The 72,089-nt window shown below is 39.3% G+C and overlaps 1 protein-coding gene across 1 annotated transcript; it reads left to right on the top strand.

Annotated features, from left to right (window-relative positions):
* The first annotated feature begins 29,139 nt into the window (after window positions 1-29,139).
* Window positions 29,140-65,853, top strand: EDN3 (endothelin 3). Its single transcript, XM_026664849.2, has 5 exons — window positions 29,140-29,886; window positions 31,187-31,460; window positions 60,165-60,335; window positions 62,346-62,451; window positions 64,572-65,853. The coding sequence occupies exons 1-4, from the start codon at window positions 29,835-29,837 to the stop codon at window positions 62,416-62,418; spliced, it is 570 nt and encodes a 189-aa protein (XP_026520634.1). The 5' UTR covers window positions 29,140-29,834; the 3' UTR covers window positions 62,419-62,451; window positions 64,572-65,853.
* The last annotated feature ends 6,236 nt before the right edge of the window (window positions 65,854-72,089 follow it).

Below are 72,089 nucleotides of genomic sequence, written 5' to 3'. Positions count from 1 at the left end.
CTCATTCAATTCACTGTGCATAAGTAAACCACAGGATTAGCATAATGGATAAATCAACTTGGATCCATACAAAATGGCTGCGCACATGGATGCTGCGGCTAACCGTTACTTCTTTCAGTATATGGTGTGTATGATTCTCTGTGTGTTTTGGATCCTTTCCTTGATTGAATCCTGTGAGGCAAGGAGCATCTATAGTCGGCAAGCCTTGTTACAAATTGGACTGAAATGTGAAAAGGCTATTACAGATGTATAATACAGTATTATACATTCTCATAACATACCGAAGGAGGCAGCTAGGCCCCTGGGGGAGCCATGAATCACTATCCCTGTAGGAAGGAGGAAGAGGTGGAGAAAGAAGAACAGAAGAGGAAGAGAGGATGCTGTGCTGGGGTTTTCTTTAAGCTGAGGAAGTTTCCACACAAGCCTTCAATTCCAAGTTTATTTCTTACCAACGCAAGATCTCTGACTAACAAAATGGATGAATTAAGGCTACAGATTGCAAAGACTAAATTCATCAAGAACTGCTGTGTTTTGCTAATCATAGAAACTTGGCTTCATTCACTCATTCCAGATGCAGCTGTTGAGCTGGAAGGCTACATAGCTCACTGGCAAGATCAAAGGGGGAGGTTTAAGCCTTTATGTGAACAAAAGCTGGTGTATCAATACAAAGACTGTAGACAGCCACTGCTCCATGGATCTGAAGTATATGACTCTTAAATGTAGACCCAGAAATCTTCCTCAGGAATTCAGTGTGGTTTTGATTACTGCAGTCTATGTCCCACCTGATGCCAATACTACCATAGCTTTGGGATTCTTGTATAACATTGTTAGTAATCATCAGAATAAGTATCCTGGTGCTGTGCATATCATAGCAGGGGACTTTAATCAAGCTGATTTAAAAGAAGTGCTTCCTAAATTCTATCAGCATGTTAAGTGTGCTACTAGAGGAGCAAACATATTGGACAAAGTATATACCAACATCAAACATGGCTATAAGGTTATACAATTACCACATTTGGGACAATCAGACCATATGTTACTGCTTTTAGCACCAGCGTACATCCCTCTTAGGAGACAGGCTCTGCCTATAATAAAGACAGTGAAATCTTGGCCAGAAGATGCTTCCCAACAACTTCAGGATTGTTTTGAGAACACAAATTGGGACATCTTTTACCACCCTGACCTAGAAGAGCACACTGCAATTGTTCTATGCTATATCAAACACTGCATAGATACTATCACTGTGGATAAATGTATCTATCCCAATCAGAAACCCTGGATGACCAAGGAAGTCCAGCGCCTCTTGCGTGACAGGACCAAGGCCTTTAGGTCCAGTGATGGGGCAAGATACAGTGTTGCCAGAGCTAATCTGAAGAAAGGTATTCGGAAAGCCAACTGATTATAAGAGGAAGATTGAGGATAATTTTTATAGCAATAACATGAGGCAGGTGTGGTGAGGGATTCAACAAATTACAAACCATCAACCAACTAATGTCATCCCTGTTGAGGGGGATGCTTCATTGGCAGAGGAACTGAATCATTTCTTTGCTCGCTTTGAAGTGGAGACATCAGAGACAGATAAAATGCAACTACCAGCCAATTGTAGCCCCCACCTCATTGTGGAGGAACAGGAGGTGAGGAGCATTCTGAGGGCTAGGGACCCTAGAAAGGCTGCTGGTCCTGATGGTATCTCTGGCCAAGTGCTTAAAGACTGTGCTGATCAGTTGGCTGGAGTCTTTACCAGGATCTTCAATTGGTCTTTATCCCAGTCCACTGTTCCATCTTGTTTGAAGGCTTCCACCATAGTTCCTCTGCCAAAGAAGTTCCCTGTCAATAACCTCAATGATTACAGACCAGTGGCACTCACTCCTATCATCATGAAGTGCTTTGAGAAATTGGTCTGCTGGCACATCATTTCTGGTCTTCTACATACATTTGATAAACACCAGTTTGCATACAGAAGAAACAGACCTACAAAGGACGCTATAGCTATCACTCTTCGCACTACTCTGACTCATCTAGAACAGTGGGGGGCTATGTGAGGATGCTTTTTGTGGATTCTAGTTCTGCGTTTAACACAATTCTTCCACATATATTAGTGTCTAAACTTCTGGACCTTGTGCTTTCTAATTCAATCTGCCTTTGGATTATGGATTTCCTGTCTGGCCGCTCACACAGGGTCAGATTAGGTACCGTACCTCTTCAGCCCTTATTCTTAACACTGGTACACCACAGGGTTGCGTGTTGAGTCCCTTACTCTATACTCTTTATATGCATGTTGATCTCCATAGACAATATATGTTATCATTTACATCAGTCAGAATAGGTAGTTCTGAGAACAGTTCTAGAAACAGTATGAACTTGATCAAAATCTCATTTCATTAGGGTTTGTATGGAAGGCTTGTCACCTTTGTTGCAGCCAAAGACAGCAAGAGGCACACATCGGCATGTATGTCCACAGCAAAGTCATGATAAAATAGAACAAAGATATCACAGCTCAGATATTTTTCCATAAATTAATCAACATTCTAATCAACATATAGCTTCCAATAATTCCTAGATTGTTCTCTTTTTTCTTGTTCTTCAACCTAGCCTATGGGTCAGGGTTCTGCCTACCATGGTTTTCCATGCTTTGATTGTCTCTACCCTATTTTGATTGTCAGGTTAGATATGACTGAAGAATAAAGTTCAGGTTTTCCTTGAACTTTTTCATGTTTTAATTTCTTGGAATGAAATTCCTCTCCATTCACTACACTCTTTGACAACAAACTTCTGTAGCCTTCCAAGCTGCTAATGCTAACATGCTTGTAATTATGTATTTCAAATATTGCCAAATCATGTGCCCTGTTATGACAAGATTCTAGGAGCTAAAAGAATAAATGAAAGAATCAGGATGCATAGAGCAGTGGTATGTCATTTCTGAAGCATTTATTTCTTTAAATCCAACTTCACTATCCAAGATATAATGCTATAAATGTTAAAAAGATCTACAAATGCCAATGTCTATGTCATGTAACCATTGAGGCACAACATTGTTTATATGAAAAAAACTCAGATAATGGACCATTATATGCCTTCAGCTTACAGCTGGTCACGAATCAGATGTGATCTATAGTTTGATGAGGACCCCACAGTCTCACTGAGGGGAGGATACTATGCTCTGTTTTACAGAGTTCCAACAAATGCTGGGTAAGGTACAAATTCTATTCAGGATTTTCCATTGCTGATATGGTAATTCAAAGCCTGGCACCTTTTTTGTGTGGTCATTTATTTCTTCCTATGTCTGGGCATTCAGTGTCCCATTTAGCTTTCCATTGGGAATCGATGTTAAACTTGATGGGAAGATATTATGCAAGTGCTAGCGAAGGTTTCCTGGATTTGAGTATTTCGGCTGATAAATAAGGAAGGTCAACAGGAACCAGAATAGGAGTACATCATTCATAATTTTTCTGTATTCAAACACAAGATAGATAGGACCTGACCCAGAAATAATACATGTGCCATACTGCAGCTAAGAGCTAAAAAAAAACAGCTAAGGCGATCTTGGGCTGTATCAGTAGAAGGATGATGTCGAGATCACAGGAATTATCATTCTTCTCTATGCTGCATAGATCAGACCACATCTGGAATACTATGTCCACTATTGGTTGCCAGAATATACTGTAAGAAGGCTGCTGAGGAACCAGAGAAAATGCAGAAAAGAGCAACAAAGATGGTGAAGCTCTAGGGAGACTTCTAGTTTGGGCTTCTTCGGTGACGGACTGAAATCCGTGATTGTGCATGGTTTCGATCCGTACTCGCCACCGGAGCACCCCAATCCTTTGGATTCGGGGCTGAAGTCATCCCATAGAGGTGTCGAAGAGGGGGGAGACTGATAGCTGAGTAGAGGGGAGCTGCATCTCTCCTCCTCGGCTGGTCTAAACTCCCTTTCCCGAAGACGGTTGCAGCGGTGGTCAGAAATGGCCACCTCAAAGAAGAACCCAACTGGACAAGATTGAGCAGGAGGAAGACAAAAGGGAATACAGGACAGACTGGGCTAAGCAGAGACAACATCTAAGCAAGGGACCCTGGATTTAAAAGTATTAAGAGTGTTATTCCTAAAAGAAGATTTTTAAAGCAGTGAAGAAGAGAGAAAAGGAGGGAAAAAATCCTTTTTTCTAATTTCATATTGACAGTTACAATTGGCTTTGAATGTTAAAAAGACGAAATCTAAGTAAGAAATTTATGATAATTTACTTTGACACTAATAGGCAATCTTAAGCTGAAATTAAGGTGTCAAAAGGAAAATAAAGACTTTCTGGATACTTTAAAGCCCTTAAAAGGAGAAGAGTGGAGGAAAAAGGGTGCAACTTGGAAAGAATAACGGAGTGCCACCTGGAAATAAAAGGAATTAACAGTGAAACTTTGAAAATACTTCCAAAGGATACATTGTAACTGAGACTTTATGAAAAGATAACAGAACCCCCGGAAAGGAAAAGTAGAAGAAAGAAACAAGAAGAAATAGCTTTGGATTGCTTGGTGATTTTTAAAATTTTGGGTGTTGGATTTTTAATTAAAGTCAATTAGGTGGTTGTTTAAAAGTGCTTAAGATGGCATCACTCCTTGAGGAATTAAAAATGAAACTTAAAAAACAGAAAAAAGACACACAAGAGGGAAGAGGAACTTTTGGCTTTGTATTTCAAGTTTTAGAAATGGAGATTTTGAACTATGAAAAACAACAAGAAATCCCTGAAGAGCAAGCAGAAGGGCGGGACAAAGAAGAAGCCATTTTTAATGATCAAATAATGTAATGTGGAGTAAAATGGGAAAAAGGGGGAAAAGGAATTAAAATCTTAAGATTAAAGGGAAGAACTAAAAAAAAGAACAGTTTGAAAAAGAAGCACAACAGTAAGGAGAAGCAGAAAAGACAATTAGAGAAGGGAGAGCTAGAGAAAGAGGGGAACAAAAAAGGGGGTGAGAAAAACAGGGGAAGATAAAGAGGAAAAGAAGTTACAAAGGACAAAACCTGGAAACAAAGAAACAAGGGAAACATACAAGGATCAAAGGCATTAGCTTATTTAGAAGACATAGAGATAATGGTTAAATCAAACTAAAAGTTTGAATGCTGCAAGGATACAAAAGGTAGTGTTGTATAGTAGAATATGGTAATGAGTTAGAAATGAAATAGGTGATTAAATTACAAGATAAAACTGTATTGTTATGTAATGGTATCAGAGGTGGTATTCAGCCGGTTCTCACCGGTTCTGGTGACCCAGTAGCAAAAATTTGGCGTGGGTTGCGGAACCAGTAGCAACTTCTGGCTGGCCACATCCCCGAACCGGTTCCTGGTCGGCTGAGTGGTCACTGCTCGCTCACTTGCTTGCTCCACCCACCATCTCGCTGCTCACTTGCCCCACCTGTCCTCTCACCGCTTGCTTGTCCCACCCGCACAACGCTCAGCCCACCCATCCCAATCCCACCCTATAAAAATGCACTACCACGTGGTTTTATTGCTTACGCATGCTAGTCTGCTCTGCAGCTGCTTGCATAAGCTGATTTGAGACTAATTTACTCTTCCCCAGTGGACCTCCTACAGGACCTGTCTACAGGACCAGGTAAGCACTGAGCCCCCGGTGCCTGGCCCCAGCCCTGGGCTGAATCCCTGGCATACCTTCCCGCTGCCTGGCTTTGGCCCGAGCTTCTGGCAGCCTCCACCAGCCGTGGCCTCAATCCGTGGCCTGGCATAGCTCCCCAAGCTGCCACAGGTCCCTTGTGGGCCAGTTGCTACCCTTGCGGCCGGCTGCCCCCACTGCCGGGCTTCCAAAAGTCCGTGGAGCTCCTTGCCAGCTGCAGCCTCAATCCGCGGCCTGGCATAGCTCCCCAAGCTGCCGCGGGTCCTTTGTGGGCCGGCCACTACCCTTGCAGCCAGCCGCCCCCGCCGCCGGGCTTCCAAAAGCCTGTGGAGCTCCTTGCCACCGCCTGGCCTCTCCCTGGGCCTCTGGAGGCCATGGCTTCCAGCCCGGGGCTTCGAGTACCCGGCCAAGACACCGTGATGCCTTGCGCCATGTTGCCGAAGTCACCTGGAGCTCCTTCCCTCAGTCGAGCCTTGTCCTGAACTTCCCAGCGGCTGCCGCGATCCCCCTCCCCCCCTCACAGGCTTCTAAAAGCCCTCGGAGGTCCTTGCTGGCCAGGCTGATGCCCATAGGCTCCTATCCAGCCTTGCCAGCCTTGTTAAACTAATCCACTTCCCTCCAGCCTCCAGCAAGCAGCACTTACATCCTTCAGACACCTTCTGCCTTGCTTGTGCTGCATCCAGCTCATCATTGATGCCTGCCTGCTTTTTTCAATTGGGTAAGTAAGTGGCTTTTGTTTTTCTTATTCAAATCAGGGCAGGGTCTTCAAACTCAGCAAGTTTTAAGACTTGTGGATTTCAATTCCCAGAATTCCTGAGCTAACATGAGTGGAGGAGGAATTCTGGGAGTTGAAGTTCACAAGTCTTAAAGCTATCAAGTTTGAAGTCCCCTGATTTTTAAAAAACAGTAAGTGTGTTAATTTTTTTCCTAAAAAAACAGTCATATAAAATTTGGGAAATTTTAGCTGCTTTTCTATTTTTAGAAAGCAGCTGCTTTGTGAGGTTGTCATTTTGTGTGTATGGAAGTTCTTTTAAATTGTGTGGAATGTTATGTGCCTATAAATTAAAGCTATATTTTTAGATTTTTCCAGCTGTATCTGTTTTGCGAGTGTGTGTGTGTGGTTTTCAGTTGTGTAGGGGGTGTGTTTTCAGTTGTGTAGTTTTGTGAGTCTGCTGCCAATCCAGATGACTGATATTTGTTATGTTTTGTTAAAACCCAATAAAACTTTTACCAAAAAAAAAAAAAAAAAAGATGGTCAAGCTCTTGGAGGCTAAATCCTGAGAAGAATGGCTAAAGGAACTGCATTTGTACTTGACAAAATGTCACAAGAAAGAGGATATGAATATATTTGTTGTAATGCCTGAGGATAGGATAAGAATTAATTAATTACAGTTTTTCAGAAAGAGATGCAAATTCAAAGTAAAAGGAATTTCCTGAGCATGGAACAATCTGCTTCTTGGAGACATGGGTGTTCCATCACTGGTGGTTTTCAAGAAAAAGTGGGATAGATCTGGTTGATAAGAAGACTCCTGCCCTGGGTAGGAAATTCAACTTGAAAACCGCCAAGAGTCATTTTAACCCTATGTTTCTGTGATTCTAAGTAAATTTCAGGTATAAAAAACCTCAGCATAAATCTCCTTACCATCATAGGAAAAGACTATATTTGAGCTTCGCAATACCATGTTTTTGTTTTTTTGTTAGAGTAAAAGCCAATGTGATTCTTCACTGATTACAATAGAATTGTCCTTTCTCCAGAATGGTTTCAACAGGATTAAAAGAGCATAAGTTAAGCCTTTATATTGTCTTCTGCAATTTTGGGATCTTCTGATTCTTACATGATGTAAGCATCATGTACTTTGTTTGTGGCTTAGTCTGGTTTATGATTGCCTTATTTAAAGATATTGTTAAAGATCTTTAAAATCCTTAAAAATAACTGCTGACTTGACCCAATAGTCCAGGTAATTTTGCTGATGTCTCCTCTATGTACTAATCAGCTGTGACTCTCATTAGCTTTATGAGATCAGACAAGATCAGCTAAATGCTGACACCTTGTGATAGACAGTTTAATTCTCAAGAATTTCAGAGCAAGAAAGATTCTTTAATCTCTGTTTCCATGTTGGAACAGAACTGAGGAATTAAAAACCACAGAAGAAATAATTTGATTCATTCATTTGCTTTCATCTGGTTTGGCTCAAATCATAGCTATCCTCTGATACGAGTGTAAGAGTGGAATTGCATGTAATGATAAATACATTATTTGCACTTCTTTTGTTTTTTAAAGTGTTATTTATGTGTGTCAGAGATTATATATGTATATCTGTGTGTATATGAAACAGGAATCTGAGTTGGAAGTGTCTTTAATGCCAACATTGAGCTAAAAAATTGTCCTGTGTGATCTTCCAAATTAAAGGAGTGGCAACAACGCATTCCCAGATTCCATATTTGCAGGCCTAATTATTTGTTGCTGGGTTGGCTTGTATTTAACTTTCATAATATCTGTTGCAAGCTACAACTGAACTGCGCAGAATCATAACAACCGGTTCTATAGAACCAGTCCGAACCAATAGTATCCCACCCCTGCATAGGACTGTCCTTTTGATAGGATGTACTAGGCCAGGGCCAGGCATCACTGCCGGGTGACACAAGAAAGTGTCATGATATTTATGCTGCAATATCATGATAAAAACTCTGCCCATTTTGTACTTGCAGCATGAAGCCACATATAAATATATAAGGGTGGAGCTTGTGTTAAGACATCATGGCACACATGTCATTTTTTTTTTGCTTTTAAAGTAACAGAAAAAGAAATAAAAGGGACAAAACACAAAGATACATACATTATTTTAAAAAGTGTTTTAAAAATAAGGGAAAATACAACAAAAAAATAAAATACAGAGCACAATATGTCATTGCAACAGTAAATGCAATGCTATATATAATTAATGCAAACATGCATATATATCTGTAATATACTTATGGAACTATCATGCTTTTTTAAACCATGTTTTATATAAATGGGTCCCATATTTCTTATACGTATCCATACCTTTTTATAATACAAAAAGTATAGTATAAATATAGCATTAATCCTATAATTACTGAATGTTGGGAGAAAATAATAGACTATATAAAGCTGACTATATGACAAAAGCTAAAATTTTCAAAGGATAGCATTCTCTTGAATTACATACCTAGTACATGGAATTTAACAATCCAACATATGGATTCTCTGTACTCTAACCATAACTAAAGTCTGATATTACAACTTTGGAAAGATAAATGTATTAGCCCATTTATGTATTGGATTGAAAACCTGATTACATTAACTACTTATGAATGGATTTCCTATAAATATATACTTTGTATGGATAAATATAATGAAATATGGGATCATTTAGATGTTTCCCCATTTTGATGAAGTCTCCGCTTGTGGATGTACCCATATTTATGCTAAACTTTACCTCCCCCATGCATTTTCTTAATCCTTTCTATTAAAGTTCTAAGCCAAGTTCAGTAAGCCTTCCTCAAGCTAGATTCTTATTCTCAGGATTGGGATGCACATACATTTGCTTTCTTCAATGGAAAGGTTAGTATGCTTTCCGACATTTGACTTCACATAATTCATATTTCTCTAAACCCCTCTTTAAAGAACATGTTGCATGTGCATCTTTCACCTTCTCAAGGGCACTTTTAAATAAAGCTGTGTAAATAAGTTAGACTGTCCAAATTGGGACTAACAAATCATTTAGAAAAATTGGCAGGGCTGCTTTAGAAGCTGCCTCTAATTGTCTCCACCTGTGTGTTTATGTAATTTGTTTCACGTCATCTGCAGTCCCAGAATTTTGTCTTAACTGCACGTACAGATGGAAGTGGAAAAGGCTTTAAAGCAGCCCCACCAAAGCCCCCTGGGGATGTGATTGCTTCAAGGAGAAGCACTTTGCTCTGCAGTATCCCTTAAATACTTTGTGTTCTGATCTGTTTCAGAAGAACAGTATTCTGGTTTTGTGAATTTTCCTATGGATATTTTTTTAATTGTTCACGACTTCACATTACATTTGTGACTCATTTGTCATGATACTTTTTTATATCTGTTACCCAAGATCCTATTTTTAATACAAACCAGTTTCATGTTTTTATATATAACGCTGCTGTTACATGAATGCATTGGTTTCCAGATGTACTTCCAAGGGCTTATTGTCACCTTTAAAGCCTTATATGGCATGGGAGTAGATGGTAGGACTACCTCTTCCATCAGATCTGACATAGAGTAGCATTCTTTGTATATCCTGGATGAAATATGACCAGGTGGGTCCCCCAGGAAGTGTGCCTTCTCTGTCATGGCACTTGTCCTGTGGAATATCCTCTTTTCCTGTAATACAATAGTGAAGACCTGGGTCTTCCTCCACACATTGGAGCCAGAATGTTATAGATGAGGGTTTTTATTTATTTATTTTATTTATTTATTTGATTTGCCAATTGTTTACAAGATAATAAGTATAAGTGTATACATAGTTGTGAATACATGAAATGGGTACATATAAGAAAAATAAAAGAAGAATAAGAGAAACAATAGGACAGGGACGGTAGGCACGTTGGTGCGCTTATGCACGCCCCCTACAGACCTCTTAGGAAAGGGGTGAGGTCAATAGTAGACAGTCTAAGGTTAAAGTTTTTGGGGTTTGGGGAAGAAACTACAGAGTCGGGTAGAGTATTCCAGACATTGACCACTCTATTGCTGAAGTCGTATTTCCTGCAATCAAGTTTGGTGCGGTTAACTTTGAGTTTGTATCTATTGTGTGCTCTTGTGTTGTTATGGTTGAAGCTGAAGTATTCATTGACAGGTAGGACATTGCAATGTATGATTTTATATACCATGCTTAAATCAGACCGAAGCGGCGTAATTCAAGGTTTTCTAGTTCTAGAATTTCAAGTCTGGTGGCATAAGGTATTCTACAACGAGTAGAGGAGTGGAGAACTCTTCTTGTGAAATATTTCTGGACTTTCTCAACTGTGCTAATATCAGATACGTAATGTGGGTTCCAGACTGATGAACTGTATTCGAGTATTGGTCTAGCAAATGTTTTGTATGCTCTGGTTAGTAGTGTGATATTACCAGAGAAAAAGCTACGTAGGATTAGGTTAACAACTCTTAATGCCTTTTTGGCTATGTAGTTGCAGTGGGCTCTAGCACTTAGATCATTAGAGGTGAGTATTCCAAGATCCTTTACAGAGCTTGGGTCATCAACAAGATCTTGACTATTCAGCTTGTATTTTATTTTCTGATTTTTTTTTGCCAATATGTAAGACAGAGCATTTATTTGTTGAGATTTGAAGTTGCCATTTGTTTGACCATTCTGATACATAGTCAAGATCTTTTTGTAGGGTAGCAGTATTGTCTGTGGTATTGAACAGCTTTACATCATCAGTGAAAAGAACGCAATTGCTCTTAATATGATCACAGAGGTCATTTATGTAGAGTATGAAGAGAGTTGGTCCTAGAACACTGCCTTGGGGGACACCACTATTGACAGGTACAGAATTTGATAGGGCGCTCCCAATTTTGACCATTTGTTGTCTGTTTGACAGGAATGCTTCTATCCAGTTATTCAGTTGTCCAGAGATACCATAGGATTTTATTTTTAGGAGTAGTTTGTCGTGTACCACTGAATCAAAGGCTTTACAGAAGTCTATGTAGATTGCGTCTATTGCTTTGCCCTGGTCGAGTTGTGTCGTCCATATGTTTTTGCAGTGTAAAAGTTGCAGATTACAGGATAGTTTTTTTCTGAAACCAAATTGTTTATTGGAGAGTAGGTTGTTTGTCTCTAAGTGGAGGATGATGGATTGGTTAATAATTGATTCCATGACTTTACAGGTGACGCAGCATAAGGAGATTGGTCTGTAATTTTCAACTAGGCTTGGGTCTCCCTTTTTGAAGATAGGGATGACTGTGGCTTGTGACCATAGGTTAGGCAAGGAGCTGGTCCTGAAAGATTTTTCAAAGATTATGCTTAGAGGTTTGGCTATGGCAGTGGATAGCTTTTTTTAAGAAGTAGGCACATATTCCATCCGGTCCAATAGATAGAGATGGTTTTAGATTGCGTAGTGCTTTTTCAACATTGTCTTCTGTAAAATCGATATGTATTAGATCATTGTTGTTATCTGTGGTACGGCTAGGAAATACTGGGCATGATCCATTGCTGTTTACAAATACTGAGCCGAAGAATGTGTTAAAGAGGTTGGCTTTAATGGTGTCATCGTTGCAGTCTTTACCATCAGGTCCTATCAAGGGTGGGATAGACCTTGAGTCTTTTAGTTTGTTGTTTACAAAATTGTAAAAAGCACGGGTGGAATTGGTGCTTAGAAGGTTTTCCTCTTGTTTAATGTTCTGACATGAGTCTATATGATTGGTGAAGATTTTTTTGAATCTTTACTTTTTGTTTTTGTTTTGATTTAATGGAAAGTATTGTTTTCAGTGGTGGTATGCTGCTGGTTTGGACCAGTTCAAGTGAACTGGTAGTTCCAGTGATCAGTTGGCCATACCCACCCACCCCCACCCTATCCTGTCCTTTATTTCCTGCTTTGTAGCTCATCTCAACCACACGCAGAGCTGATTCCACCCTCCCTCTCGCTGTTCTACTTATGGTTGCTGATTTGGAAGATAAGCAGCTGAGCTTCTAAATTCTCCATTTTCAGCACTGCATGCAAGTGCCTTAGGTTAAACTGGCAGCATCCCACCACTGATCATTTTGTTTCTGTTTTGTTTGTCACCCAGCATTCCTTGGGATAGATGGATGACCATATAAATTGGATTAAATAAATAAGTAAATCAGGAGGAAGAGAACAGACCTTGTGGTTGAAGGGTGATAAAATTCAGCCACATGCCATGCAATTTATATTAAAGTATTTTTCTGTTAATTCAAGGATAAAAAATGCACTGCAGCAATTGTCTGGGTAAGTTTTCTGATTCTGACATGGGTTTCTATTTCAGAATCTGTTTGGGTGGTGGAAGTTGACGATTTCAGGTAGCAAAGTGTATTATTCTCAGGCAGTTTTGTCATACCTCCATTCTTTATCAGCCAGCATAGCTATGCTGGTTAGAAACAAAGGGAAGCCAAAATGGCAGCCACAACCATGAGATCAAACACTTTTCCCTTTTTACTTTTGTTATGAGGAGTAGTTTGATCATATGGTTGTGGCTGCCTCTTAACGTTTTTGACCCCCCCCCCCCCCATCGTCCACTGACCCCCATGTTCTTTTCCTTTCCCTTTTTAAACCTCTTTGGAGATTTAGGTTATGCTTTGCATGTGTTTCCTGACTTCATACTGTGGGAAATCATTCCACTAGGGACCACTGAAGACCACATGCAATGTTGGAACTTCGTCTATTCACCCTAAGGTTAAGGAGGTTTAGCTTAGCTTTTGCTAACTACCCACCTTTGTACTATGTTTGCAACTATAGGAAAAGAAATCCTTTTGCCTCCCTTGTATTTAACTCGGAACAAAACCAAAATCCCTTTGGCAATAGAACCAAAGAAGGAAATTAATTTTCTTGATTGGAAAGATCAACTGTTGTCGTTTTGAAAAGAGCACAGAATTATGCTTACAAAAAATTTCCGTGGTGTGGGACATATCATGCCAGTGGAAAGGGATATTAAGTGAACCAATCTGGACTACAATAAAAAGGCAGCACAGATAGTATAATAATTACAAGAAATAGGATAAAAGAAAGACTTGAACTACATGTGTGAAAAAACCTGATGCCCCTAATGTTGTAAATAATCTTCAGAGGACTGCAGTACCACATCATTGAATGATCTCAATTTCTCAAATGATAATTCCTCATACTTATTTTTTCCTCCATGACTTGCATTGGATTCATCTATGCTGTTGTAACTATAAATGGTGATTAAATGAATGTAGGCAAGTCGAGCACTACCCGTACTTATATATTTAACTTGTATGCTTCACCCAAATCTTCAATAAATCATTAGAGATGTGCTATGTTCCTTCTTGCTTCAAACGCTCCACTATCATCCTAGTGCCAAAGAAGCCCTCCATCAGGGAACTGAATTACTACAATCCAGTTGCTGTAACATCTGTAGTTATGAAAACCTTTGAAAGGCTAGTACTGTCCCACCTGAAAACCATCATGGATCCACAGTTAGATCCCATGCAATTTGCATACCGAGCAAATAGATTGACAGATGATGCTTTTATTATGGCTCTGCACTACATCCTACAACACCTTGAATCTCCAAATACCTACACAAGGGTCCTCTTTGTAGACTTTGTAGTTCAGCATTCAATACCATCATTCCAGACATTCTTCTAACTAAATTAAACCATCTAGCGGTACCTGAATACACTTGTAAATGGATCATAAGCTTCCTAAACACACAGGAAGCAGCAGGTGAAGCTAGGCAGAATCACATCTGATACCTGTACAATTAGCACAGGGCTCCCCCAAGGCTGTGTGCTTTCTCTACTTCTCCCTATGTATCAATGACTGCATCTCAAATCATCCATCTGTTAAAATACTGAAGTTTGCTGATGACACAACTGATTGGTCTCATTCGAGACAATGACGAATCCACATACAGATGGGAGGTTGTAAAACTTGCCTCATGTTGTGACCGGAATAGTCTGGACCTGAACACACTCAAAACTGTAGAAATGGTGGTAGACTTTAGGAGAAACCCTCCCATACTACCACCTCTTACAATACTAGACAACACAGTATCAACTGTAGAGACCTTCAAATTTCTAGGTTCTATCATATCACAAGACCTAAAATGGACACCTAACATCAAAAGGTCATCAAAAAAAGCACAACAAAGAATGTTCTTTCTGCACCAACTCAGAAAGCTTGAACTGTCCAAGGAGCTGCTGATACAGTTCTACAGAGGAATTATTGACTCTGTCATCTGCACCTCTATAACTGTCTGGTTTGGTTCTACAACCCAACAAGACAGACACAGACTTCAGAGGATAATTAGGACTGCAGAAAAAACAATTACTACCAACCTGCCTTCCATTGAGGACCTGTATACTGCATGAGTCAAAAAGAGGGCTGTGAAAATATTTACAGACCCCTCACATCCCGGACATAAACTGTGTCAACTCCTACCTTGAAACTGACACTATAGAGTATTGCACATCAGAACAACTAGACACAAAAACAGTTTTTCCCAAACACCATCTCTGCTAAACAAATTATTCCCTCAACACTATCAAACTATTTACTAAGTCTGCATCACTATTAATCCTCCTTCCTTTCACCCATCTTCTCCCACTCATGACTGTATGACTGTAACCTTGTTGCTTGCATCTAACGATTTTTATTGACTGTTTCCTAGTATGACTTGATTGCTTATTGTACCCGATGAATATTATTAAGTGATGTACCTTATGATTCTAGACTCTTGTTGAATGTATCTTTTCTTTTATGTACACTGAGAGCATATGTACTAAGACAAATTCCTTGTGTGTCCAATCGCACTTGGCCAATAAATAATTCTATTATAAAATTCAATTTTCAACAACTCTAAAATAAATAATCAGTTGCTTAATTTTATTCTACAATGAATTGGGAGTCAATTCCATTGAACCCAGATGGATTTAGCTATCTTCAGGGCTAAGGGAGAACACACTCAGTTTAATTCCCTTGCTCATGGTAGGAATCTAAAAGCCTGTCTGGCCTGTACTGGAGCACCTTCAGTGAATATTATTGGCTCCATTTTGAACTGCTCTTCCTCTGTTAGGAAAGTCCTCCTTCCCCCCACACCCCATAACTTTCAGCTTATACTAAAGTAGAACTAAAGTAGAACTGATACACTTCCAAGAGATTGTAGTAGGAGACAGTCTAGACCATGTCCTGAGATTTTCTTATCCTCCTGGATAGACCACCTCAGTGAGTTTAAATGGCTTTAGAGATTGTTGATGCTTTGAATGCTTTGACAGATTACTTGTATTGCTTTTGGACAGTCCTATGTATGTTTCCTGGAGCAAAATTATGAAGATTATTTACTCAGAGTGATGCTGGTTTAATGGATTTCTCTAATGTGTTTGCTTTTTGGCTCACTAAAAATACCACTCACCTCAAATAAACTGCAACAGTTTTGCTGAATTACTCAATGTGTTACCATAATGATACATAATGGCATTCCTCTCCTTAATTTCAGTATTTAGACTAGCTCATATTTTCTTAAGTAATGCCTTTGGAAGCACTATGATAATTAGGACAATCTGTATTTTTAATATTCAGTATGTGTTGCAACCAATTAACAAATGTAGAGAATTGGTGTAGGTTTTGAAAGAAACCGGATGATGGGCTGTGCAATGGTATCAGCAATTATCTTACCTGAATCTTACATACTTCATTTATTTCAACCTTACCTGTTATTTCAGGGCTAGAGAACCTTCCGGCTATTATTTTTGTTTCAGCCTCGCCCAAGCCATTTCTCTTTATTGTTCCCACTCGAGGTTACTAATGTGAATTGTTCAGTTTACAGTGACAGGAGAGTGGCCAAAATGGAGTGGAGAATAGATTGGATTAATTTTCTCCATTATTATCTGTTTTAGTCCTTTGTAAGCCTCACCTCTTGTTTCCCACTTTATTTCATAATTCGATAAAATCCTGGAAGAAATCCTCAGCAAATTGGGTTGCATCGTTACTCATACATGTTGACTTGTAGTGGTATATCTCTTTTTGTCTATTATCAGAGAACTTGTTGAGTTGTTGTAAATCATTCTCTGATGGCAGTAACTGTCTTGATGAAGACTCAACAGTGAAATGATCCAGGCAAGATAAAGGTATCCTATCAAGAAGCAGGCAGACTTGTGCATAGGATTTCTACCAGTTTTGAATAGAACAATAGATCTGCACTCTGGAGGCACAGTTTGATTACAGTTTTGTGTGGAAAGGGAACTTCACGAGGACAGTGGTGTCACCCAAGCAGGAAAAGCCCAAAGGGAACATCAGGTCAGCCATAAAACAAACTTGCATAGGAAAAGGAATCAAATAAAAGGTATTAAAGAAGCCCCTTAGACAAAAGCCCAAATAATTAAGAAAACTAGGGAAACAAGAAAAGAAAACCCTTACAAACACAAGACATGCCAAATCAGCAAAACAGACAAAAGACACAAAATATATCACAAAGGAGACAGACAGGAGATTGCTACAAAACAAATATAAGAAACCATTAAGCTGAAAGAGATTAGGACGAAACTGATAATACAATCAAACCACCCCGCAAAGTTTGCCTTCCGCACCCCATGGAGTTTACCCTCCGGCAGAAATCAAGACAACCCCTGACAGGATTTAAAACATTAAGAAATACAAACACAAGCACACACACACACAAAAGGAGAAAAAGGGTATAAAAATCAGGGACTTACCATACGAAGCTAGCTAGCTCAGGAACGCAGACTTCTTGCTATCTCTCGCCTTCCTGAAAAATAAAAAGATCCAGCTTTCAAGCAGTTGTCCGTATCCTTGCAACGGATCTCTCCCAGCAGGAAAATTGAATCCTCAGAGGAAAGGCATTTTGACAGCCTTTCAACAATTGCACCTAGAGTTTACCTGGAGCACGGAGTGCTTTAAATTGATGCGCCAATAAATGTGCTTCTCCTTGATGAAGTCAGTCTTGCCTTAGCAAAATACAAGTTACATCCTGTTTGGATCTTTGCAGTATGTTCTACATGGAGGTATCTTTGAGATGTCTTTGGAAATGGCAATTAGTCGAGAATATGGGTAGCTGCTTACAAGCAAAATCTTGTAGTGGCCCTACAAGTTAGTTTTCCTTTAGGGGAAATCATGTAAAGCCCTTAATGGCTAGAGATATTCCTACTTTGAATTGGATTAGACTGTGTGATCTCATTTCTGCTATTCAGCGTCACAGTTGATGCTATGATAAGGAAAGTTTTTGATGGCAGGCAAGGAATCTAGCAATATGAATCTTACTATGCAGGCAATTTCATGTTTGTCAATGATGAGGCTGTATTTGCAAACAATGATACGGAGGCCACTAGTAATTGTGCATGATATCTCATACGTTGTCCATTCCTATGACTTGAAAATTAATGCCAAGAAAATAAAGTTTTGTCAATTGATGGATAACAATCTGCAGTCTTCTTCAACAGAGCCCAACTAAAGCAGCTTAGATTTCTTGGGTTGTTGGTAGAAGTCAGAAGTAGAAGTAACCAGCAGGATTGGCCAGACTACTACTATCTTCAGATCACTAACAGGTGTTTGTGAGGGAAATGACATTTCATTGAAAACAAGATGTGAACCTTCTAGGTACTAGTGTAGGGGAATACAGAGATAACCTTGATGAAGGAATGCAAGAACTGTTAAGAAAAAATAGATGACAGTTCAGACCTAGGAAAGGAGAAGGCATATAAAAAAACTTGTCTTGATTATCTTTAGTATAAGAGAGGGCAGATGGATACACTGGCAGGCTTCAGGATTCTATAATTATACCCTAGAACAGTAAAGCAGCATTCCTGAAATCTTGTTTGTATAACTGTCGGATTTGTTATTGTTTTCAGTGACTGTAGGAGAACTAACTCTTGCTGCTAATATACATATGTACATATTTTTTTTAGTTTTATTAGTATAATATATAAAAATCCATTTCAATCAAACTGTGTTGTCCGGATACAATTATTTTTAGGCAATCATAATCAGAGTGTTTACAATAACATGTATCACAATAACATTAATACTATAGTGACAGTAATATTTTGTTTCTCCATTTTAACAAATTTCCATTTTAACATTTATCCTTTTTATGTCCCTTTCTTTCTAACTTCTGTTTTTATTGTCTAGCCATCGATAAAATAAGTCCTATGTCAAAAAGTATTTAGTTTCTTCTTTATCTTTGATAGTGTTAGTCTATCAATTTCTGCACAAGTACTGTATGTTTTAACTCATAAAACATTTTGTATACATGTTTTATAGTTGACAACAGAAAAAAGAGGGGGAGTTTCAAAGAGCAGGCAGCGTGGAATTGAAAGTACATTCCATTCATATTTTCTTCAAAGACTGATTAGATGGCTGAAGCTTCTGCCACGAAAAAATCTAATTGGAGAGCATGATTGATGACTCTTGGCTATGGACGTTTTTTGTTGGATGATATACCCAGGGGGAAAGCAGGATCAAGGGTGACAGTGAATTACGTATCTCAGAGTTGGCTATGCCCAGGTTGGTGCTGGACATAGAATGGTAGCTTCAAATAAATCCTCTTTAGTTTTGGGAGTGTGGCTCAAGGCTCATGATTTAATTGGAGTAACTGCCGGAACCCTGACAGATAGTGAACTCTGAGATGCGTAATTCACTGTCGCCCTTGATCCTGCCTTCCTCCCCGCCCCACCACTCTAGGTGTATCAGTGTCAGGAACCCTGACACTGTATATATTTTTGAAAATTATTTTCACTGACTAACTTTGCCCTCCCACTTTTATAGAATTGTATGAAAGTCTAATGGATACTCTTTTCCACTTGTAATCATCTATATTTTATATATGAATATGGTAATTCATATATTCAACGGTATATAAAGAATATTCAAAATAGGAACATCATTTAATTATATTAAGTTAATTCACTGCCTGAAATGTACTTCTATCTTTCCCTCACTCTCCCTTCCATAAATATGTTTTGTTTACAGTATTAGGAGCTGTTTGACTGGAATACCGCACACTATATTACCAAACATATAGAAACCAAAAATCCAATAACATATAGCAATAGTATAGCAATAGCACTTAGACATCTATTACTCTTCATAGTGCTTTACAGCCCTCTCTAAGCAGTTTACAATGTTAGCATATTGCCCCAACAATTTGGGTCCTCATTTTACTGAACTCAGAAGTATGGAAGCCTGAGTCAACTTTGAGTCATTCAAAACCGAACTCGTGGAGTGAGCAGTGAGTTAGCCTAAAGTACTGCATTCTAATCACTGTGCCACCATGGGTCTTATGCTAACTTTCCAGTTTTAATTTAGTCAGATTTCCTCCGAGATTTCTGCAAGATTGTTGAATTATAATTTTATATTATGACAGCTGTTTGCCATATTTCTAGATTTCATCCATTAGAATATGAATACTTTTTAACAAAAATAACATTTAAATCATATAGCTATATGGAACTAATCTAAATGTAATGAATAACATCAAGGAATAGACCAGCTCCATAAAATTTACAGACAGTAACTAGGAAAGACATTCCATTAGACTAGACTAGACTAGACTAGACTAGACTAGACTAGACTAGACTAGCTTTATTGGCCAAGTGTGATTGGACACACAAGAAATTTGTCTTGGTGTAAATACTCTCAGGATACATAAAAGAAAAGATACATTCGTCAGGAGTCAAGAATCATAAGGTACGACACTTAATGATAGTCATAGAGTACAATAAGCAATCAATCATACTAGGAAACAGTCAATATAAATCGTAGTATACAAGAGACAAAGTTACAGTCATACAGTCACAAGTGGGAGGGGATGGGTGGTAAGGAGTGATGACAAGATTAACAGTAATAGTAATGCAGACTTCGTAATAGTTGAACAGGGTTGAGGGAATTATTTGTTTAGCAGAGTGATGGCTTTCGGGGGGAAAACTGTTCTTGTGTCTAGTTGTTCTGATGTGCAATGCTCTATAGCGTTTTTTCTGAGGGAAGGAGTTGAAACAGTTTATGTCCAGGATGTGAGGGGTCTGTAAATATTTTCACAGCCCTCTTTTTGACTCGTGCAGTATAAAGGTCCTTGATTGAAGGCAGGCGGATAGTAATTGTTTTTTCTGCATTCCTAATTACTCTCTGAAGTCTGTGTCTGTCCTGTTGGGTTGTAGAACTAAACCAGACAGTTATAGAGGTGCAGATGACAGACTCAATCATTCCTCTGTAGAATTGTATCAGCAGCTCCTTGGGCAGTTTCAGCTTCCTGAGTTGGTGCAAAAAGAACATTCTTTGTGGTGCTTTTTTGATGACGTTTTTGATGTTAGGTGTCCATTTTAGGTCATGTGATATAGTAGAACCTAGAAATTTAAAGGTCTCTACTGTTGATACTGTGTTGTCTAGTATTGTAAGAGGAGGTAGTATGAGAGGGTTTCTTCTAAAGTCTACCACCATTTGTACGATTTTGAGTGTGTTCAGTTCCAGATTGTTCCAGTTACACCATGAGGCAATTTGTATAACCTCCTGTCTGTATGCAGATTCATCATTGTCTCGAATGAGACCAATCACTGTTGTGTCATTAGCAAACTTCAGTATTTTAACAGATGGATCGTTTGAATTGCAGTCATTGGTATATAGGGAGAAGTGGAGAAAGCACACAGCCTTGGGGGCCCCCTGTGCTGATTGTACAGGTATCGGATGTGATTCTGCCTAGTTTCACCTGCTGCTTCCTGTCTGTTAGGAAGCTTATGATCCACTTACAGGTATGTTCAGGTACTGCTAGTTGGTTTAATTCACTTAGAAGTGTCCAAAATAAAAATAAATTCATATGCGGAAAATCATTAATTTTTAGATAAATATTATTCTCTAAGCATTTTATTTTTGTTTAACTTTGGCATTTCTAGTTAGTTACTATTATACCATTTTGGTGTTCTTACATAGAGAACTCTCTCACAAGATTTAGATCTAGAAGAACTATCAAGCTATCAAAAACGATTGAAACAGTGTATTTTAATGTTCCCTAGAATTTTGCACAAAATTATCTAGTGGCTACACTAAGCTTATGAGACCAGTCCATGATTTATTAGAACAAATAAGGCAGTATATTTTGGTCTATGTTTGAAAGCCACATTTACAATATCCAAACAAATATTCAAACCGAGTAAGAGTGACAGTTTGAAACAAAATATGTGGAAGAGATTCTGCTACTAGAACTCAGAAATAGCTTTCATGCATTCACAGAATAAATAGGCTCTGAACTTCCAGGGATAGAACAAAAAAATAGTAACAGCAGGTGAGAAGCTAAGCCCTGAATGGCAAAAGTGATGCCATTGCTATTACTAGCAAGGAAGCAAAGAAGAGAATTGTAGTACTTAGTGATTTTCTATTATGAAGAATAAGAATAGTCTTTGCCAACTAGACCTCATGATTTTTGAACTGTATTGTCCTCCTGGAGCGTAGGTTTAAAATATGATGGTGCACATGAGCTGCTATAATCACAACCCTTGGACTTAGAAACTTTAGAATGGAAGCTAAAAAGTTGGAGGTTTGGGTAATATTCATATCATTTTTTTTCTTAATCCATGGAAGAAGTTTTGAAAGGGAGAGAAACAAGCTTTAGCTTACCAAAATGTTGTTAATACCATAGATGCGCACATTGCAGCCTTGAATGATGAAATTGTAGTCTACATGATCTGGATTGTGGCTGCTAGGATGAGATGGGTTTCATTTTAAAAACACCTGGAAGGACACCTTTTGCTGATTTATAGAAGGAATAGATCAGATATACAGCCCTTGCTTATCAGTGGAGACCAAAAGCAAAGGTGCAAAATAGTAGTGAATGAAATTTAATTACCTTGGCACCTGTTGGGAAACAAGTTCTACCAAGCATGATTCTTTAGAGGGTGAAGCAAGGCACCTGTGGGACAGAGTCACCTATAATTTCATCTCAACCAAATTACCTTAATTTGGTAGATTATGTAGTAGTATTATACACAGAGCTCTCTAACTATATTTTTTTTCACTGTATTTTATAAAAGAGAAGTCTGGCAAATTCTAGTCTGCTCACACTGTATGTACCACTCTTAGCCATAGGGTTTGGGACTGATAATTCTTTGAATATTTTTCTATCTGTTATCTTAGGCTGAAAATGCCAGTTCATGGTACCCAGGAGCCCAAAATGAACTGTACTCAAAACACAATGTGCTGTCCAGCCAGTGTATGGGAATTGGATAGTTAGGTAGCAATTGTGGGCTGTCCCCGTAAGGGAATGCATCATGGTAAATGGTGTCCTGGGAAATGCAGTCCATATCACATGACCACATCTGTAATCCTGATTGGTCACTAAATTGACCCTCGAGGGGTTGGAGGAGGTTTTCCTCACTCTTGGTTGAACTCACGGACTCGTAGTAACTGTTTTACTTCTATCGCTACAACATGAGGGAAAAAGGATAGAAGATAAACCATCTTTTTACCAATAAGATAGATATACAAATGTGAGTTATGAGGTTACCTGATGAACCAATAAATGTACTTTGTTATGGATGTCTTGTTGAGTTTATCTATCTGCATCTGTACAGCTTACAAATCCACTACTGTACAGAATACAGAACAGTAAAAAAATGGTTAATTTGAAGTCCTGAAGCCTATTAGTATAAAGACTGTTAATTTGGATTTGTGATAAAGCAAAGTAATGTTGAAGCCAGGAGTGAATGTAGAATGCTAAGCTCTGTGCCTCAGTTTGAATTGCAGAGAGGGGCAAGAATCCCCCCTTCCCCTTTTACGCAAGAGACTCTTCAAATATAGAGAGAGTCCTTGAAGATCATGCCTTTCTTAAGGACCACAGAAAATCTGAAAGCATTCACAAAACACTGCAGGCAGAGTTGGGATTTTCACTCCTGTGTGGGCATACCAATACCTAAACACTCTTGCTTATTTACTTATTAAGCAAGGAAGCTGCCTATTTCAGAGGCATTCCCTTTTACAATGGATTATTTTCTTGAGTTTGATGATGTAGAATACGCCCAACTTTTCACTTGAATGATTAACATGCAAGGAGTACTGCAAGGAGTACTGCAGAGCAGGCAAAAATCCTAGGCAATTACTCTACATAGAAACTATTCTTATATTTTCATATGTAAATATCTTTACCCAAGTGATATAGGAACTATCAGTAGTTAGATGCTGGTCTAATCAGAGACTTGAGAATTCAGAATCAGATAAGGTGAAAAAAGGGCAGGAAGCTTGGTTCATCTCATAGGTAGTAGGCCCTCCAATGAATTTTGTGGATTATCTTCAAGAATATGTAATGGTAGATGATTGGAGGAGAGCAAATATTCAAAATATTTCAAAATAGAAATATAGAGGATAAGAGTAACTACAGTCATGTCAGTCTGACATCAATACTTGACATTCTAGAACAAACAAAATGATTGATTTATATCAATGGAAATTTTTAGCGATTATAAGATTTTAGCACTGATTTATCAAGAACAAATCTTGTCATACTCATCACAGGTATTTCATTTTTTGATACTTTATTAAAATATTTCATTTTTATTTTCCCAGTAGATAGTATATATCATTTATATTTTGACTTTAGGAAAATATTTAATAAAATACCTTTTGAACACTGTTTAGGAAGTTATTAAGTCAGTTGGATAGCATGTCACAGACATGTTTGGTGGAGCCATCATTAATTTGAAAACTATCTTCAAAGAAGAGTTCTTTGTAAAACTGGAATGGGTATGAATAGAATTTGATCATGAATCTAGTATTATTACCATCTTGTATGATTTGCAGATGACACAAAACCAGGTAGGATAGTAGAAGAAAAAAGATAAGAAATGGACTGAAATAAAACAATGAACTTGAAGAGAGGAAAATGTAAAATTATTCCCTTATAGGGGAAAAAGCATCAAGTCCATGATGATAGGATGGAGGGTACTTGGATTAATCATAGTACATATAAAAAGAATCTTGAAACTGGAACTAATCATAAGTTGAGTTTGAATCAGCCATTTTAGCAACATGATTGTCAAAAATACCAATGGAGTTTTTTGATGCATCAACAGGAATATTGTTTCCATATGTCTATTATTAATTGTTCTGCATTGGCCAGTCTCCAGTCTCAACTATTGTATCTAATAGTGTGTCATGCATTTTAAGAGTCAGTGAAACCAATGAGAAGGATAGTTAGAATAATCAGGAGACTGAAAATAGATGCTATCAAGAAAGCCTGAAAGAATTGCATATGTCTGGCTTCAAACAAATGACTGGGGAGATAAACTAGAAGGTGACCTATTTATTCTCCGTCATCCTAGGGTGTAGGAATGGAGTGATGATATTATGTTACAGAAAGGCAGATTTGGAATGGTGGAAAAACATTCCTAACCATAAGAACACTACAACAGTAGACCCAGGGAATTGATTCTTCTTCCCTGCAAGTCTTAGGTTATGTCTGAATGGCTTGTTGAAAATGATTTAGTTTGGATTCTGAACTGAAGTAGAATTGAAGCAAATGACAATGACTGTCTCCTTCTTTTTTTAAAAAAATATAGACTTGTATAATATTGCCTTACCCAACAGCATCAAATCATTTTGACTGAATTTAAAATGTTATAATCTTAGGTAAAAATGTATATATTTAGCAAGAAAAACACACTTGCATGTCCAATCCAGATCTCTCTACAGATGTCTATTCTGTTTGCTGATATTGTTTGTATAACTAGCAAAATCTGGAGATCTTTGCAATCATAGCACAGTGTTTGAAAAATGGGAGATTATAGTTTTCTCATCCAGGGTTAAGACACTATTTTTATTTTACTCTTTGATCCAAATGGATCAACAAAAGGTTTATAAAAATGGAAAACTTACAAGGAGAATATGGAAAAAGCAGAATATGCTGTTGTCATAACAGAAAAATGGCCCTGTTCTGTTGTTATCTTCCCTGGTATAAATAAAGAAACATCTAATCCATGAACACATGGGCTTTGAGGCTGATCATTCCTTGAGGATTATTATTGTACCACTTCAGTTACTGGCAACAACTGTAACAATAAAATTAAACAAATCCTCTACTTGCATATGAGGAAACACTTACCTCCTAATTAACAATAGATAGAAAACTGGCTGGTTTTATGAAATATATTTTCTTTACAAATGGCTGCTAGGACACAAAACTAATTGAATCCAGATGCAGCAGTCCACTGACATTTTATGTGTGTGAGCCTTTAAAAAAATTCAGAGAAAGTACCAGTCTTGTGCATTCATGAGGATGGATAAGGATGAGGATTTAATAATAAAATGCCAGGTTTTTTTTCAAGCTGTTACTCTTCAGAAGTTTTTGGGTATCAATTTTCATAATCCTTCTGAGAGGTATAATCCAAATTTTTTGAAAGGGGAAAATTAAAGAAGCCTGATATTTACTCACAGATTTCTCCCAGTTAAATTAATGAAAAAACTTGTTTATGAGCATCAAAATTCCCAGGCAACTATATTTTGTTCAGTAGTTGTATGTACAATTAGTTTTTTTAGGACAGAATTCTACATTGCCTGTCTGGATGCCCATACTTCAGTTGTGCTATCAGAGTGACTTTTTGAAGGTACAGAGCTTGTCAATAGTGCTTGCAGTGTTTCTACTTTTGGGAATACCTCAATTCAGCTAATGTAACATTGCTTTTACAAGAGATGTGAGTTGAATTCCTAAGTAAACAATAGTGACCCCAGGGTCTCACTGCTTTCATCAGAATAATGAAAGCAGTATCCCCTTCTCCATGATAAAAAAAACTACTAAGGCAATGCCTTTTAATTTCTAAATAAGAACCACGGTAATTCTTGACTTCATTGCAGCTTCAAAATGTTTATCTGGGCTAATTTATCCCTATTTATTTATATTAAATTTATATACCATTCCTTTTACTATCAAATGACACTGGGCAGCTAACAACATCATAAAATAAAATAAAAACAATTAGAACATTAAAACAATTAGAGTCCTTAAATTTTCTTCAGGTTTGTTATTTACCCAATTTAAAGAAGAGCACCATGTCAACTTTCATGTGATTTTTACCTGGTATCAAGAGATTGACATCTTTTTTTGGCTTGTATCCCTTTTGTCAGCCTCATTTGTTTCTGTGACTCACTTCAATAGCCATTCTTAAGATATACATCATAAACTATAGCAGTTTTCTGTATTCATGCTGCTGAAATTAGCACAAAGAATGAGATGTGAGGATAACAACAAAATGATTATATGTTTGGGTGACACCTCAGAAACTTACTATGACCCCCTACAAATATGACATGTTCCCTAAGGGGGTCTCATGACCCATGTTTGGGACTCACTTATATAATTCCACCAAATTTGCTGATCTTCAGGGCCTGGTCATACACAAGATTAAAGCCATTCTTGCTTTTGGAAGCAAATGTAAACACAGGCATTTTGTTCTTCTCAGGTTGCAGGTGTATCTCTCCCTTTCATCAAAATAATCACACAGAAACTACCACTTTGAGAATATTTTATTTACTTATTTTTACAGTGTTTTTTTCTGCAATGAAGGTTCAGTCAAATCCTTTGCATCATATCCCAAAGAACATAATTGGATCCAAGCCCAGAACTGGGATGCTTTATTTCTGCACTTTGATTGCACCTAAAGAAAGTGTTTGGTTACTTCTAAAGCTGACTTTGCTCTTGGGGCAAAGACCAAAGTGCTCCTTCTTTTCTACTGTACCGTATTTATGTTTTCTTCTTTAAGAAAATCCTTCCTTGCCTGTATAGAATCCAGACCTTTGTACAAAATTGCTCTTGTTACTTTAATAAATAACAATTGGACAGAAAATTCTGGAAATGTTTACACTTGATTAAAACAATAATAAAAAGCAGACAATCTTTTGGGATATATACAGAATAGGCAAGTAGAAAATTCAACACTGGATATGCTGCTAGTATACCATGTAAGCAATAATTTCAGTTGCAAAGTTCTGCTATTTCCCAGCATTTCATTGTTACCAGATCATTTCAAGTACTCTTTTTAAAACTGTTAAGAAAAAAACTTCATATTATATTGAGCACTTTCAGTAAATTTTGAGCACCACTTGAATACTATCTACATCAGGGGTCCCCAACCACGGGGCCCCGGACCGGTCCCGGTCCGTGGAACATTTTCTACCGGGCCGCCGGTTTGCTGGGCGCCGCCATCTTGTTTTGATGAGAAAGTGCTTCCGGTGAGCTTTTCCGGTTGGAAAGCGGTGTTTGGGTCCTGAAGGAATCCTCGCGCCTTAGTTTCATCGAAGGGGGGGGGGCGGCTTCGAACAAAACTAAGGTGAGAGGATTCTTTCAGCACCCAAGGCAAGGCGAGCCAAGCGACCGTCCCGAAGCCGTCCCGAAGCCCATCGACAAAGGTACAAAGGAGGAGTTGAAGGTGGCGGGGAGAAGCAGGGGACGGCTGGCTGGCCGGTCGCTCGGCTCGCCTTGCCAAGCGTGCTGATGCTGGTACCGGGCCGTGGATCATTTTGTGATGCCGGTACCAGGCTGTGGCACAAAAAAGGTTGGGGGCCACTGATCTACATGGACAAAATCAACACCAGTCAATTGTAAAAGGCAGCTTTACTTGGAACAGTTTATATCCTGCAATGATACTTTTAACACCATCAAACAATATTTGCCAATCCCAGGTCCTTGGGAAGGATTTGATCGATAAAAACACTTAAAAGGTGCTTTTTATATGTGCTGCACTTACATGTTCCTGACTTTCAGTTTTATTGTACTTTTGAACCAAATGGTTCCTTAACAAAGATTGACAAGTTAGGTTTTTGTCCTTCAGCACAAGATCTAGGAAGTGTAAATTATTTCCTAGTGACAGAGAGCTGTGTGGTATATTATGGCAGTGGCTCGTCTGTAAATGAGGCACAGTTGCGCTTGTGGCAGAGGCATTTAGCCACACTTAAGAGCTGCAGATTTTTAGAAGAAACTTTTCAAGAGTTTTGTGAATGTATTTCATTGTTCCTGCTAAATGTGAACTGGCATTAGCTTAGATTTATTTCCTCCGTATTTACATGTTGTGTAAATTTTTGATACATAAAAAAGGGCCATAACATTCATAAATTAATGGATTTTTGAGATTTGAAAGCAAATCGTATTGGAAATTCAGTAAATGTCACTGAGCACTCCTTTTTCAGCCTTGCTGATAAGGAAGAAGACGACTAAATTCACATAAGTGTACCATCATATGGTTGCTTGCTTTGGCTTAGCATTTTGTGTGAATTAAAAAAATTGCATTGATATAGCAGACTAAGTTTGTGCAAATCCTTGTTTAGCATGTGTGAACCAAACCATGGAGAAAGTGTACTTTGGTGAGGTTTTTCAACATGGTCGGGGTAAGGAAACACTGAGATATCCTGGATGCGTATCATTAATTAAGCCTACCTATATCAGAGATGCACATTGAAACAAAGCCTTATCTGGCTTGGTTTAACTATAGCTTGACTGAGCCATAAATTCATGAAATGCACATCTGGTTTAATTTTGGTTTATCACCCTGTATGAATCTAGTTATGAGCTATTGTTTAATCTTTTGCAAATCTTTTACATGGCGGAATATGCTACATATTTCTATGTAGTTTACAATTTTGCTAGTTTTGTGAACTCAGTCAATCGTTGAGTTCACAAAAGCATGGCTTAGCTTATTTTAGCTTAGTCTGGCTCTGTTCGATGTTGTAAACTCAACCTATATACTTATAGCTGAGCGGGGCAGCTCCAATGTTTTCCACTGAAGCCTTTCGACAAATCCTTTTAGAGAAATTCATTTTAGTCTTTCGCAGGGGCACCCCTTGAGTCCTCGCTAAGGGACACGCTCAGCCTCGACGGACCTCAGCACGTAAAAACCGGCCTAAGGCATAACCAACCAGCACCAAGACCTCTGGGGGAACCGCGCCCCATCTTCTCCCGGGGTTCCCCGCCCACAGCAGAGGGAAGCGCTCCCTTGAAGTGCAGCATTGCGCTCGCCGCGCAGACTCTCGCTTTCGGCTGTGGTTGACTGGTCCCGTGGTCTCGGCGTGGGAGCAGCGCGTGCCGGCTCTTCTTGCCTCGGCGTCTCGCGTGGGTCAAGTGCCGGAGGAAGCACGATGCGACAGCCTGGACAGACGAAGCGATAACAGCCAGACGACCTCGCTTGGAAACGGCTCTATGCTCGACGGCGTCTAATGGAAAAACAAGGGTCCAGTTTAGGGTCGGATTGAAGGCTGCCGAGGAAGAGAGAAAGGAGCGAGAAAAGAGCAGGCGAGCTATGGAGTTAGAGGTAGCTTTGTCCCGTATTTAGACTAGCTTACAAAAAAAGGGGAAGGTGGAAGGAAGGCTTCCCCGGCGTTTCGAGACTTCAGGCACTGAGAAGACCTGGGCGCGCGTGGCAACTGAGAGTCAGCCAGGAGAAATTTGACGCGTTGCAAATATTAACTGGATTTGGATTTGTGTTTTATTTATTTATTTTGACCGCGTTTCTCTTGCTCCCGGAATTTACTGCAAGTTGAGAAGCTTGCAATCTGGATTTCATGGAGCGGGGATTCTTGATACTGGTTGGACTTACATTTCTCTCGAGCGCAGGTAAAACGCAAAGAAAAATAACTAACCAAATAAATAAATAAAGAGTTGCGTGTGAGAAAGATAGATGCCTATGTCGCCTGAGGATTTCTGATCCATTTCTTGACAGCGGTTAGCCGCGCGAAGAAAGGTTGCTTTTTCACCGCGAGCCTAGGCAAGTTGGCTTGGAATTATTTGCCCAAAATACGGGCTCCTGTGTTACTGCCTGGAAAACGGGCATCAGAGTGCAATCGTGCAGGGCAATTCCAGATGTCAATTGCTTCGTAAATAAAGTTGTTTCGGGCCTCGGAGAAATCGAGGCATCCCGAATAAACTTCTTTAAAAACAATGACATAATTATAATAATTTTTGATGTTTTTGAAGCATATAAAAAGACAAGATGCTGGATCGGACAGAGAGATTGTAATGTCCGAAATCACATTTCTAAAGCCATCGGTGAAAATTTTGAAAGCTTTTTAGTAGCCAACTTTGTTAAGGTTATCTATCTTTTATCCCAATCCATCCCAACCCAAAGGAAATATGCAGAAATACATTCTTTTTTGTTCTGCATGTCAAGGGAAAATATATTTTTCTCTTGGTGTATAGAAGGAAACAAAACGTTTTCTGCCTTGAGTAAGAGAGTTGAAGGCCTCCGAGGTCCCTTCCAGCCCCATGATTCTATAATACTTCTTTCTGCCAAGGGAAAGAGAGATCCCTTCTTTGCAAAGCTTTATGTTGCTGATATTATATGTGGTGGCCAAATCATGTTGTTTGGTTCTAAAGAAAAGATAATCCAATTTCTTTTGCTAGGAGTTGTGATCGTGGAGAGACAGACTGTGAAACTGGCACCTGAAAATCCTAAAATAAGAACTAGCCAGCAGCCCAGAAATGATAAAAAAACAGTCTTGGTTGGAATTTGGAGGTGGCAGGCCTTGCAGGCTTGTTATGACAGTACCTATCTAGAGTGCTTTGAAGATGGAAAAACATAATACTAACATTTCTAGCTGAGTTTGTTTGAATGAAAAAGTGCTTTCAGGATTCTGGGTTCCCTTTCTTGAGAAAACTTCTTCCCCAGCTTTCATTCATTACCGTGAACTCGAGGTGGGGGGGGGGGCATTTGAATGGTCTCTGTTCAAATGTTGCCTGGTGATTTGTCACAGTTGTAATTCGAGAAGTTGAGAAAAAGAAATCCAAACCTGACACCACTTACTTTCAAGATGTGGCACTAAGAGTTTTTGGACTGCTTTGCTAGGAACAGCTTCAACCTAATTTGGCCTTTTTTTCCCCCCACCCCCACTTCCCCCCTGCCCTCCACAATTTGCAGGTTTCTCGCTATCCACCTCTCATCCCCTGCTGCTTCCCAGTGTGAGCAAGAGTAACAGCACAGGGCTGAGATTTCTGGGGCTCTCAGCGAGAGTCAGCAAAGAAACCAGCACAGAACCCGGAAGGCTGAATTCAGCTACCAGCTCCAAACTGGACAACATGGCTGACCTGGGGGAGGTCCATCACAGAGCCAAACGCTGTACTTGCTACACCTACAAAGATAAAGAGTGTGTTTACTACTGCCACCTGGATATCATCTGGATCAACACCCCAGAGTGAGTGGGGACACTCTATAGGGAGCTGGGGCAAAGGGATAAGTTGGCATGTCAAGCAGGAAAAGGATCTTTCTTTTCCTCAGAAGTTAATTTTGTCTCATTTCAGCATGGGAAGTGTTGTATCTAAGAGGATAAAACCACTTATGTAAGTTTCTGTTTCCAGGGGAAATATACTCCCAAATTCCAGATGCTGGGCAAGAAATACTTTCTGGAGAAGTAGAATTGGTTAAAATTGTATGAAAAAGATTGGGCTTAATAGAAGCTTATTGCTATTTATTGGGTTTGCTCCACCTTTTCTATAGAAGCTCAAGGAGGCATTTATATATATATGACCCAAATATATATTGACAAAATTTGGTTATCAGATTAGTCTTCCTAGTCCTAGTCCAGTGACGATGAATCTTTTGGGCTTGGTGTGTCTAACTTGGCTTTGCTGACCTGATGGCACCCCCAACCCCACCGAAAAAGAGAAACAACCCTATTTGATAGTTGCCTAGAATGTTCTTCACAATAGCCCTGCTGATCTCTCCTGCTCAATTAAGGACTACTGGCTGGCTATCTGAGGAGGTGATTGAATAGTAAAATACATTTTGCTGCATTTATCCCTATGTGGAAAATACTAACAAAAGTTTTGACCCATGTTCAGTGAGATATAGTCTTTGTTCACCAGCAGCATTTCTGATGACCCAAGGGACTCCCAGCGATCCAGATCCAGAGAGTGGTCCACAGAGGTCATCACTGGACTCTCATTCCAGGAAACAGAAAATAATCATTTGTTCAGTGACTGTTCAAAGTTAGGATGGTGCTGAAAAAAAAAAAGGATACTCGCACTTACCACCATTGCATTATCTCTGGGGTCACATGATCAAAATTCGGGCGCTTAGCAATCAGTGGACATTTATGATAGTCAAAATATCTTAGCGATCTCTCTCTCTCCCATCTCTGCCCTTTTGGCCATCCTGCACAGAAGGTGGTAGTGAAGAGGCCTCTGGCCATAATAGGTCTTTTACTACTTTCTCATCATCATCCTGGGGGAATGGTGGCACCAGGAATTCTGTTGTTGCTGGATTTGTCCCAGGCTCTCACCTCAACTATGAGAGGATAAATAAAGTAGGAGGAAGGTCTGCTGTATGGTTTAGATTATTTAAGTTGGTCTGTGTACTTGATTTAATGTTTTAGCTGTTTTATGTTCTTTCCACTGGAATTGGGCAGCCAATAAGTTTAAGTAATAAAATATATTAATACAGCCTGCTCTTCTCTTTAAATGACAAGTCTATTTGTAAGATCTTTTCACAAACTGCATTTTAGCATCTACTTTTAAAAATGTAACAATACCAGCAATTTGCAAATATGAGTCTTGTGTAAGTCTTGTGTAAGTCTTGTGTAAGCCAGGACTGGCAGCAGCATCACCCAAGGCTACCTTGCATAACATATGGCATATACATATTCCCAATGGCAATACATTTTTTATTTATTGGTTATTTATTGGTTTATTGGAATATGCAACATGATTAATGAAATCATGTAGCCAAATAGCAGTAATATTTGCCTGAAATGCTGAATTCATTAAGTGTTAATTCTTATTAGGTGTGGGTTTTGTTTTGTTTTTAATATAGCTTAGGATGTTCTGCAAATTCAGTCATTTGCTTAGTTTGTTTCAAAAGTGTAGGCAAACTCAGATAATGGGTTTACTTTACTTCATTAATCAGGTTAACCACATGGGTGTGCAGCTGTTGAAGTTGCATTCTAAGCTACATTAGGGGATAAAGCCAGGATATTGTTTCTGGACTAGTTATGCTTTGTGCATATTCTTCAATGTTTGGTGGGGTTTGATGACATTATGCTCAAAACCCTGGGAAGCAGTGCAGTTTAACCTATAACAGGAGAGCTGTTTGGCCCCAGCCAAAATTTACTTTGCTTATTTATATCCCACCTTTATTATTTTATAAATAGCTCAAGGTAGTGAATATATCTAATATTCCTTCCTCCTCCTATTTTGGCCACAACAGCCTGGTAAAGTGAGAGAGAGTGAGTGGCTCAAGGATACTCAGGTGTTTTTATAGCTAAGGCTCATGGTCTTTTGGTTTCTAGCCTGATGCCTTAACCATCAGACCAAACTGGCATCCCATCAACACAGATCAGATAAGTTGAATCATACCAGTGAAGATTGAGGAATCAGGCTGAAATCAAACAGAAGCTGGTCCAATGTGTCATTTGAGGCTCAGAGTTAGCTGTTATAGTAGCCACCCTACAATTCCACATGTTTATATATGGGGCAGCTGGGAAAATGAGGTAATTCCCCAGTTCAAATTTCTCCTGTGTTAGAATCTCTTAGTACACCCTGCCATTTACTTGGAAGAGGGGTAAGGGCACGGGTGAGGAATGCACACAAAGCATTTTAAAGTGTTTAAAATGCAGAATAACAGGGAAATTGATGTCTGCTGTCTTTGAGGTGAGTTGAACTTCATCTCCCATAATTTCCAGGCACTGCATCCTGCTTGTGTGTACTCTATAATCCAAGGACTATTAAGGACAAGAGATTGGGGGTGGCTCTGCAAAGTGATACTGCTACTATTACTCCTGGTAGGACCAGATGCAGCTGATAGCCTCAAGGCAGTTATTATTCACTGCAGACAGTGAGGCTGCAGGTAATTGTATTATTGCTTTAAGCCACATGAAAATAATAAAGGATGCCTATAAGGCTAACAATTTAATAATATTCCCATTGTAGGCTAGATTCTTCAAAGAGTTTTTCTTTAAGACCTCAAAAGTATTCCTTCTGCCTCCTTTTAGAAATATTTCCAGAAGTTTGTTGAGATCTCACAGCTTTAGTTGGTTTATGAGACATACCCTGTCTTATGTTCAGAAACACAAGGCAACATACACAAGCCTTCTGCAACAAACCTGTGAAGTAGGTTGACTTAGATAAAGTAACTTTCCCAAAGTCACTCAAGAATCTTATAGGATTGAGAGGAGACTAGAAGTTGGGTTCTCCCACACACACCCTATAACATTGTTGGCTTTTCAAAAAGATTTATATCTTGTTTTCCCTCTGGGAGGTCCCAGTTTGGTGTAGTGGTTCAGGCACAGAGCTAGAAAATGGGAGAAGAGGAGTTTTAGTCTTGCCTGAGGCACAAAACCTGCTTGGTGACCCTGGGTCAGTTATTCTAGCGTAGTCCTAGGAAATAGACAGTGGCAAACTTCTGAAAAACTTTGCTAAGAAAACTGCAGGGACTTGCCAGGAATCAACACTGACTTGAGGGCACACACAAGTCTGAGTGAGTGAGTGAGAGACCCACTTCTTCTAGGAGCTCATGGTGGCCATTGAGCACTCCTTTCCTGCATCCCCTCCCCCACCAGGACAACAGCCCTATCAGCTAAGTTGGGCAAAGAGTGACTGACTTAAAAGTTTTCATCCATGGCTGAGGTGGAGTTTGAACCTATGTTTCCTCACTTTTAATCCAGTACCTTACCCAGATATTGTATAACAACGGCCACTTGACTTTGCCTGGAGCTATGCAACAACTTGCCAGGGATTGGGGCTGAGGTGCACCACAAGTTAGGACTCAAAGCCTGCCACAGGATTTGCACCCTCTTATCTTACATTCATGTTAGCTTCCCTCTTTTCTTTTTCCCACGGTTCAGTGTTTCTCTGAATGATATCTCCAATTATTCTTAGCTAAATATCATCTATCCTCCACTTTTCCTGAAAATACTGAAGATATGTGGCTAAAAATACTGTATGTAGGGGGGTACCAGGTTCATAAATAGGAATGTTTCACAGCATTTAATGCAAAGTGTTCTTTGCTATGCTAGGCCTTGCTGGATCTCATTTGTTGTTCACAGGGCTAGATGCTAACTGGTTTGGGGAGGATAGAGTGCAGATCTTTCAGTTGCAAAGTTTGAAGATCCTTACAAACCATAATGGCAAAGTTTTGTTTAGTAGTTGTCACTCAGGTCAACATGTTTGATTAGCACTGTGTACAATGGCTCTTTGCAATAATTTGGAGTAGGTCTGCAGTTCTCTTGTTAGGCCCTAATATATACTGGAAGTAATTGTTTAATTTTCTAATGTTTTTATTTTTTGGTCTGTGACCGCAAATAAATTATTATTATTATTATTATTATTATTATTATTATTATTATTATTATTATTATTATTATTATTATTATTATTATTATTATTATTATTATTATTATTATTTATTAATGTCTTTATTTGCCTAAGAGATCTGTTAATATTTGAGTGGCTTAATAAATTATCTTGTTTAAAATATGTAACCTCCTCTGAAGAATGCAGGAAACAGCTGAAACCTGCTGATCAATTTAAATCACTAATTCAAATTGGAAATTGGGATTTTATTTCCCAATATCAGGTGACAATTCTAGGATTTGTTAGGATTTGAATATTTAGAAAACCTTTCTATCAGGCCCCTTTCTGTATACAGTATCATATGGATTCTGCACTGCAGAACTGAATATCCATGTCATATTCTACAAATATGGTTAGAACCGGTGTCTAATCTATTAAGGCTGCGCAGAGCTTCATAACAGCCTCAGAGCTTACATAAGTGTGAAGTTATAACTCTACAGTTGTGTTGCAATTGTTGTTTGAGCCATTAAAAGGGAGTGGAGCTGTTCTTGAGTCACAGACAGATGATACATTTGTATTGCTGCATGTGCTGAAACATTTTTTGGGGATCATATTCAAAATGCTTCCAAGTCTACAATTGAACATGTAGATAAATGTTCGTTTCCATTAAAATATAGCAATGGAGCATGAAGGTATCCTCAGGGAGAAGAGATCCCACAAATAACCCATCTTTATGTCATTCATTAAAGGTGATAATCAGCACCTTGAAAGCACCTGAAATGAAACTGGAAGACAGTATAGTTCATATAAGAGTGGTTCAACATGGACAAATCAGGTGCCCAAAACTATGTGTGCTGCTTTATTCCGGATCAGTTTTAATTTTGGGACAGACTTCAAGGGCAGCCCCATATAGAGTATATTGAATTAATCTAACCAGGAAGTAACAGAATAACAGACTAGGAGATCTTCTAATCTAATCTAATCCCCTGCTCAAGCAGGAAATCCTATAACATTAACAAATGGTCATTGAAACTCTTCTTAAAAATTTCCAGTGTTGGAGCACTCACAACTTCTAGAGGCAAATTGTTCTACTGGTTAATTGTTCTAACTGTCAGGAAATTTCTCCTTAGTTCTCATTTGGTTCTCTCTTTGATTAGTTTTCATTCATTGCTTCTTGTTCTGCCATCAGGTTCTTTGGTTAACCCCCTCTTCTTTGCAGCAGCCCCTTAGATATTGGAACTAGACATACATAATTCTTATCACCATTCTTCATATGTTTTAGTCTTCAGTCCCCTAATAATCTCTGTTGCTCTTTTCTGCACTCCTTCTAGAGTCACAAAATCTTTTTAAAGTTGTGTTGACCAAAACTGGATGCAATATTCCAAGCTCTCTAGAATAGAATTAATGTCAGTTTTGTCCATTTTCTTTCTTCTTATTCTTTCTTTTTTCCCTATCCTATTTAGTTATTTCAATAGTTTTGTTACTGTATATGTAACTCACAAATGAAGCCATATTGCTTTTCAGGCTATAACTAATCTTTATGTGTTTGACAGTTAGAAATCCTTGGAAGAGAAACTAGATTTTTTTTTCATAAGATGACAGTTTCAAAAATTATCCCTGAAGAAAGATTCTTTTAAAATGTGTAGTATTTTTTTTAAATTTTTCAAGTGAATTAAAACCGTTTCTGGATAAACTACCACATGCCATCTTATCATATATATGCACATAAAAACCCATCTGCAAATAAGATGAGATTCAAATTTTTCACTAAAATATCTTGAAAAATGCACCACTCGTAGATAACTGACCCTCAAAATTTTTATATTTTTTAATTTTCATAATTGACTTATAATTGACTTATCCATGGGTGGTACTTTATTCATGGTATTTGGGCTAAAAATTTGAAGATCTCCTTATCCATGTATGGGCTTATGCTCAAATATATATATAAATTTTGAGTACTTTGGAGAACCAGCAAATACCACCTCTGACTGGAGATTTTACGGTATCCTTCCCCTGCCACGCCCACCAAGCCACGCCCACAGAACCAGTAGTTAAAAAATTTGAATCCCACCACTGCACTAGACAATGCTGTCTTTAGTCTGTGAAAACTGACTGGCCCACAGTCACTCAAGGAGTTTCTGTGCTTGCGAATCAACTTGAATCTCAGTCTTTCAGATGCCATTCTAATCCCTTAATTATGATGCCCAATTTGCCTGGAGTCTCTTGGGTTTTGTAGAGCTGAGGTACAATCATCAACTAGGAATTAAGAGCTAGCTACAGAATTTGCCCTTCCCTTCTTTAACCCCTCTGCAAATTTGCTTTCCCTTCTATTCTTTTTGCCATGATTCTGTACTATCTCAGGCTTCATAATTCCTACCAAATGCAGTCTGTATTTATTTGCCAATGTGAGCAGAGGCCATGCAGGTGGAATATACTGGACCTATAGCCCAACACATACCGAGAGCAACAGACTTATAATGGAATGCCTCATCACATATATTGAACAAAGTGTTCTCTGGATCCTGTCTTGTGAAGGGTAAATTTAATCCTGAATTTTCGCAGTATAGTATCATTTCAACTCTGTAACCACTACATTGTATTTGCTCTGTATGATTTCCGTGATTACATGTGTTGCTATATTCAAGTCATTCCAAAAGATGTAATTGCCTCCCTCTTCTTCATAGAAACTACTAATCTTCTGAGAGTGAGAACTGTCTCTGATTGGAAAGACAGAATTGGATTCTGTTTGGATCATGGATGACAATAATATATAGGAATTTGTTAGGATCTATCTTTTGGGCTCACAATATTCATACTATATATACTACCAAGCAGTGATTTTAAAGTAAATTATCTAGTAAGAAAATCCCCACTAATTATTTGAATAGATGCGAATTCTATATTTCTATGAGAAAAATAAAATATGCTATTTGGAAAAAGTAAATGACCAGAGTTGCAAATAGATGTAGATATTGTTGCTAAGTAGCATAGATACCTTGAAGATTAATAATTGTTTGGAGTGGACTGTAGCTACCCTAAACTTCTCTTTTGCTATATGGCAAGAAGAAAACAGAGAAGTATGTGTGTACATGTTTGGGTATTTCTGTGATTTATTCTTACGAATGAAGTGAATATACATGTCCCAGGGTAATGTTGCAGGATCCAATCTGGGTTGATCACTGCGACCAGAGGTTTTGTTTTGTCTTCTAAGGTTTTAGACTCATGCTGGAGTCCATCTTCAGGGAACTTCTCTCTAGATGTCTTCTCTCTGGCTAGAAAGGAGTTTCCTGAAGATAGGCTCCAGGATGAGTCCGAAAGCTCGGAAGAAAAAGCCTCTGGTCCCAGTGACTGATCCAGATTGGATCCTGGTTTATTCTGACTTGAGAGAATGTTAGTACCTGCATGTAGGAGATCAAATAGTTTTATAAACAGGGCACCTTATTTTTTTCATGAATTTTAAATTATTTTAGCTAATATTAATTCATATTTTTGTCTTGGTGTTGTCTGTAGCTTCTGGTAGATATAAATACCCACATAGACACAAATATATGAACATGTAAGTATGTGTATACCTTTAATGAGGGAAATCTCCAACACTGGTTTCAGCTGGAATTGACACTCCTGAGTTGGGTTGACAAAATTGGGAAAATAAGGATTGCCCAAAATGTTTATAATACTTTTTGGTTTAGTCTTCCTTTCTGGGAGGGGGAATTATCTTAAATTTGGGGCTTTCTTTCCTTCACTTAAATTCAGTAACTCTCAGAATTTTAGTACTACCAGAAAGATACTGCCTTTTGTCAGTGATAGCTATAGGTTTCTTTCCTTTGCTGCAGTGCTATCAGGGAAAGAACACAGGGAACATCATTTGTTGCTATTTCAGGAATAATCAAGTTAATTAGACTTTTTAAATTTGTTCATAGGTCTCCATTCTATGATTATTTTTGTGATCCTAAAATTCTGGTCTTTTGGGATGAAGCAACATAGAGATCATGTTTTTCCAATTAGTTGCTAAGATGTAAAATATAGTACATTTCAGAGTGCCTATACCAGTGGTGGTTAACCTTTTCGGCACTAAATGCTGAAAACGGAGCATGCGCGCATCGAAAAGACACTGAGTGCCAAAACGTGTGCGCTGGAAACCGGAAGTGCAGCTCCTGGTGCGTGCATGGTCACCTGGTGTTCTGGTTTCTAATGTGTATGTGCGCACAAAGACCAGTTGGCCAGTGTGCGCATGCGCACCAGGGAGCTGGTCTTCCGGGTTCCGGCACTCCTGCACATGCGAAGACCTGCTGGCCGGTGTGCATGTGCGGACTGGAACCCAAAAGAGCAATGGACAATGGTGGCATGCCTGGAGAGATGACTCTGCACGCATGCACACACACACACACACACTCACTTTAGTTCTGTAAAGACCCTTAGCAACAGGGATTAGGCAAAGTGTATCCTTGGAAAAATACCAGATGCATCTTTACAATAGAATATGATGTCTGCATAATTGCAAGTCAATTTTGTGGTGAATTAAGGGTAAGATTAAAAAAAACAATGTTAACCTTACATTATGCATTTAGCTCAGGAATTTATTGCAACAAGACGACTAACAGTTGTTAGTTTCTTTTTTTAAAAAAAAAAAGTCAAGAAGTCAAAATGGGAATTAAGAATATTGGTAGCCAAAACAAAAGAAACATCTGTTGTGAAAGAAAAGGAATTGCTGTTGTCTAATTGGGAAATTAAACTTTCCTAATTATATCTGGGGCATTCTTGACCTCTATAGGGTATTGTTATAAGCGAATTTTCCAAGGTCCACTTGTGTAGCTGTTGAGGTTTTTTTCTTCAGGCAAGCCAGATCATGCCAAGGTGTCCACTAGAAGCCATGCTATTCTTATGATACTATTAGACAGGTAACATAATTCATATCAGCATTTAATGACATTATAAAGGTCATAACATTACAACCCACCTCGTTTCTATTGTTGCCTGTGTAGCAAGGGTAATTGTACTTGTAATTGTACATTGGCAACCCAATATCAGAAAGGGAATCTAAATAACAGCTGCCCAGCTGTAATATTCATTTAAAGTCAATGGGAAGAAATATGGCTCACCAGCTTTCCTCTGAGAGTCTTTAACCAGTTGAATCATGTACTACAAATATTTTTAATGCCAAGATCCTACTGACTGAATTGAAAAGTGAAAAATGCCTGGTCTATTTTCTTAACCTAATGCCTAAAAAGTCTTTGGAAGAAGAAAATTTGTGAGTTGAAAGAGTTTCTGGTGTGATAAATTTCTATGTGGTGTTTTAATTATATTATAATTTGCTGTTTTATAATATATAATTTGTTATTATATAATTGCTTTGGCTGTAACCAGAAAAAACATGGGCACTAATCGTAAAATGGGTGGGAAAAGCTTGAATACCATCTTCAAAAGCATTAACATATCCATCTATAAACCTGATTTTTTTTGTTCATCCATACACCTCCTATAATCACTCTGGAATAATTAGTAGCTTGATGGACTTATTGTTAGTGATATGTTTCAGAGTTGGCCAACTCCTGGATTCTAAGGCAGAGGGGATTAATTCAGAATCAAGATTCATGTACCTGAAATGAAAGAAGTGAGGTTAAATCTATTGTATTCCAGTTCTGGACTTCCATAAAGGTTTAGCTCCAGCATTGTTCAATTTCTCTGGCATCTTAGCAATGTTTGTCAACTTCGGCAACTTTAAGATGTGTGGAATTCAGTTTCCAAAATTCCCTAGTCATGTCTTTGTATACCAAAAGACTAAATCCCTTTCTGAAAATGAGCTCTAGGGGTTAATCATTACACAAGAATTTTAAATTTTCTCCTGCTTGGGCGGCAGGTAGGACTAGATGACTAGATGACCTACAAGGTCCCTTCCAACTCTGTTAATCTGTTAAAAATATTTATTAAGGTGAAAAGTAAAGGTTTCTCCTATCTAGTAGTGTCTGAATTTAGCGGCAGTGCTCATCTCTGTTTCTTTGCCAAGGGAGTCAGGATTGTACGAAGATATTTCTGTGGACATGTGGCCAATATGAATATCTGCCTAAGCTCACAGAATGCTGTTACCTTCCCACTGAAGTGCTATCTATTTATCTACTCCCATTTGCATGATTTCGAACTGCAAGGTGGGTAGGAGCTGGGGCAGATAATGGGAGTTCACCTTGTTGGGCAGAGCTCAGGTTAGTTTACTTTATTGCCATTGCACCTCGTACAATGAAATTAAATGTCATCTTCAGTTTATATCATACATTAGAAAACTATAAAAATAAAACAAAAACACACATCCTTCACACAATATACAATTAATTTGAAAACTCCTCATACTGCATTAGTAGTACTGCATTAGTATTACACTACACAGTAGAATTCAATATATACTGCTCAAAAAAATAAAGGGAACACAAAAATAAGACATCTTTGATCTGAATGAATGAAATATTCGTATTAAATACTTTGTTCATTACATAATTGAATGTGCTGACAACAAAATCACACAAAAATTATCAATGGAAATCAAATTTAGCAGCCCATGGAGGTCTGGATTTGGAGTAACATTCAAAATTAAAGTGGAAAAAAACAATACAGACTGATCCAACTTTGATGTAATGTCCTTAAAACAAGTCAAAATGAGGCTCAGTAGTGTGTGTGGCCTCCACGTGCCTGTATGACCTCCCTACAATGCCTGGGCATGCTCCTGATGAGGTGGCGGATGGTCTCCTGAGGGATCTCCTCCCACACCTGGACTAAAGCATCCCCCAACTCCTGGACAGTCTGTGGTGCAACGTGGCGTTGGTGGATGGAGTGAAACATGATGTCCCAGATGTGCTCAATTGGATTCAGGTCTGGGGAATGGGCGGGCCAGTCCATAGCATCAATGCCTTCATCTTGCAGGAACTGCTGACACACTCCAGCCACATGAGGTCTAGCATTGCCTTGCATTAGGAGGAACCCAGGGCCAACCGCACCAGCATATGGTCTCACAAGAGGTCTGAGGATCTCATCTCGGTAACTAATGGCAGTCAGGCTACCTCTGGCGAGCACATGGAGGGCTGTGCAGCCCCCTAAAGAAATGCCACCCCACACCATTACTGACCCACTGCCAAACCGGTCATGCTGGAGGATGTTGCAGGCAGCAGAACATTCTCCACGGTGTCTCCAGACCCTGTCACGTCTGTCACATGTGCTCAGTGTGAACCTGCTTTCATCTGTGAAGAGCACAGGGCGCCAGTGGTGAATTTGCCAATCTTGGTGTTCTCTGGAAAATGCCAAACGTCCTGCACGGTGTTGGGCTGTAAGCACAACCCCCACCTGTGGACATTGGGCCCTCATACCACCCTCATGGAGTCTGTTTCGGACCATTTGAGCAGCCACATGCACATTTGTGGCCCGCTAGAGGTCATTTTGCAGGACTCTGGCAGTGCTCCTCCTGTCCCTCCTTGCACAAAGGCGGAGGTAGCCTTTGCTGGGTTGTTGCCCTCCTACGGCCTCCACCACATCTCCTGATGTACTGGCCTGTCTCCTGGTAGCGCCTCCATGCTCTGGACACTACGCTGACAGACACAGCAAACCTTCTTGCCACAGCTTGCATTGATGTGCTATCCTGGATGAGCTGCACTACCTGAGCCACTTGTGTGGGTTGTAGACTCCGTCTCATGCTACCACTAGAGTGACAGCACCGCCAGCATTCAAAGTGACCAAACCATCAGCCAGAAAGCATAGGAACTGAGAAGTGGTCTGTGGTCACCACCTGCAGAACCACTTCCTTTATTAGGAATGTCTTGCTAACTGCCTATGCTTTCCACCTGTTGTCTGTTCCATTTGCACAACAACATGTGAAATTGATTGTCAATCAGTGTTGCTGCCTAAGTGGACAGTTTGCTTTCACAGAAGTGTGATTAACTTGGAGTTACATTGTGTTGTTTAAGTGTTCCCTTTATTTTTTTGAGCAGTGTAGTTACTGCTCTGGGATAGAAGCTGTTTTTCAGTCTATTTGTCCTTGTTTTTATTATCCTGTACCGTCTGCCAGATGGTAATAGTTCAAAAAAAGGGTGCCCAGGATAAGATGGATCTTTAAGAATGTTTTGAACTTTCTTAAGGCAGCAGGAGCTATAAAGCTCTTCCAAGGAGGGGAGAGGGCAACCAATGATCCTCTGGGCAATGATGTTAATCCTCTAGAGCGCTGTCCTATCTGCCACTGTGTAATTGGCAAACCATACACAGGTCTCGAACATGGGCTGTCAATTTTCCAGCTGACAAGCTCAGTATTTTTACTCAATGAGTCATCGTGCCTCTGAATATTTATTACCTATAGCAGGGGTGGGCAAACTTTTTGGCTCGGGGCCGCATTGACTTTTAAAATTTGACAGACGGGCCGGGTCAGCACAAGATTTTTTGGGAATCGCCCCCTTCCCCCCTCTTCTCCTCCTTCCCCTCCCCTCGGAGGCCCCTGAGTCAGGAGTTGCTACCGCCGGCACGGCTCTGCGCGGCTCCAGTTCCGCGTTGCCTCGGGAAGGGAAAGGCAAAAAGGAAGAGCCGCGGCGGTGCTTTGCAACAGGAGCAGCGGCACCGGAGGCTCAGGCTCAGCGGCTCCTGGTTTTGCCTTTTCCTTCCCAAGGCAATGCGGGACTGGAGCCACACGGAGCTCCGCCGGCGGTAGCAACTCCTGACAGCCCCAGCCGGACACCTGAGCGGAGCCCGGGCGAAACTGCCTGTTGCTGCTGCGGAGCACCGCCGGGTCGCCTCCTCCAAGCAGCCTGCCCGCCCGCCGGGCTTCCCCTCTGCCGCGCGGCTCGGGGCCAGGCGCGAGCGCCCGCGAGTTAAAAGGAAGCCGAAAGTTGCTGGGAAGTTGCTCGGGTGCTGGGAGCAGGCTTTTAAAGTGCCGCCCGAGCAAAGTTTAAGCAGCCCGCCCGCCCACCGGGCGGAATTCTTCCTGCTCCTCGACGGGAAGACGCTCCAGCCTGCAAACTTTGCCTTTGCAAAGTTTAAGCCTGGAAGCCCCGGAAACCCAAGCAACTTCCCAGCAACTTTCGGCTTCCTTTTAACTCGCAGGCGCTCGTGCCTGGCGGAGGGGAAGCCCGGAGCCTCCTCCAAGCAGCCTGCCCGCCCGCCCGCCAGGCTTCCCTTCCGCCACGCGGCTTGGGGCCAGGCGCGAGTGCCTGCGAGTTAAAAGGAAGCCGAAAGTTGCTGGGAAGTTGCTCGGGTGCTAGGAGCAGGCTTTTAAAGTGCCGCCCGAGCAAAGTTTAAGCCTGAAAGCCCTGGAAACCCGAGCAACTTCCCAGCAACTTTCAGCTTCGTTTTAACTCGTGGGCGCTCACGCCTCGCCCCGAGCCGCACAGCAGCCCGCTCCAAGCAGCCCGCCCCGCCCACCGGGCGGAACCCTTCCCGCTCCTTGGCGGGAAGACGCTCCAGCCTGCAAACTTTGCCTTTGCAAAGCCCTGGAAGCCCCGGAAAACCGAGCAACTTCCCAGCAACTTTCGGCTTCGTTTTAACTCGCGGGCGATTGCGCCTCGCCCCGAGCCGCACGGCGGAGGGGAAGCCCGGAGCGCCGCCGGGTCGCCTCCTCCAAGCAGCCTGCCTGCCGGGCTTCCCCTTCGCCGCACAGCTCGGGGCCAGGCGCAAGCACCCACGAGTTAAAACGAAGCGGAAAGTTGCTGGGAAGTTGCTCGGGTGCTGGGAGCAGGCTTCTAAAGTGCCGCCCGAGCAGGACCATCAAGCCGGGAAACGGGGCACCAAGGCAGGGCAAGGCTCCACCAGCAGCGGCCTAGCTTTAGGTGGCTCCAAGCAGCCCGCCCTGCCCGCCGGTTGGAACCCTTCCCGCTCCTCGGTGGGAAGACGCTCCAGCCTGCAAGCTTTGCCTTTGCAAAGTTTAAGCCTGGAAGCCCCAGAAAAAAAGGGGGGATCGGCGGGGACTCACCTTCGGAGAGGTCGCACTCGAAGGTGATTTCGAACTCCCAGCCGAGGCCTTTGCAAATTTCTTTTCTTTCCTACCCCTAGATCGCTCCGCACTGTTTTGCAGCTTTGGGGGCCACGCAGCACAGGGCAATACGCCACGCCCAGCGATTTTTTTTCAGGGGCGGGCCGGATTGGACAGACCAATGGCAGCAATTTTTTTCAGGGGCGGGCCGCATTGGACAGACCAACGGGCCGGATGTGGCCCACGGGCCGTAGTTTGCCCACCCCTGACCTATAGCAATAGTAGAAAATTAGAAGAAAAATAATGGGAGATGGAACAGTTAATTTTTGAAGAGTTGTAATATCAGCTGCTACTTCTGGCTCAAAATCTCATACCAGAATTTATTCTCACAGCCCAGATCCCATTTCATTAAGTAAAACTCCAGTATATGGGGGCACTGGCCTTACCCACCCTAGCTTGCTGTTCACATTATGAGCTTCAGTTCTTTTATTGAAGGCTGGAGCTTTGTTCTTACTTGCACTCAACTCTGCAGAAGAAGATTGTCTACCCATCTCCTGACTGGCTTCTGAGATTCTGATAAGCTCTCCCTGTTACCTGGACAGATAGGTTAGCTGATTTTATTTCAATCCTTGTAATATTTGGGCTTCTTAATCTGGAATTTCCTTAAATTCTGTACAGCAGCATTTTCCAACTTGGTGCCCTCCAGATACCTTGAGTCAGCTTCTATATAATTTCTAGCCAACCTAGATCCATATGTTTAGAAATAAATTCAGAAATAAACAAGGAAGTTTTCAGGCCAATCTGGAATGTTTCCTTCCCCTTCCCCCCTTCAGTTCCTCCACCCGCCCGTTCAAAAAAATCAGAAGGCAATGGCAAACCATAACTATATTCTTGCCAAGCATCAAGCTCAACTTCAGGGAAATTTTTAAAAATACGAAAAGTCTCCCACATATAGATAGTTACAAATTTTATGGACAGAATTTACCTTTATTGATAATGTGGGTATAAATTAGTTTATAGAAACCGATAAAGTATAACTTTTTTTTGGATAAACTATACCTGAAGTCATAGTTGTTTCAAAGATACTTTTTCAAAAGGCAATTGAACTGTTTTTCTTTATTTCTTCTTAAGTCCCGTTGCCTTTAAAAAAGTGCCTTTGAGATATATACAGTACCTGAAGGCATCTTATGCTGAACACTGCATATTATTTCTCCATAATATTCTGTATTTCTAAATTTCTAATTGTTTTAGATCAGTCCCATACAATAAGTGGCTGCAGGCCATAGGTAGCCTTGGATGTCCCACCAGCTTTTTTTTTTTTTAAAAAAAATAACCAATCTACTGCTGCCAAAAGATGGCACTGCTAAGAAGGATCAGTCTTCCACAGACTCTTCTGTCTTGAAGGATGTTGTCAAGTGTCTTCAATGCCTCCATGTCTCACTCAACACCATCACCAGTACCACACCATTAACTGCCAAATAGCCAATAGGCACACAAGCTGCTCCTTATTATTTTTAAGGTGTTAATTAATCTCTTTCCCCTCTGTGCAGGCCTGTTCTAGATTTCCCTTCTAATGGAAAGGAAGCAAGACCAGGGCTGACATTTCAACCCCATCCATTAAAGAACTTATAATAACATTTAGTCCTTTTCTCACAACACACTTCACAGTTCTTTCCTGGTACATTAATTGTTGTCTTCCCTTGTGCACAATTTGTGGATGAAATTATGAGTTTATGTTTTCCAGTTCACTTGAAATGTTTTCAGTCTCACCAAAGGCTGAAATTGCACTTAGCATATTTGGAACATTCTAAGAAAATCAAATAAAGGAAGGTTTCCATCTTTGGGTAGCAATATTTAGTTGCACGGCTTGTGCTGATACTGCATGATGATATGGAAGTGCTCTACAATCCTAATTTTTGTGACTCTCATCAGTCAAGGAAAGAAAAGCATATGCGACTGAGATGTATAAAGAAATACTGTTTCTTTGTAAGCATTTCAGATGTCAAAAGATTTTCATAATGTTTCTTCATAATCTTTGTCATTTTGACCGCCAATCATGTGAATGCAACAGCACAGGTCCAAGCCTTTTTAAGGTTTCTTGATATTTGACATTTATTCCTTTCAGTCCTTAACACATTTTATGTAAATTATTTCAATAATTCTGACAGTATTCCTGAACTGACTACAGTACCGTCCAACATCGAAGTATCTTGGCATGACACTCGACAGGACACTCTCTTTTTTAACAGCATTGCCTGAACACTAAGACTAAACTGCAAAGTCAGGAACAATATCATCAGGAAAACAATAAACTGCACATGGCGGAGCTCAACATTATGCACATCAGCTTTGGTCTTGAGCATCTCTACAGTAGAGTATGTTGCTCCATTGTGAGATGCATCCTGTCATGTCTCCAGGGCACGCTGGAGCCATGACACCACGCGTTGTGCCATGTCAGACTATGCTATCGAAGGGGGAAGTGCTGTTAACCACCCAACCTGGGGCTTTGACTGTTCCATGGAGATAACGAGCCTTGTGATGTCACACGCTGAGCTGTTACAGCCTGCGGGCGGTTGTAGACAAATTGATTTGGTTGCTGCCTGTTGAACTAACAATCTCGGGAGGGGTGGAAGGTCACTTCATAGGCGTAAATACAATGTTGGAATATGATATTTGTACAAGTATAGTAAATAGAGTTAAATAATTAATGTATAAAAAGCACGGTGTTACATGGTGACCAGATGTGATCCAGTAGCGCTCACTGGATGGTGGATAAACTCATTAAGTTTTTAACTGGTGTATAAATACAACTCTGGCTGCGAGGTATGCCAGAGCTGACTTTAATTCCTTTTGGTTACTCGTTGTTACCTGAATCTGGAACATTGTATGGACGAATAAAGACTCATTTGATCATTACCTTGAGACCTTTGTTTCCCTTCCTGCCTGGAATTCGATGAAACAGCTTAGAAGAAAGTCAGCTCTCTTCAAATCCTCTTGTGCGCCTGTCATCCCCCCCCCAATCCCCGTGAACTGTTTGGTGTGCTGCGTTGGGGAGCGATGGTGGAAGGCATAAACGTGGATTCGGTTTTGCCGCTTGCATCGGAGGTGGATAAGGAAGAGATTTCTCTGCGGTATGACGGAGTGCGTGAGTCTACAGAGGGGTTTATAAGTGGAGACACACCATCTGCTGGTGATACTGGGGGTATTCCCAAAGATGTACAAAGAGTTACTAGACCTAAACTACATAAGACGAGGGAAGATCGTAGGAGTGATTTGGAGTTCCAGGAGGAGTGTGCGGGACGATGCGTTCGTGGAAAAAACCCTGCTTTTGCACCTCTCAATACTGGAGTGTTTGAGAAGTGGAGAGAAAGGAAAATAGTTGAGGAAGATACCTGGAGTACCTCCACCTGCAGTTTGGGAGCCACTACTATAGAACTATTAAGAATAAAGTATGGAGATCTGAGTATACAGGATTCCAGCCCAAAAGGAAGATGGGAGGGATCAGGAGCTTGTACTGATGATACTTCATGTTTCAGTTCTATCCCTAGGGAGGGGAGAGAACGTAATAATAAGAGGACTGGAAGTGACTTGACACCTGGATTCGATGCATCATTAGCTGATGTTGCCGGGCCATCAGAACCTAGGACAGGGGGGACAAGGCCGATGTCCTCTAGTTTTGCTCGAAGGGAGTCACCACCTCGACGTAGGCAACAGGAGGGTTCTTGGGGTCATCAGGGAATGTCTGGACAGTGGCCACAACATATGGTGTGGGGACCAACACCCTTGCAAACTACATTTGATGGTAACCCAGACCGTATCACACTGTTCCTAAGCCAAGTGGTTAATCACCTGGAATTATATGCATCTTGCTATCCATCCCAGTGGTCCATAGTGGTGGCTATTACGGGAGTTTTAACAGGGGATGCAGCGGACTGGGTTGCGGAGTTACATAGCGAATGGGCACGAGAGTTGGTAGATGTCAGTCTGTTTCTGAATTCACTCCGTAATCATTTTGAAGATAGATCCTGCATCCACCAAACTGAGGAAGCTATAATGCCGTTGAGGCAAGATGGGAGACCGGCAACTGAATATGTATGGGATTTCCAATGTTTGGCTGGGAAGTTAAGCATCTGTTGGCCTGAGCATCTGTTGGTCTGAGCATCTGTTGGTCTGAGAATTCCGTGCCGGCTTAGATTGTGGTTTAAGACAGGCTTGTCTATATAGAGGAGTCCCTTAACATTTGACAGAATGGTACAGAACGGTGGTTGAACTAGATGTTGGGCTAAAGGAGTTCAGAACCAAGCCTGATTCCTTCCAAAAGGTATCTAAAGCAGATCTCAATGTCATGGGAGGTTGGAGCAGACCAGGAAACAGTCCACCGAGTGGCAGGGGTCACCCAGCTATGTGGTGTTTCAGATGTAATCTAGTAGGGCATAGGGCATTGGAATGCCCCGAACTTGCCAACGAAGGTATGAAACAAACAGCAAAGGCACCTCTGGGAGCAGTGACAAAATTTGGTTTTAGGAAACAAGGAAGTAGTACCGAAAGATCCCAAGGACTGGTTCAGAAAACGAGGGGGGAAGCATCACCATCAAGACACCGTCAATCTGATGAACGTAGTCAACCCAGAGCAGTGTCGGGGTTGGATGATAGTGGTGAGGAAAGCCACGATGATATGATGGTGAGTGCCTCAGTTCACCCTTTCGTGATACCAGTGATATTGGACGGCGGGAATACGGACTAAGGGATAGATATGGGGCCGTGATAGACACGGGATGTACCAGGTGTCTTATTAGCCAACGAGTAGTGGATGAACTGAAGGTACAGGTGGAACAATTGCCCACACCAATGAGTTTCGAACAGGTAGATGGGTCCCTGCTTGGGAGGTCCCCAGCTATGACGATGACTACTCCTATTAAACTTGAGATTGGAGCTCATTGGGAACAGCTACGATGTATTGTTGTCCCGCATATGCGCGAGGCACTAATACTAGGCCTTGTGTGGTTGGATAGGTGGGAGCCCATTATATGGTGGGAGGGTGGTTGTCGTCATTTACGACTGGTGGTAGGACTGGATCCCCCTCAGGCAAATCCAGGGGAGTTCACGCAGAATTCACGAAAGGAATTAGCAACCACCATAGGTGAACATCAAAAACTCCCCTACCTGGTTGACTATTTGGATCTCACAGAAGTGTTCAGTGAGGAGGAATGCGAATACCTACTCCCCCACCGTAAAACCGACTATGCAATAGAATTGATCCCAGGGGTGCAGTTTCCTAAACCTTGTATGTATGCAATGACTCCCAAGGAGATGGAAGAGATGAGGAATTATTTAGATAAAAACTTGGCCTGTGGCCTTGGCCTGGACGATCGCATATAGCTGCCCCAGTATTGTTTAGGGAGAAGGATGGAACCTTGTGTTTGTGTGTGGATTTTAGAGGGCTGAATGCTGTATGCGTAGATAATGTATATCCTCTGCCTTTGATCAGTGACTTATTGGCCACGTTGGCCACCAGAAAAATCTTCATGAAGTTGGATTTGCATGAAGCATATTACAGGATACGTATTAGACAAGGAGACGAGTAGAAATCTACCTTCAATTGTCCTCTTGGTAGTTTTCAATTTAAGGTGATGCCTTTTGGGCTGCAAGGTGCCCCCGCAGTATTCATGCAGTTGATTAATGAGGTGCTGCATGAACATTTATATCGTGTTGTACTAGTGTATTTAGATGACATCCTAATTTACACACTGACCTTGGATGAACATGTAAAATTAGTACGAAGTGTATTGAGAAAATTGTTAGACGCTAAATTGTACGTGAAATTGTCAAAATGTGAATTTCACTGCAGTAGATTGGACTATCTAGGATATAGAATTTCCCATGATGGTTTGGAAATGGATCCCAATAAAGTCACCACTGTTTTGGAATGGGAAACCCCACAAACCCGTAAACAATTGCAGAGTTTCCTTGGTTTCGCAAACTTTTATAGGAAATTTGTACCACAGTTTGCTAGTATTGCGTTACCATTAACTGAACTACTAAAAACAAAGAATCAGAAAACAAAGCCAATGCCCGGTCAAAAACTGGAGTGGTCCACTGTATGTCAACAGGCATTTGACAATTTGAAGACATTGTTTTCCCGGGCACCGATTCTAAAACATCCTGACCCCATGAAAAAATATGTGGTTCAAGCTGATGCCAGCAATGTGGCTGTTGGCGCTGTCCTTTTGCAAATAAATGAACAAGGACCGTTACAACCTTGTGCTTGTACATCCCGGAAATTCACCCCAACTGAGAGAGGATGGGTGATTTGGGAAAAGGAAGCATTTGCGGTGAAATGGGTGTTAAATACAGGGAGACATTAAAGGGCACCAAAGAAGTTTTTGAAGTCTGGACAGACCACAAGAATTTGGAAGCTTTACAAATGCCCCGCCGTTTATTTCCCAAACATGTTAGGTGGGCTATGTACTTTAAGCGGTTTAATTTCCAACTGTGCTATGTACCAGGCGGTCAAAATTTTATGGCGGATGCTCTGTCCTGACTACCGCAATACAACAAACTTTGAGATGTGATTGTTCAGCCTCTGATCCCAGAAATCACACCCAGGAATACGGGACAGGCTACACGGTTGAAGGAAATAAAGGAGAATATGTTGCGAGAGGCAACTCGGACAGATACATGGCTTACCAGTAATGCTGACTCGGTTTCCTATAGAGATAATTTGGCTTGGAAAGGAAACAGAATTTATGAAAAAATGTAGGAATTACATTTTGGAAAAATGTCACGATGACAAACAAGCTGGGCATTTCGAGTTTTTAAAAACCTTACATTTAGTTCAATGCCAATTTTGGTGGCTGAAAATGAGGTCCGAAATAGAACAATATATAAAAAATTGTCATGTCTGTGCAATGGCAAAACCAAGACTGGGAAAGCCACTAAGATTGTTACGAACAGTGTCTGAACCTCAGCATCCATGGCAGGATATTGCCATGGATTTTATAGTGGAACTACCAACCAGCAACGGATATACGGACATATCCATATAACGGATATATGGACAATCATCGACCTATTCTCGAAACAGGCACATTTCGTACCTTGTAAAGGGTTGCCATCGGCTAAATCTCTAGCCAATCTGTTCATACAACATGTGTATAGATTACATGGAATCCCTTGACGAGTAATTTCTGAGAGAGGAGTACAGTTTACTGCTCAATTCTGGAGAGCATTCCTCCGTTTGTTGGGATAATCTCAGGGATTAAGTTCAGCCTATCCTCCAAGCACAAACGGTGCTGCAGAAAAAGCAGAAAAGGTGTTTAATTCCAGTTAAAGTGGAAACTCTTTTATGTATTATTCATTTCCTGAAACCTAAAAGAGTTTGATCTCATAAGTATTATTGACATTGTTTTGGTTTGATTCCTTTCCAAAATATTGGCAGAATTACGTTTAACTAAATCTCTTTGTAACTAAATGGGGAGGGATGTGCATATTTGCGTGCCCTTTCAAACCACTTATTAATGTAACATTTTATTTTTTCATATAATTTCCACACACAGACATGGAGATTGGATTCAGACAATGTCTGGCTAATTATTGTTCTTGTTTAAAAGAAAAGAAGTATAACTTTGGCTACACGAAATATGAACAGCATGTTGTTTACCAGACAGGACTTGTGTTTATGGTCATGATTATCATTGAGCTTTGGAATTTAATATTCTTTTTAGGAGCTACAGAATAAATGACAGATCTGCTCAATTTACATTGCTGATTGAAATCACAGTTTGTAACCAATCTTGTAGTTCTTTTACCAGATTGCAGTCTGATGCACAAACATGATTTTATGATAATTTAAAGATGAATGAATTTGTTACAGCATAAACAGATAACACATAGATAACAGATAATCAGAGTTGGAAGGGACCTTGTTGGTCATCTAGTCCAACCCCCCACCCAAGGGGGAGACCCTGCACCATTTCTGACAAATGGCAGTCCAATCTCTCCTTGAAAGTCTCAAGTGATGGCACTCCCACAACTTCCGAGGGCAAGCTGTTCCATTGGTTGATTGTTCTCACTGTCAGAAAGTTTCTCCTTATTTCCAGGTTAAATCTCTCCTTGTTCAATTTCCATCCATTATTCCTTGTCTGGCCTACAGGCACTTTAGAAAATAGCTTGACCCCTTTCTCCCTCTGACAGCCCTTCAAAAATTGGAAGACTGATATCATGTCTTCCCTGGTCCTTCTCTTTACTAGACTAGCCAAGCCCAGTTCCTGCAACCGTTCATTGTATGTTTTAGCCTCCAGTCCCCTAATCATCCTGATTGCTCTTCTCTATACTTTTTCTAGAGTCTCAGCATCTTTTTTATAATGTGGTGAACAAAACTGGATGCAGTACTCTAGGTGTGGTCTTACTAAGGCTTTATAGAGTGGTATTAGTACTTCCCTTGATCTTGATTGTATCCCTCTGTTAATACAACTTAGGATTGCATTAGCTTTTTTGGCTGCTGCTGCACACTGCTGGCTCATATTTAGCTGGTTGTCCACTAAGACTCCAAGATCCCTCTCACAGTTACTGCTATTGAGCCTGGTTTCACCCATGCTGTATGTGTACTTTTGGTTTTTCTTGCCTAAGTGTAAAACTTTACTTTTCTCTACATTGAATTTCATTTTGGTAGATATGGCCCAGTGTTCTAGTCTGTCAAGATCCATCTGGATCTTGAGCCTATCTTCTTGGGTGTTAGCTATTTCTGCCAGCTTAGTATCATCTGCAAATTTGGTAAGTTCCCCTTCTATTCCCTCATCTAAGTCGTTAATGAAGATATTGAAGAGTACTGGGCCTAAGATGGAACCTTGTGGCACCCCACTGCTTACTTCCCTCCATGTAGACTTAGACCCATTAAGGACTACTCATTGAGTACAGTTTGCCAGCCAGTTGTGAGTTCATCTTGTGGTGGTGCTATCTATTCCACTTTTTTCTAGTTATTAAGAAGTAGGTTGTGGTCTACTTTGTCGAATGCCTTGCTGAAATCTAAATATATTATGTCCACAGTATTTTGCTGGTCCACTAATTTAGTCACTGTGTTGAAGAATGAAATAAGATTGTTGAAGAACTCTGTGTTGAAGAATGAAATAAACATTGTGGATTATAATTGCTTTAATACAATACTATCTTAATTAGGGAGTATGTACTATTTACATTTGCAATGAAATGGGAATAGGGAAATAAACACTGTACATAGGAGGTACAGACAATTATTTTTTGATAATGCTCATGGGGTTGCGTTTGACACAGCATTCTTACACAGGTGAGCTGATTAAAGCCTGTAATAAGAGCCTTTGTTTAACCCACAATAATAGAAATGAATTGTTTGATGAATCTTTCAGGACCATCTCCTTGCCTAACCTATGGTCACAAGCCACAGTCATCCCCATCTTCAAAAAGGGAGACCCCAGCCTAGTTGAAAATTACAGACCAATCTCCTTATGCTGCGTCACCTGTAAAGTCATGGAATCAATTATTAATCAATCCATTATCCTCCACTTAGAGACAAACAACCTACTCTCCAATAAACAATTTGGTTTCAGAAAAAAACTATCCTGTAATCTGCAACTCTTACACTGCAAAAACATATGGACTACACAACTCGATCAGGGCAAAACAATAGACACAATCTATATAGACTTCTGTAAAGCCTTTGATTCAGTGGTACACGACAATCTATTCCTAAAACTAAAATCTTATGGTATCTCTGGACAACTGCATAACTGGATAGAAGCATTCCTGTCAAACAGACAACAAATGGTCAAAATTGGGAGTGTCCTATCAAATTCTGTACCTGTCAATAGTGGTGTCCCCCAAGGCAGTGTTCTAGGACCAACTCTCTTCATACTCTACATAAATGACCTCTGTGATCGTATTAAGAGCAACTGCGTTCTTTTCGCTGCTGATGTAAAGCTGTTCAATACCACAGACAATACTGCTACTCTTCAAAAAGATCTTGACTATGTATCAGAATGGTCAAACAAATGGCAACTTCAAATCTCAACAAATAAATGCTCTGTCTTACATATTGGCAAAAAACATCAGAAAATAAAATACAAGCTGAATAGTCAAGACCTTGTTGATGATCCAAGCTCTGTAAAGGACCTTGGAATACTCATCTCTAATGATCTAAGTGCTAGAGTCCACTGTAACTACATAGCCAAAAAGGCATTAAGAGTTGTTAACCTAATCCTACGTAGCTTTTTCTCTGGTAATATCACACTACTAACTAGAGCATACAAAACATTTTCTAGACCAATACTCGAATGCAGCTCATCAGTCTGGAACCCGCATTACGTATCTGATATTAGCACAGTTGAGAAAGTCCAGAAATATTTCACAAGAAGAGTTCTCCACTCCTCTACTTGTTGTAGAATACCTTATGCCACCAGACTTGAAATCCTAGACCTAGAAAATCTTGAATTACACCGTCTTCGATCTGATCTAAGTATGGTATATAAAATCATACATTGCAATGACTTACCTGTCAATGAATACTTCAGCTTCAACCATAACAACACAAGAGCACACAATAGATACAAACTCAAGGTTAGCCGCACCAAACTTGATTGCAGGAAATACGACTTCAGCAACAGAGTGGTCAATGTCTGGAATACTCTACCTGACTCTGTGGTTTCTTCCCCAAACCCCAAAACCTTTAACCTTAGACTGTCTACTATTGACCTCACCCCTTTCCTAAGAAGTCTGTAGGGGGCGTGCATAAGTGCACCAACGTGCCTACCGTCCCTGTCCTATTGTTTCTTTTATTTTTCTTATATGTACCCATTTCATGTATTCATAACTATGTATATACTTATACCTATTATCTTGTAAGCGATTGACAAATCAAATAAATAAAATAACAATAAATAAATTCCTCATGTTTACATGATAAAACGGACCTTTGTGCTTTTTTTACTCAGAAACTAAGTACCCTTTCCATCACATCATGTCACAGGGAGAACAACATTCCTTCACTGTTGTTTTGGGATTGCCATTTCTAATGTCACATTTATTCTTTTCTTATTTTATTTTGTTATTATTATATTTCAAACATGGCCAGATTGTTCAGTGTATAGTACTGATAATTCAGCGCATCCTGTCCTGCTTATTCCTAAAGTGGCATGCAGCCTTTTGTTTACTTGAAGCCCTGAAAGTGAGTTGTGCCAGCTGCCATAATCTCCAATGATGGTAGTCACTATGGTTGGAGCATTAAAGGGCATCAGCTTCAAGAAATACAGGCTGAATAGTCAAGACCTTGTGGATGATCCAAACTCTGTCAAGGATCTTGGAGTACTCATCTCTAATGATCTAAATGCTAGAGCCCACTGTAACTACATAGCCAAAAAGGCATTAAGAGTTATTAACCTAATCTTACATAGCTTTTTCTCTGGTAATATTACACTACTAACTAGAGCATACAAAACATTTGCTAGACCAATACTCGAGTACAGCTCATCAGTCTGGAACCCACATTACGTATCTGATATTAACACAGTTGAGAAAGTCCACAAATATTTCACAAGAAGAGTTCTCCACTCCTCTACTTGTTGCAGAATACCTTATGCCACCAGACTTGAAATTCTAGACCTAGAAAAACTAGAACTACACCCCCTTCGGTTCGATCTAAGTATAGTATATAAAATCATACGTTGCAATGTCCTATCTGTCAATGAATACTGCAGCTTCAACCATAACAATACAAGAGCAAACAGTAGATACAAACTCAAAGTTAATCACACCAAACTTGATTGCAGGAAATACGACTTCAGCAACAGAGTGGTCAATGTCTGGAATACTCTACCTGACTCTGCTGTTTCTTCCCCAAATCCCAAAAACTTTAACCTTAGACTTTCTACTATTGACCTCACCCCTTTCCTAAGAGGTCTGCCTACTGTCCCTGTCCTATTGTTGTTGTTTTTTCTTATATGTATCCATGTATTCATAACTGTGTTTTTACTTATACCTATTATCTTGTAAGCAAATAAAATAAAAATAAATAAATAAATAAAGAAGGTGACCACATAACATTGTGTCCTGAAGTTCCTAAGTTCACCCTCCATATTCTCTTGTTAAATATACAGCATAATTGATATGAGTTAAAATTTGATTTTATCAGGAAAGATTAGATGGAGCTAGATATGCTTTGACATAAGGCAAAGTTTGCTAAATTAAAGGTTAAATAGGCCAATGACTGCACAATTTAAAATTTTGTATAGTTTCCATATGTTACTTGGTTAGCTGTTTTTAATGGTTGTGTTTGCTGTTTATTTGATAAACTCTTGTGATTAATAGCTGGCAAATACATCTAGATTACAAACAAAAGCCCAAATCCCAAATTCCCAAAATTATTCCTTGTTTAGTTCAATTTTCCTGAATTGAATATGTCTCATATTGTTGTCATTATATGTCAAAGATATCCCCTTACACTCATATTCATATGTAGTCTGTTGCATAATATATTTTATTTTTTTGCCATGCTTATTCTTTTTTTCCTTTAGTAAAAACATATTTAATAAATAATAGAGGGAAAATAATTGAATACATGTAGACTCTTAACTATCCACCCAGCAAAATTGGATGCTAGTTTATTCAGATTTAATGCAGTACAATGCTTAATTACTTTGATAGCCTTAATTTCCGCCAATGGTGGATATTATCCTATTTTTAGAGTAATTTAATCTGTGTTCTCTCAGTCATGAAGTCTTATAAGGTGGTATGTAGGAGGCGGAGAACTCTGGAATTAAATCACTGCATGCATCAGAAACACAGTGATTTCAACGTTTCAGACAGTTTTTGAATTAATTAAGGATGAAACTGGCTTTAGAAACAAATGCTGTCCTTCTGAAGAACTATGGAATGCACATATTGATAGTTGAAGTTCTCAATAAATACTTTCTCTTTTCCTCTGTTCCCATAGTAAATATAGGGAGTCCTTGTGGATTTTTTTACTCCACTAGTCATTGCTGACTATAGGGAGTGGTACTCATCTCTGTTTCAAGGCCATTGAGCCAGTACTGTCCAAAGACATTTCCGTGGTCATGTAACCAGCATGAAATCACTGAGCATTGTTACCTTCCCATAAAAGTGTTACCTATTTATCTACTTGCATTTGTATGCTTTCGAACGGTTAGGTTGACAGGAGCTAGGATGAGGATGGGAGCTCATCCCATCATGTAGAGCTCAGGTCTTGAACCTTGGCTGCCAGCTTTCCAGCCAACAATCCTAGCATCTTAACCGCTGAGCCACCACGGTGCCCCTATTCCCATAGAGGAACTACTATAATTTCAATAGAAATTGGTCATGTTTTTGCTTGCTGAAAATAGTTTGATGGGATGAGGGTAGAACCAATATATTTCCTGAAAAACATTACAGCAAACAAGCTGCTACCAATTTCTTCACTTCTTCTGATTCCTGTTTGCTGTATTCTAAATGTGCCAAGTAGTCTGTTTTGTTCTCTGAGAGATCTAGAATAAACTAGGCTATATTCTACTGTTAAATACTTAGTTCTTCCTCAATAATTAAAGTTTGAGGTTTTATTGTCATTATTTGATGCATTTGAAATTCCATGAGAACTTTAGGTGATTCAGTTTCTTAAATTTGAAAAGGAATAAAATAAATAATGTCTGGAATACTCTACCCGACTCTGTAGTCTCTTCCCCAAACCCCAAAAACTTTAACCTTAGACTGTCTACTATTGACCTCACCCCTTTCCTAAGAGGTCTGTAGGGGGCGTGCATAAGCGCACCAACGTGCCTACCGTCCCTGTCCTATTGTTTCTCTTATTCTTTTATTTTTCTTATATGTACCCATTTCATGTATTCACAACTATGTATACACTTATACTTATTATCTTGTAAACAATTGGCAAATCAAATCAAATCAATCAATCAATCAATCAATAAATCAATAAATAAATAAATAAATCAATAAATAAATAAATAAAATAATGTTGAAAAATTTTAATTCTGTATGAACTGACAGAGATTGGTTCAGGATTTTACATTTCTTTTCACCTCATGTCTCAAAATAACATTGAATCAGAGACATTTCTGCTTTTGGAAAACAAGAAAAGAAAGAGGTTTAGCATCTTTTTCAAAATTAAACTCCACTACATTTTCAGATGGTTGGTTTGGATCACATAAATTAGAAGTGACTTGTTGCAGCTAAGTGAATGTAACGGGAGAAGGCATATTCATGACTTCATATGTGAACTTTTTCCCCCTCCCTCTGGACACCCCGCTTGAAAACTGATAAGTCTGCACATGCGCTTGAGGTTTGGAATGTCCATTGCCTAAGATGACAGGTTGGCAATTAGTAAGTAACTTATATCTCTGTTTTCCAGCATACCTGACATAGAAATTCTGTCATGAGACATGCTGAACTTGGGTTCAGGTAGAAGTCTTACAGCCTCCTTCTAAAAGTTCCTTTCCCTTCTTTTTAGATGTCAAAATATAGGTGAATATTATTAAGCTTCTCACTCATTTTTGGGTGGATTTTTAATTTGGTTTGGAGAAGAATTTCCAGATTTTTCTACTGCTGTTCCCACCAGACCCCTTCTCCCTCATTCACTTTCTTATAGGAGAAATTATAAGAATAATTTTGAAGTGTGATGAGATTTCTGCATCTCTTGTTACAGGAAAATTGTTCCATATGGGTTGGCTAATTACAGGGGAAATTTCCGTGTCAAAAGGTCTACAGAACAGCTCCACAAGAGCTTGCATTCATCAGAAAGATCTCCATCACGTTGTTCTTGCACAGATCGACGTGACAAGTTGTGCCTGCAGTTTTGCACATGGAGTGTCCAATGGTAAGATACCTTGATATTTCAAAGAAATAACACATGGCTTAGGAAAATGAAAAGAGATTTCCACCTTTCGCCCCTTAATATTAGAAACCTAATTAAATAATTAAGAAACAAATGGATGTTTTCAAATACTACGTGAGAGATTGAGGCTTTTTATTTCATCATTTTTTATATTGAGAAAGATATCACGGTGATATACAAAACTAGATAATGTAGCCACCCAACTCACACTAACTTCACTGTGGTAAAAATGCCACCCAAATATATGTAAGAGCATCTGTTAAACACTGGAAAACATGGAAAGGTATACCCTTTCCCTTTAAACCACAGGTCTTTATTCATATAGATCCAGTTACATCAGAAATATTTTTCTAATGCAGAAATTATTCAGAATTATTCAGTTGCAATGTTTGTCTGAATACAGTACCTTCCCATCTATTTAGGAATGGAACACAGATGATTGGCACAGCTTGTGTGATCATGAAAATTCCCATACATGCTACAGCTGCATGGCATAGCATCATGGAAGGAGCTCCCACATGAATGAATGTCCACATAGGAAGGGCTTAGGTGGATTTTAAATGCTGAGACAGATTTGTGAACAATTATCTATTGATGTGTGTGGTTTCTTTGGAAGCTGAAGTTGGAAGACTCAGTTTAAATTAATGACATTGATTTAATTTGAAAATGCAATATAACATGTATATTCCTGTGTAAAAATACACTGACTTTTCAAATTGATTGGAAGAGATAGATTAATTGTCTGAAAGGCTGCTTCAAGCAAATCAAAGTTTTGAATTAAAGTTTCACCCATCCCTATTATTGGCTTTGAGAGTTATTTGGAACCTTTTTTTTTGGTTAAGAAGATACTAAGTAAACAGTAAAGTTGAAGGTATAGTGTGAGCTTTTCAAAGTATCTGGCTGGTACTGCTGAAAGTGGACAGAGGAAGTAGCTCATCTTGATCTGATTTAATGTAGAAACTTTGATATTCTTAAAGGTTTTTTCATTAGTGAAAGTTTTGGCATTGTTGGATAGCTCTGATCAACTTAACCCATGTAGATTCTTCTTTATTCTCCAATTTGAATATTTCTTTTTTGGAAACTTGTTTTTAAGAGCAACAAACAGATTCTTAAAATTATTTAGGTTTGTACACAAAATTGTTGGAACCTTGAGATTTTTCTTTCTATTACAAGTTGCTCTGAGCAGTCAGTCTGCAGTAGTTTTGCTCTGCTGCTTTTATCCACTATTGGAAAGTACCGTAGCTTATGTAGAAAATGCCTTGAAAGGTGAGGTAAACGTAAGAAGGGAGGCAGAAAAATAAAAGAATCAAATCTGGCCAAATCCAAAGAGAAGATCAAAACCCAGCTGCTGTATATATTTTAATTATCTATCTATCTATCTATCTATCTATCTATCTATCTATCTATCTATCTATCTATCTATCTATCTATCTATCTATCTATCTATCTATCTATCTATCTATCTATCTATCTATCTATCTATCTGTATGCAGGTCTTGGTGTGTTTGGGTCTTTTCCCGTGTAAGATTGAGAATATATTGGCAATGTTTCGATGAAGTCCCACTCCCCATCTTCAGGCTGGTGCTTTTGGCTTCGTGCTTGTGCGAGCAAAGTGTGATCGGAGCTGCCGTCTCCCTATATATACTAGTGGGGAGGTTGGCTGTGTTGTCATTTCTTGATTGGTTGATGGAGTTGATGTTTGCAGATTGGCTGGCTTTTTTGTAAGAACATGTGTGGCTGAGGTATTGGATCTATCAGCCTCCTGTGTTGTAACAACCTGGGTAATGGGCTGTGTGATGACCTTCTATGTTCTATTGTTTTGACATCCTGGGTCTTGTGCTGTAATCTCCTGGGTCATAATGACCTGGGTCATGGGCAGAGTGATGACCTTCTGAGTTCTATTGTTGTGACATCCTGGGTCTTGTGCTGTAATCTTCTGGGTCGTTGGCTGTGTTGTGTATATATGTTAAAAACAAACCTTCTCATCCCCAGCAATCTGAAGCAAACCAATCACCCAGCAGAAAGAACTCTCCTTCAAGAAGAAAAGCGTGCTCATACCCAGTAACTTGGAAAAAATCATCTGGTTTGAACTGGAGAGGTATGATTTATGTTAATTATGAGAATGTGTGGTAATGTGAGGAATCAGGAGATGAAATTATGAACCATGGTTTAATGATGTATTTTTTTGCTGCTTTAAGGGTTATATTCAGAAAGATGCTTTGCTCCCTTTCTGAAGTACCATTCTGAGAGATTTGTTCAGCTCTGTGATAGTATTTGTTCAGACCTACATCTAGCCAACATTGTATACTAAAAGAGCAGGGTCTCCATTTTGAGGACTAAAATGACTGCTATCTTGTGCATAGGTATCTGGGAGTAAGCCCTATTGTGGGATTTTTCTTCTGAGCACTAAAATGTTTTGAGATACCGGGAATCTTATTGGAGAACTTTGAACTATCTTTCAAGATCTCAAAGGATTTTGAGATTTTTCTTTCGAAGAGGAAAGAGGACCTAGGAGGGAACAAGAGAACAAAAAGATTACCCTCTGTGGAATCTCATTCTCCATAATCGCATTCTCTTGTTATGTTCTGCTTTACTTTGGAAGTAAAGACTAGATTCCTCCTGCTTGACAATCAATGTGTGAATGTTTTAAAGGAGGCAATAGAATATATTCTGTTGAACTTGAATGTGGATCCCTGTACTGATTTTTTAAAAACTTATCTCATACCTTTGATTCTTGCAGGAACATCCATTATATCCATGATATTCTGAAGTTTTGTGCCTAATAATAAATAATCTCAAACCGGTCTCCTACTAAAATTTCTTTCAGTTGTAGGGCATGACCAAAGGAAAAATGGAGATGGACTCATATCAGAAATATCTTCTGCTACTGCCTATAAGACTTCTGAGAGTCCAAAGGGAGAACAGATAACAGATAATCAGAGTTGGAAGAGACCTTGTAGGCCAACCCCCCCACCCAAGCAGGAAACCCTACACCATTTCTGACAAATGGCAGTCCAATCTCTTCTTGAAAGTCTCAAGTGATGACGCTCCCACAACTTCTGAGGGCAAACTGTTCCATTGGTTGATTGTTTTCACTGTCAGAAAGGTTTTCCTTATTTCCAAGTTAAATCTCTCCTTGTTCAGTTTCCACCATTATTCCTTGTCTGGCCTACAGGTATTTATATTGTTCATATTGATCTCTGGGGCAGAAGTGTACAACTGTGTTCATTCTGAGAATGTACTCAGTTATTATCTAATGGATTGGAACTGCACCCCAAGAAGTGGATGAGTCAGGATAAAAAAATGGGTGGAGTCAGGACTAAAAACATAATTGTAATTAAGAGCAAACAAAATAAATTAATTACAGTTAAGCTGATGCTGTCCTATGTGTTTCATCATTTACTAAATTATTTACGTTCAGTATTTTAAATTATTCTTCAGTAATAGAAATCATAGTTCAGTTGCAGCCTTTGGAAGGGTTCCAGGGGTAGCCTTTAATCTCTAGGGGCCTTTAAGGCTTTAGGCTCTGCACCTCTTCTCTAGGAGGTTGAAATTCTCTTCACACCGGACATGATGCTTTTTTTAAGGCAGGGGTGGTTGAGAAAAAAAGAATGAAAATTTAAAATGAATTTGAAATTTAATTTTTTTTTCAAGTGCTGCTCTGATGTTTTAGATTTGTAGGTTGACCCTATTATTCCTTTCCCCAGTCTCAATGTCATGAACACAGAAACAAACACAGACACACATTCCAGATTCTATTATCTTACCCAAACATCTGGATAAGGGCAGCCTCAAGCTGGATCCTCATCTCACAAACCATGACTTACATATTGCATTATTACCCCCAAGATATATCAACATCGCCTTCTTGGGGGCAATTACTCCCAGTTTAAGAACTTAGAGCAGTGTTTCTGAACTTTGGCAACTCAAAGATATGTTGACTCCAACTTCAGAATCGATTCATTCAGAAGATTTCAGAAGAAGAATTCTGGGAGTTGAAGTCCATACCTCTTCAAGTTGTCAAGGTTGAGAAACAGTGACTTAGAGTCTGCATAGTAATCATACTGTGTCTTAGGATCTGTTTATTATTTTTCAAGCCACCTTTGGCCTTGATAATTGTCATGCTTTTGTAATGTGGGATATGTTCAACAAATATCTGTCCAAATGAGGCTGTCTTTTTCCTTAACTATTGATAGACAAATGTGTTTTCTTCCCAAGGTAAGACATTGAGAACACTACCTAAGATATGGAAGAAAAAAACGTCATAGAAAGTCAACATTGTGCCCAGATATTCAGATGGATTTTCCAACAGTTTATGTTTCCTTTTCCTGAATGGTGGTTTTTTTTCAAAGTGAGGACTTCATGTGCTTGAAGAACATTGTACTGACCATCATCTCTAACATGGTTACAGTTCCATGATGAAAGATGACGATGATGAATGATAATGATGGTTTGCCATGTTAAGATTCAGAAGACAGTTCTTGTCACTATATCAGAAATGCTGATGTATATTGAGGAAAAATACCACTTTCACTTGCTTGTTGTATATGTGTATACAAGTGCCTTATTTCCTGCAGGCTGATGCCATGAAAGAAATTGGTACAGTTTAAAAGAATACCTATATAGGATGTCATGTCTTGTATGCTAAAAAAACCCTTTTCCTAATCTTAAACCTGTCCTTTTGTAATTTCAGTGGCATTTTCTTAAAAATGACAATATCTATGCAGATGAAATAAGAATGGCTATTAATATTATAATATATAACAAGCTAACAGAATTGCAAATTTCTTAGATTCTTGGATTCAAGAAATGATCCCTGCAATAAAATTGAATTTTAAAGCAAATCTACAGGATAAATTTTGAGATAAGGATATAGTTATTTATCCAAGCCTACAGTGCTCCAAAACCCTTCATTTGATCTTAAATTCTGAAAGATTAAAAATACATTTTGCTAATGACAATCAGGGATGCAATTCTTAATTTAAATTTCTAGAAGGGTTGAGTAAACAGTTATTTGGAGTTCTGATATTACTCCTTCAAGTTATGATATTTCAACACAGCTGAAAAAAGGGCACAGAATAGACCCTGTGACTGGAATTGATTGCATGTTGATTTAAAGAAGATGTCAGGAGTATATTGATTTGGCATTTGTTATTCAAAGAGGAATAAGGAGTGCACTGGTAACAGTTGGAACCCTTTTGAAGGGCACGATTAAAACTGGGATTTTTCCACATATGTAGTGCTATATAGTTTGTTAGAAGACAACTATTACAACTCTGAGTTGAATGCATTAACTCTTGGACCTACTGCAGAACAAAAAAACCCAAAAAAACAAACTAACTCCCAAACTGGCTGCATAATGTTTGCAAAGTGATACTGGATTTTTTGTTTTGTTTGGCAAAAGAAGAGATCTTATGTTAAAATATATATAGAGATATATTATATATAAATGTGTATATGAATATATTACATAAATAAATTATTCTAATTACAAAAGTAAGATATTTTTCTCATGTCCTATTTCAATTAGTTTTCTATTTTTCTTCATACTTTATAGTTTCCAGTTGGAATTATGTATTATTTATTGTACTGAAAAATATCTTCTTGAATATTATGCGTTTCTTTAAAAATGTGATTATGAACACATATTACAAATTGCTGTTAGCTTTTCAAACTTGTGTAACACATGGATGTATGACAGAGCTGACTTTTCCATCTAAAACAAAGTTATAAACCAGCTGAGTTTTCACTTAAATTCTTATTTTCATTCCCCTAATTTTGAGAAACTGTTTACATTTGTCCTGTGTATATTCTTGTTGCAGTTGATTTCAAAACCCTGGAAACTTCACAGGAATTATAGACAGTTCCCAAATTGAAAGGGTAGAACATGGTACCAGCCAGTGACCTAAGCCCCCTGCCTCCTCTGCAGAAGGGGATCTGGAAGCTAAACCCTGGGATGCCTGATTGAGGGATCTAGGTACGTCTAGCCTATTGAAGAGAAGGACTAGGGTGATATGATAGCAGTGTTCCAATACTTGAGGGGCTGTCACAGAGAAGAGGGGGGAATGTTATTCTGCCTGTCCTGTACAAATACTGTACAAATACTGTACAAAGGCAGATAGATAAACTCCACAAAGTATCCATACAAAGTCTTTTTTATTGGTTCATCAGGCATCCTGTCAACTCACATTTATGATGAGGTTCTTCTTAATGTCCAATCCTTTGCATATCTGAATTGTGGTGTAGGAAGATAATAAGGTCTCAACCCCATGATGATTGAAGCAGCTTCATGGTAATGACTTCAGGCAAGAGTTAGGGAGCCTCCCCCAACCCAACAAGGGTGAATTTAGTGACCAATCAGGATTACAGATGTGACCACATGACATGGACTACATTTCCCAGGATACCTTAACTACATTTACCATGATGCATTCCCTTCAGGGGACAGCTCACAAATCCTAACTAACTATCCCAAATCCGATTAACTCTAAACTGTCTGGACAGCACAGATGTCAACCTATTCTCCAAAGTACCAGATGGCAGGACAGGAAGTAAGGGGGGGGGGGATAATTAAAGAGAGGTCCAAACCTAGAAATAAGGATAAATTTCTTGGCATTGAGAATGACTAGTCAGTGGAATGGCTTACGTCTGGAATTTGTGGATGCTCCATTTGTCTGGAATGGTTTAGGGTTTCCTGCCTGAGCAAGGGGTTGGACTAGGCTAGGGGTATCAAACTCATGGTGTCACGGTGTCATCACATGATGTATTGGGACTTTTTTCACATTTACTGTGTGGCCAGCGCGTGATGCATCTGGCCTGTAGTTTGACAGCCCTGGACTCTACCAACCCCTTGCTCAAAACCTCCAAGGACCCTTCCAACCCTTCTGTGTTCTTTATTCTAAAAACCATCAAGGTGTGATTGCATGAAAAGCCATCACAATTCCATCCTTCTTGCATAGAGCTTGAAAGCTGGTGAAATGCTGTTTCCAATCATGGGGTGAGACCCAGGAAACAGGAATTATTGTAGTGGGAAAATGAACAACTCTAAGTATAAATTCAGAAGAGTAGTTTATTTATGGTGTATAGCAACTCATTTGGGAGGAAAAATGACCCAACTGCTGACAAAATCAACAGAATGGAATCATAGAAGTATGGAGCAAATTAAAGAAGTGCTGAAATGCTGCCTTTGGGGCCGACTTGTTTCACTGATAAAGGGGGGAAAAAAGCAACATGTCTCTTGGGTGAATGTCATACATATTTAAAGTTTAAATACTATCCTCTACACATCCTTGAAAAAAAAAGCAAATATGTTTTTAAATGTCTGCTGCTATACTCTAATGCTTCATGGCAGGCATCTTTTATTTCACAGACCTTGGTACTAGATCAGAAGTGAACAGGATGCGACCCTGTCCCTGGTTTCCTGTCTGATCTCACTTTTAATGTTTTAAAAAAATTGTTTAAATGAAAAGGAATTTGAATTCAGTTCCCGATTTTGTTTGAATCAAACATGCATGTTTGAAGGATGCAATAATGAAGGATGCTATATTACATTGCTGTATAAATGGCATTTGTTCTGGATTAGTATAAATCACAGTCCTCAGAAAGACTTTTAAGAATGAATTGGCCCCAATTCTGTTATTCTTATCAAACTATTTATTAAATAAAGGGAAACCGAAATGACTCTCCCCAGCAATATCATTTTATATTTTTTCTTGCCTGGATAGACATAAAACAAGGACATTCTTTTTTTACAGTGGAAAGAATTCTTAATGCAGGTGTGAATCTGTTGATTTTAATTTTTAATAACATAAATCCCTTTCAATATGTTAATTTTAAGGTCTATTTGTCCAGATAATAGAGCTGGTGGCCTTTGCGCAATGAGTCAGTTTAGAATTTTTTAGTTTCCATCAGTTAGACAGGATACATCGCTTCAGTGATATATCCCAAATGCCATGAATGCAGAATATAGTGAACTAGCTCTTTTAATATAACCAAAGGACAATAACCATTTGGAGGAATAAAGAAATCCTTTTTTGTGTTGTAGTACTCTTTCCTTTAAATAATGCGAGATGTTCAAGAACAGTTGCATATGTAGCACTCTTGATGTTCTCCAAAGTTTCTCTCCCTGCTAATATTTTATTAGGCCAAGTGACATAATTAGTACAGTACGGAGTGGAGTTTGCTGCCTGTTTATATATAGCAGCTTGTCCTACCCATTGTTGATTGGATCTTTGTTTTTTTTCTTTGGTTGCTTTTGGGGGAAGCTGTTGACTGTTTCATTTTACTCCCTCTCTATCTCCTCACCGTATGAGCCAAAGCCACCACATCCTTCAGTAAACATATGCACCTAAACACAGATGCAACATGAAGAGCAGAAACACATAGACAGAACACATTTGTAATAGTCTCTTTCAGAGTGAGGTGAGTGGTATATAAATTAAAATAAAGTAAGTAAATAAATTGGAATGAATTCTGGAAGCCACAGAATAGCAGAATTTCCCTGAATTTTTACTCTACGAAATCACATAAAGGGGGCTTTACTATGTGCCTATCAGCAAACAGAAATCTTAATAAAGTGGGAACAAATCAACTGTTAGAAAAAAGACTGCCCCTTTCCCTAACTGAGATAGCAGAGGAAACAAAATGCTCCAATGTATTCTGGGAGAAACATTTGGGTTACAGTTCGCAATGTTGCCTACATTTCCACTGTAAGCCTCCCTCCCTCTTTGCTCCTGGTTGTATGAGCAAGAGCAGAAATGATGTTTAAAGGACTAAAAGAATTCTGAATTTCCCAGTTATTTAAACCAATAGTGCTCACAAGTGAACATTCAAATAGGGACATGGTGGCTCTTGATTTTGGATGCAGGGAAGCAGAAAATATTTGGAAATGGATTATAATGTCTTGAACAAGCTAATCTAATTTCTATATTTTTAAAGAAAGGTTTCCAGGGAGGAAATCCAGGCATGTCCTCAAACTGCAATCTCTTACATGAGGGATTGTTTAAGATGGGATTGACTTGAGTATGTTTAAAATATTTGTAATGTAGCTCTGAATGTAGCTTTGAAAACACTCTGCTTAATAAACTAAGAAAAAAGCTGATGCACACACATCATTCACAACAAAAGAATTATTCACCACCCACAAGGATTTAAGGCTTTTCAATGTATTTGTTGGAAGCTGCTAGGACAGCAATAGGAGCACAACGAACAAGGTGGATTTCTGAAAGAAAATAAGTGACATGCTTCTAATCCTCTGTATGGAAAGGTTTATAATATAGCAAAATATTCCAAGATTAAATGGTTTACAATATATCAGGGAAGTTAAACAAAGACCATCTAAATTCTCTGTTTGTTATCTTGGTATTTGGCTGAGCTGTATTTTGAAGAAAGCGCTTCCTTTCCTAACACTTTTTACTTGCTTGATGTTTGTAAGTCGGTTTGCTGGGAGGTAGGGGTTCATATCAAGAGCTTTTTGAGTCATAGCCTTGATTCAGACCTCTGGGAATTTCCCTTTGAAATGTTTAAAATATCAGCTAAAGCTTCAGATTCTTGCATGGTTTGGGTCACCAGGAAAAGAAATACTGTAAAATAAAAGAACAACAATAATAAACAGTGGGCACCGTGGTTTATATTAAGCTCCTGTTGTTTTTTTTCCAAAACTGGCCATCTTAATTGTAGTAGTACTGATTTACGAAGGTTCTGAATAGAGCTGGCTCTACTGTTAAGCATAGAGTAGCTATTTCCTCTCCGATGATATTAACTGACCCTTTGTTGATGATTTTTCAGTCTTAAGTAGTTGCCAGATAGGAATTAGGAAAATAAATTAGGAATACTTGCCAAATACACAATTGCTGCACTCTTTCCTAAATTTGTTATTACCTCCAGCTGAAATTCCTTCCTCATTACTCTTTACCTTCAACTAAATATTAGGTTCATATACAGCAGGAAAAAGCTATTGCAAAGTGGCTTCTCTGTTTCTTAACTATTTCAAAACTTTGCCAAACTTGAGTTCCAATGGATTAAATTTAGTAAATGAAAGGATATTGAGAGCTATTGATCTTTGAAAACATAAAAAAAAAAAAAAACGCTGAAGTAAACCAGACTCATCTAGCCTGGAAAAAACGCTGTCCTTAAAACAGCTTGCAAATTTCTTTGCAATTCCTTTCCTTTGCAAAAGATGCTTTATTCTGAGGAGTTTTAGTAATTTTTTAAAAATTACTTTGAAGAGGGAGGGAACAACCCAATTTTTAAATTTACCTTATCACTGAGAATTTAGGGCTTCAATTTGTGTTCTATATTAAACTGCTTCAGTGGACCATTCTTATTCCTCTCCTTTTATTCCTACCCAAATACTTTCAGTATAGTACAACATAGTTCCTACCATCTTCATTGGATCCCTTTCTTTTGAATAAAATCTTCCACCTTTTTCTGTCAATTGTAAGCACCATCTCCCCTCCAAATCAATGATACCTATTTACCTTCCCAAATCAGGATCTATACTCCCCTGTTTATTTCACAAACTTGATGCAGTAGAGTAGAAACATGAGAAGTTTTGAATAGCAACTGTTGCATCCCTCATATAGTGTCCTGGGAAACTGTAAGTGGCACCTGGCTTCCTGCTTCTACCTTTATGCCGGCTTCTTGAACCTGGTCTTTGACTGCATAGACAGTTCTGGACTTTTGCCACCTCCACCCTTTTGTTCCAATTTAACAGTTTCTTAATGAAACTAGCACGGCCACTGCCAAATGTGTCCTTCCCAGTTTTTGTAGGATGTGCCCAGCCTCTTTGCAGGACTCCTTTATGAAAGAAACTGGAAGATTTGCTTCTACTGTTTATCCCTCTGGTAGACCCCAATCCAGTTGGTGAGTGTATGAGATCCAGAGTAACTTCTGAAAGTGGAGGTATCAGAGGAACTTGAATATAAACTCAAATAAAAGCCAAAGTTTGCTGCAGTATAAACAGCCCACTCGACATCAGGGAAGGACTTAATTTAAAATAGTCAAGATGGATAACATGGACAAGAACAATTATCAAGTTTTTAAGGAAGGAGTATTGCAACTATTGTTGGTGGACCTTGTGTCTGAAAAGAATAAAATCTGAACCCAACAAATGTTGAACTAGAAAAATGCTGCCATTCAGCTAAGAAAACAAAATCAGGAAGACTTACGCTTCTGAGTAATTACAACGGTTTGAGCTAAAAAGGGAGAAAATGTTTTTTCCTGAAATTTTTTTAATCACATTAAATAATTAAATATTAAATGGCATAGGTATTTTTGCTCTTGTGTACTGTATTTGCAAACTTGTGGATAATGAAAAGAATTGGTAAGTAGAAACTTTTACTCAATAAATTTTTTTATTTATGCAGATGCACAGAGTTTGTTAATGACCATGAGACTTGGAATACTAATATGCTCCAAAACTGGCTTTGAAATTTCTCTGACTGGTTTATCTCCTTACTGCTGCACACACACAAAAAGATCTTAAAGATGAAACATTGGGGGGAGCCCCTGCAACATGTAATCAAGGATAAAAGGCTCCAAATGCATACAATTTAGCATTATCTCACTTTTTAAAAGTTTTCTTATCTGCTTCATGTCAAAACTGCAGTATTGATGAACTGAGTATTCTAATAAGATGGCGTTCCTGGTGAACGGGATCATCCGGGCTAAAGTTACAGAGCAGCTTTATTCAAGAAAGGGATACGGAGACTTGAGTGACAAGGTTCCCCCACTCCA

This window comes from Notechis scutatus, chromosome 3, assembly GCF_049901735.1.
Source record: "Notechis scutatus isolate UNSWTSFEM ecotype Mainland chromosome 3, rNotScu1.2, whole genome shotgun sequence".
Lineage (NCBI taxonomy): Eukaryota > Metazoa > Chordata > Lepidosauria > Squamata > Elapidae > Notechis > Notechis scutatus.
This window is presented reverse-complemented; position numbering and strand designations above follow the sequence as displayed.

Bases quoted from the DNA above. Each gene is read 5' to 3' on its own strand.
- EDN3 (XM_026664849.2), top strand. From the start codon at position 29,835: ATGGAGCGGGGATTCTTGATACTGGTTGGACTTACATTTCTCTCGAGC. The intron at 29,887-31,186 runs GTAAAACGCAAA...CACAATTTGCAG, and splicing joins TACATTTCTCTCGAGCGCAG to GTTTCTCGCTATCCACCTCT. The intron at 31,461-60,164 runs GTGAGTGGGGAC...CTCTTGTTACAG, and splicing joins ATCTGGATCAACACCCCAGA to GAAAATTGTTCCATATGGGT.